This window comes from Sceloporus occidentalis, unplaced genomic scaffold (genome assembly GCF_023333645.1).
Source record: "Sceloporus occidentalis isolate IW3139 unplaced genomic scaffold, rSceOcc1.0.p SCAF_336, whole genome shotgun sequence".
In the NCBI taxonomy this organism is placed as follows: domain Eukaryota; kingdom Metazoa; phylum Chordata; class Lepidosauria; order Squamata; family Phrynosomatidae; genus Sceloporus; species Sceloporus occidentalis.
Genome location: NW_028317316.1, coordinates 324089 through 396177, shown reverse-complemented (window position 1 = coordinate 396177; position 72089 = coordinate 324089). Strand labels below are relative to the sequence as shown.

Sequence of the window (72089 nt, the reverse complement as noted above, 5' to 3'; positions counted from 1 at the left end):
ATCTAAATGTGACTCTAAATGTGACTCAAATTTGGCGGCAGAGTCAGTTTACACAGACGCTGGCCAATAAGGACACGGAGAACCTTGCTGGATCCCAAGTTAGCTTTCCCCGAGTTTAGGTGCTGCACACAGAGCTGTACTTCCCTATTATAAAACCGTTAATTTTACACAATACATTTTACACTTTATATGTCATGGGATAAGTCTTAGATACTATGTGCTATATTTGGTCTAGCTTAAAATATGGAATTTAGCATTCACCATAGTTACAGAATTGCTCCAGTTTCGGCTTGATTAGTATGGCTCTGTACATATGCCAGGGACATTGTCATTGAAATGTGACATTGAAAATGTACTTAAGGCATTAATGGTGTCTTTAATAAAATCATGTCAATGCCCCTTGGGTGGTGACACATGATTTAACATGATTTTAATGTCTTCCAGGATTAAACTTCAGATTTCTAGCAAATGGAAACTGTTTGTCTCATTCTTTAACAACACAAAAACCTGGCATTTAAACAAGGGTGTGTAGACTTTTTATATCCACTGTAAATATTTAATTTCCTAAAACCCCAATTTTTTATATATTATCCAAAATACACAACGATCTAAATAATCCTCGGGACGAACTATTGTTTCTGGATTACAATCAAATTCTTCCAATCTCTCAATTTGTATTGATCATTTGTTGCAGCCCCTAGTGATTTCGATAAAATTTTATTTAAAAGATACCATAAATGTCTTACAATATATTGTGTGGAAAATTTGTGAGCAAGTGCTCCTATTGCTTTCAACAGGAGAGCTTTCCTGCTACTAGCTGGCAATTTGAAGAAATGTCAGACCACAGTGGTGGAGAGAAGCTTCTAGGTCATATAAGAATGCATATTAAAGTACTCACAGAGTACCTTAATATGCATTCTTGCCTAATGGTGTATCAGCAGCATCAAACTGTCCCTTTAAAGTCTGCTTATGTGTGGAATGGGGTAGCAGGTTCAGTTCTGTCTGAATCTCAATAGAATAGGATTTTGAGATTGACTGCAATTCAGACATGGAGCATTCTGAAATTAACCTTGCTGCCTGTGAGAGTCCTGCATCACTAAAGGTGAGCAAATTGACCAGGTTATGAAAAGTTCTTTAGAATGTACATGTTTTAGCTGGTGTCATGAAGCCTCCGTGCCATGGGCCCGTGGAGAGGACTGAGTGCCAGCCTCCTTCCTACAGACTATGGGCCCTGGTATGGTGTACCACGTTTCCCAAAGCACCAGAGACTCTAAAGACTGTGGAGATTTGGGGTTCCTGCATTTTGGGAGGGGGTTTATGTGTGGTTCTTGTTTTCCCTGTTGTATCCTCAGTGTATCACATGCCCTTTTGCCTGACCGGGTCCTCCTGGCCATAATCCTCTGGAACTGTTTCTAGGCTAGGACCTGAGCTATTGCCAGCGGACTTTAACCGCTCATAACCAGACACCATTGACCCCACCAGAGCGCTCTTTTGTGAAGTTAGCCCACAGGTGGTGGGGTACAGACCAGGGGTGGTTCGGAGAGGGAGCCTCCTATGGATCCCCAGTCGCTGTGACTTCCAGGAGAGCGGGGGGCAGTCCGTCCAGGGGAAACTTTAAACTGCTACTGCTCGGGGTCCCCACAGCGGATCTTGTCACTTTTTAGACAGAATATTCTAAGGACCCCGAGCTGTCCATCAGTACCCCGGGATCGTCACCGCTCCCTCGTGATCACTCCGAAAACAGCAGTTTGGGGTTATGCGGACATTGCGGGGTTTGGTGGCCTGCGTGTGGCGCAGGGCTGTCTGGTCAGAACGTGGAAATGTTAATGTGATTTATGTCCTTTTCATTGTTGGATTGTATATAAGACTGTGTGTTTCCAAATAAACTGAGTCCTGTTTTCACCTGAACAGGAGTGTTGTCTGATGCTTGGGGTGGGCTGCTATGACACTTTATTGTCCTTTGCAGGACAATAGCCACACTGTGTAGCTAAGCTTCGGATAGCCACAGTACCAACGCTACTCCGGTGCAGCAACGCCCCCCCCTTCTATCTACAACGCTGGTTCTGTCTGGCAGTGAAGGGGTTAATCGTTGGTGTCCTTTTTTTTAATTATTATAAATACATACAAAATTACATAAATACATATAAATAAGCCATACAAAATATATAACACATAACTTAGTACATTATGTTAATAATGTTTCCTTATTTCAGTTATATAGTATTTCTGACTAGGAACATATTATACTTGTTGGTGTCCTGGCAAGACGAAGCAACATTTGGCGGGAGTACCCAGTCAGGGTACAGGTCGTTCCCGTCACAGCTGGGTTGGAGTCAGGAACTGCAGGGACTTTAAAACAGCGGCCTTGTGTGTGCTTGGTAAATCACCCTATTATTATGCCACCAGGTGGCTTTTAGGTTGATGGTTCTTTCTGCCTACCCATATTATTATGCCTGCATTCTTCTGAGACACAACTGCCTCTTAATCTGGCAATCAAGGCCTATACTAACTGGGTGTGCGCCCAGCCTCAGTGCTAAAGCATTGCATTTCTGGCCTTGGTTGCCAAGCCTGTGATTTTGCTACACTCTTGATTCTGATTCTAATCTGGTTTTGAACCCTGGATTTTGACATCTGGCTTGGACTGTGACTATTCTATGGATCTTCCCATGGTACAGCTTTGTTTATTCAGTGTTTGGCCAGTGTTTGCCAGTTCCCAAACTGCCTCAACAGGCGTCTACCAGTTCCCTGCCAGACTTCGCTGATCTATGAATCCTACTACTGCCAGCCGGTTCTACAGACCCTGCAGCCTTATCTGTCTGCCTTTAGCAAAGTTCTGAGCCCGATCCTGCCCCTCCATTGAGGCTCCAAACTGACCCGGCACCCGCTGCCCTGATAATTGGTTACACACACAGACACACACACACACACACCTCACCTAGAACGTCATGCCTGACCCTGCTACTACAAGAGGTTATCATGAAACCACTCATGTCTGGATGATGTTTCTTCAAATTAGTATTGTGTAATCATATGCATCTACAATTACAGTTATGTAAGTGCCTATTCAATAACCATGGATACACAATTGTTGCTTCAGCACAACAGTTCTTCAGGAAAAAAGTCAAGGAGATGTACAAAAATCAGGCCAGGAGGGCTTTAAGAAAAAGAAATACAACAAATACAGATTGAAATCTTACAAAGCTGCATTGTGGTTCAGCCAAATTATGTCTGCCTCAAGCCAGTTACAAATTTAATAGCGAAAAAAGGGAAAATAGGTAGGTTTCCAGAACGTCACCAAGTACTTTTGATAGCTGCTAAACTATCATAAGACCTTAATACCTTCATCCTACAACATGCCAGAATGCAAGCCTCTGCCACACAGAAGAACAATAGAATGTAAAAGAATATATGTTGAAAAATGGTTTTACCACCAACGCAATAAATAAAATACCCCTGCCAAATTCACAGTTGAAGTGGTAGCTATGATGATACAGCCATTTTTAAAACTTGCTGCAACAGAATAACTAGGTAAGCCTCATTGTAGCGGGTTGACCAAGATTTCCATGAAATGCTGCTTAGTCATCACAGTTTGCACCTGCTACATATACTACTTATACCATATACTGAGATGAACAAACATAACACAATAATATGTACCATTCACTTTCATACATCATTATTTATCCAGTAACTAATACATGGCTGAATGAATAGGATAATTAATGAATATTTCCAGGACTGTGGTGCCCGAGTAAAACACAGCGGTGTGAGTCAACTTGTTATGTCTAAGCTGGCATAAGATAATGGGATTTTTATGATTGTGATGCTACAATGTCCTGCAAGCAGAGAAACCTCAGCTTTTTTTTTAGCACTTTTTAAAAGCAACAACCACTAATATCCCAAGGGCAATGACTCTTACGCTCATGGACAGTTTTATTAGGAGAACAAAAGTGAGAACGAGCTGGGTGTGTGTGGTTAAAACTCTCTGTTTATTTGCTACTTCATTATTGAGAAAGGTCAACCGTTACCACAAATATTTAAAGTGTTTGATGTTCAAATACTTTAACATACTAATCTAATTTAAGAGGCTTTTCATTTTGTAATTACTTTGTTTCTAGATAACACTTTCAAGAGCAGTAACTGTATTGCTATCATATTTCCAGTAGTATGGACCAGAAGCAGGAGAGACCTAATCAACCGTATGCTTATCTTCTCTTCAGATGTTGGCTATTTAGAACCCCAAAGAGACCAGAGACAGTTTCATCTCTTGTAACCCCTATTTATAATAGCACATAATTAGTTTGTTAAGTACATATTAAATCCCACCATTGCCAGACTACTAAGAACTTTGTATAATTGTATAGTTTGTCTGTTTAATCCGGTTCCAATTGCATTTGTTAGATTCTTCACAGATTTAGTTTCTAGTTGATGTTTCTCATATCAATGCCTCTGTATGATTCCACCTCTGGTGTGTGTTCTACCTTCTGTGTTCTCATGTGTCACCTTTACATTTATCCTACATAGAGCCACATTTGTTTAGGTGGAATGCTAAAAAATCATCCCCTAACAAATAGATTGGAAGCTAAGTGTCTGGCACTGCTCCAATCTACCTCTAATTCTACTATTCTACTCTTCTCTCGTAGCCAAACATCATATATTTCACACAAGGTATTTAAAAAGAGAAAAAAGGATTAAGATATGAGGTCATCAATAAGTTTATCTTTTTTTCTAAAGAATCAATTATACTCACTTTAATTTGAACCATTGGTGGTCATTGTTTTAGCCCAAACTGTTGTAAAATAGTGTCTTTTGGCAATATATGTAGTAAGCATGTCCAAGACTGTTGCAGACTGATCCTCAGCTTGCTTTCAGGCTTCTGTCATTCACAGTCTTGTGGACTTTAGGAGGACTAATCTACATGCCTTACTCTCCTGTTCCCCCTCAGCCCTTAGACTTGTCATACTACTTTTCAGGTGTCATTGCTGTCAACATAAGCACATTTTGGCACTCCTGGAACTGTTTTTGCTGATGTGTCATGATTACCATTGCTTCTTTATAGTATGCTTTGTGTCAATGCTTGATTCATTGTTATTGACTGACCTGTATGTACTTGGTTAAACTGTTGTATGTGTTCTATGATGCGTCACAGTCTGCCTTCTATATAATATTTAGATTGTGTGCACTGTCTATCACTTGTGGTAAGCTCTGGAACTGTGGTGACATTTAAAGATGAGCCAGATTATTTTCTTCATAAGAAGATATATTCAGCAATACACATTTTAATGTAAAAAGTGGTTGTTCAGATTTTTGAGACTGAACATTTTTTGTATTGGCGAAGTTTTGTTTGTCGGTGCAATTTGTGATATCTTAAAACAGAATTGATGGACTTTTATTTATTACAATTCACAGAAAATGAAAACAGAAAAAAACAGCAGTGGGACAAAGTGTATAGACTGTGTGTCCAGGAATACATACAGCTCTTTTTCTTGCATTCATCTTTCTAAAGTTTCTCAATTTGCAGCCATGCAAGTCTAATACTGGGCGAATGCCAATCTTACATACAGATGTAAATCCTAGACTTGTCAAGCATATCTCAGAGGCACTTGGACCCAGGTGCTAGCAGTTCTGAATGTGGAATTACAATCCCAACAACCAGGCTTGTGTCCGACCTCTTGGTTATTCTGGAAAATACCCTATTTACTGTGGCCTCAGGTAGCTTAACTTGTAGAGTTCCTGAACTGGAAAAATGGGAACATTAAAAGGGAAGTGAGCGGGGGGGGCTAGGTGGGAATAGTTTGTAGTAGGAAATGGTAGTAAGAAAACCAACGTCTGAATTCCTCTGATGTTGTCAAATCACTGTCGCATTTGATGGCGTCAGCTCCAAAATGTGTGACTATTCCTGTTCAGAAGTACAGTGGTGCCCTCTACTGTACACAGCCTGATGAACAGTATACATTGTGAAAGTAGACCACAACTAGGCAAATCCCAAAGGGCATAAATGCACAGCTTTGTTTGTGTAAAACACAAAAGCTATTGATATAATGATTTATTATCTGAAAGTGGATCTGACTTTTTCTTAAAGGCATGTTCCCATGTTCCAGACACTCTTCTAAAAAATTAATGCATATCAAAGTATTTCATAAATTGTAAAATGAGATAAACAAAGTAAATGAAGAATAACAGGGCCCCTAGTCTGAAAATTGCCCAGCCCCCCTCGGCTTCACCAAGAAACATGTCAAACAATGCCACATTTGCCCCCAAAACCTGGAGTGACAACCCCCCCCCAAAATATCTTATCTGTGCCATCATTTCCCCCACACTTCTTGTTGGTACCATCATTGCCCACAAACAGCATGTATGTGACAGCATTGCCCACAAACAGCTTGCACATGCCTTCTTTGCCCCTTGTAACATACACATGCTGACACATATACACATGCTAATACATATGCTTACTCAAAATAACTAACACACGTTCACACTCATTCTAACACACACACTCCCTCTCACGCCACTTAACATGCTTAAGATTAACCACATAAGTGTACAATGTGTCAAGCTGTTGTTTTTTTGTTCTGCTGTGGTGTTTTTGCCCTATGTAAATATTATTAAAATGCTTACAAGCAGGGCCGGCCTTAGGTGTTCAGGCGCCCTTTGCGGACTACACCTCTGGTGCCCCCACCCCGCCCCACAAAAAGCAAAGGAAAAAAATCTTGTAGCAAACAACTAGTTTTAATTGGAGATTATTTATGTGCAAACTAGTACAATAATATATAACTGGAAACACTAGTAACAATAACGTATAATGTAAATACATTAAATATAGGGAAAAAACAGCTAACAATCTTTGTAACAAAAACATTTTTTAAATATTGAAAAAATAAGAGCCTAAGCAAGCATTTCCTTGGGCCCCGTTCCTCACTCCCTAGCATGCAATCACTCCCTCCGCTCCCACATTATTAAAAAAAAAACATTTGCCACACTGCAGATTAGGGGAGATCTTTTCCTTCTTCCATGTAGTTCAGGTATAGATCTAATAAACAACACATATAAACAGCACTTGCATGTATAGATCAACTGACATACCAATAATATAATTGCAAGTATACATAAAAAAATCTATAGAAACACAGCATGGCAGGTATATATCAACAGAATAACACATAAACCCAGCTTTCCAGGTAAGATCAATTAAAAATTACATGTGAACGTCGCATTGAAGGTATAGATCAAATAAACAAAATCAGACATAAAAATCCTGTATTTGCAGTTATAAAATAATAACGTATGAAAACATAGCATAACAGATATATATCAACAGAATAACACATAAACCCAGCTTTGGAGGTGTAAATCAATTGGAAATCACAAATAAACTCAGCATTAAAGGTATAGATAAAAGCCCCCTAAATTTCAGGCAGAGATGACAGGTTGCACACCCCAAAGGTCAGCCCTGGCATCCACATTGCCCACACAAAACCTGACCAGCACCAAGATTATACACATAGGATTTGCCATTTTGTCCCCAAACAGCCCAGCCTAAGGAATCTTTTCTCGCAAATAGCCCACCCTATGCCATCTTTGACCCGTAAATACCCTGCCTGTGCCATCTTGGTCCCCAAGACTCAAACACCCTGCTTGTGCTATCTTTCCCTTTCCCCAAATCACTTATACATCTATGATACTCACAATCACTTATACAGCTGACTTGTTCACTCTCTCATTCAGACAATTCATTCACACAATCATTCATTCTCCTACTCGTTCACACAAATCATTTACACATATACATTAATGCATTCTTACAAATCATTCAAGCAATTCATACTCTCACTCATTCTCACTCTTTATTTATTTCAATATTCTTACTACTATTCTTACTTACAATGGAGCCGAGTGGGGCAACCGCCGCCCCAAGCCCTTTTTTTTTTTTTTTTTTTAAAGCGAAAGAGAGAGAAAGGGGCGCCGAGTGGTTTTCGCTTACCAAGCTGTCAGTACCCGCTCGGCGCCCCTCTCTCTCTCCTTTGCGGCGAGTCTTCCTGTTCGGTCTTGGTGCCGGCTTGTAATGCTGAGTGCCGGAAGATTTCCGGCGCTCAGCATTACAAGCCGGCACCGAGACCGAACAGGGAAACTCGCCGCAGGACTGCTGAAAGGTAAGTACAAGGGGGGGGTGCAGGGACGGAGGGAGAGGAAGGATAGATAAGGGGGGGGCATTAAAATTAAAATTCGCCCCAGGCGGCATTTTGCCTTGGGCCGGCCCTGCTGGTGCCCCTGCTGCTATGGTGCCCTGTGCGGCCGCACAGCTTGCACACCCAAAGCCCGGCCCTGCTTACAAGCATTGGATCGACTTTAACCCTTCAGGACCGGGATTTTTAAGCTAGGGTGTCGCTAAAGGACCGGAGCCGTTTTTGTGTTTTTGCCATGTCTTTCTTCAACTGTAATTTCTCTCTTATCAATTGGTGCACCCACACAAATCATATATTGTTTTTTTCAGCACAAGTAGGGCTTTCATTTGAAACCATAGTAAGCTGGGTAGTACATTGTTTTGTTTGAAAAAAACTGGAAAAAGTGGGGAAAAAATGAAAAAAAACGCATTTTTTTACAGTTTTGTATACATACAAATTGTACACACATTAAACCAATGGGAAAAAATTATCCCAAATATATTCATTAACTTGTCCTGATTTGGAAACCACCCAACATGGCCAGGATTTTTATCTATTTTGACCAGTATAGGGCAAATATTGCAAGGCATGCATCACGTTTTTGAAATGTAATTTTTTTCAAATTTGGCATGGTAGTCTAATAACTGCAATAGTTGTCACAAATACTGATTATCCCCCCAAAATTATATGTTTATGAAAAGTAGATAAGTCAAGGTGTACAACTAGGGTCATTTTGACACTTTTCAAACAGGGATTTTATCGCCAATTGCTGCCAAATTTTGAGGTATTTTTATATTTTTGGGGTTTTTTTTGCATATGTTGCAATGTTGCTTTAGATTTTATATTATATTTTGTATAGAATATGTGCAACTGCAGAAAAAAACACCAAATTGTGTTCACCAACATCCCCCAGTTCCAACAAGGCCTCACATGCATGGTTCATGCATTTTTTGAGGAAGCTATGAGGGCAAAACTGGAACATGTGCATTTACATTTTTTTAAATATTTTTTTTCATCAGATTACTTGTAAGTGACAGGTTTAGGCCGCTGACATCAATCAGGGAGACCGATCAATAATCAGCGACTTAAAATGTCACCGACAAGTGATCAGGTAATAATTATGATTTTTTCATTTATTAATAATTTGTGTTTTTTCATAATTACCCTAGATGACCCCTCTCTCTTTGTAGAGCAGGGTCATCCGTGGGCTGCCATAATGATCCGATCACTCCTATTGGCCAGGAGTGATCTGATCAGCCCAGCATTTGACCTGGAAGCACCCTGGACTTTCAGGTCAGTGCTGTTATTTTTTTTTAATTATTATTATTATTTTATTTTTTTTTTTTTTTAAAAAATTAATTATAATTATTATTATTTTTTAACTCTTTCAATGCTGATGCTCCATTGAAGCACAGCATTGATTGATATTTAGTCCCCACAAGCTTGTGGGGACTAATATTAACCCCTGCAATGCTGCGATGGGGGTCATACACAATCGCAGCATTGAAGGGGTTAATTGAGGAAGAGGGGGGTAGGGGTTAACTGAGGAAGGGTGGGGGTGGGGGAGGTCTGGTCTCCACACTCATGCGGAGACCAAAGAACCCTGTCTCCCTGTCCCTGAAGCTGCCTCTGGCAGCTGGGACACAATCTCCAATAGACTGGAGATTGTAGGGGAGGAGTCTCTCTGATCAGTCCTACAGGACTGATCAGAGGACTTCTGGGGGCTCGTTTTTGCTGTTGCTGGTCTGCCTGGGCTTCCAGGCAGACCACCAGCAGCAGAACCCCCTAAAAAACGGGAATTAACCCCTTCAATGCCGCGATCGTGGCATTGAAGGGGTTAACGCTGCACTGACGCTCTCATGGAGCGATCAGGCAGCAGGGGGGTGTTGGATCAGGTCCCCACACTTGTGTGGTGACCCATTCAATACCCCCCCCTTCCCTGAAGCTGCCTGTGGCAGCTGAAACCGCGATTGCAGATTTTTCTGCAATCGCAGTTTCTGCCTAGAGAATCACTCCGTGGGAGTGATCGTGGGCTTGGGGGCGAGCTTAGACCAGTGGCGTCTCCAGCTTTCATATTTAGGGGGGGCACATGGGGGGCCAGGAACCAAAGTATGGGGGCCAATTATAAAACGGTACATATACACTATATATATATATATATATATATATATATATATATATATATATATATATATATATATATATATATATATATATATATATATATATACACACACATATATACACACACACGTTAGGCAGTTATTTCTCATTCTTTAATATTAGCCCCTGCTGATGACTATATATAGAAATATTACACCCTGCTTCTGATATATATTAATATTAACCCCTGCTGCGGATATATATTGATATTAGCCCCTGCTGCGGATATATACTTATATTATACCCTGCTGCCGATATACATAAAAATTATACCCTGCTGCCGATATATATTAATATTTGACCCTGCTACCAGTATATATTAATATTAGCCCCTACTGCCAATATATATTATTAGTCCCTGCAGCCAATATATATATAAACTTAGCCCCTGCAGCCAATATATATTAATATTAGCCCCTGCTGCCGATATATATATAAATACTAGACCCTGCTGCCAATATGAATATAAATACTAGACCCTGCTGCCAATTAATATTAATATTAGCCCCTGCTGCCAAAATATGTTAATATCTCCCTCTCCCTCCCAAACTATCCTAACTACCCCCTCTCCCTCCCAATCTATCCTAACTACCCCCTCTCCCTCCCAATCTATCCTAACTACCCCCTCTCCCTCCCAATCTATCCTATCTACCCCCTCTCTCCCTCCCAATCTATCCTATCTACCCCCTCTCTCCCTCCCAATGTATCCCTATCTACCTCTTTTCACTCTCTAACCCCCTCCTAACTTTCTACCCTCCTCCCCCCCCTTTGAAGTTCACTTACCTTGGGCTTGTAGAAGTCCAGCGGCGGGATCGCGAGGTCTCTGTCTTCCTGGTTCTGCCGCAGTGTGCGCGGCTTCATTGCTGAGCGCCGGATATGACATCATATACCGGCGCTCGGCTTGAAATGCCGGCACTGCGACCAAGGCAGAGGCCTCACGGTCGCGGAAAAGAGTGAGAGGCGCCGAACGGTCGCTGAGAACTTATTCCTCAGCGACCGCTCGGCGCCTCTCTCTCTCTCCTCCGGATCTATTAAAAAAAAAAAAAAAAAGACGGCGTTTCAATTGGGGGGGCACACCGGGGGGCACAGCATGATTTAGGGGGGGCCATGGCCCCCTCTGGCCCCCCCCTGCCGACGCCACTGGCTTAGACAGGCTGTGCTGTCTGCCCAGGAGTCCTGGGCAGACAGCAGCAGCAGCGCCCCCACGATCACCGCGATTGTGGTGATGTGGGGGCGTTTTTTGGAGGAGACGTACCTGGTACGTCCCGGTCTACCGGTGACTGTTAACCAGGAAGTACCAGGTACGTCCCGGTACTGAAGGGGTTAAAGGATTCTGTAGTTTTGTTTCCTCTTTTGTTGTTCTTACTGATTGGTGCGGGCATGGTCCTCCTGCAGGAAACTGATGGACCTAATCAGTTGCTTCTGTCTACAGGTCGAGACAGCCAGGAGTTCTCCAATGTTGGTTTTCTGGTAGAGAGGGACAGGAAGGGCAGCGGTACCTAGAGTCCCTCTTTACCCCTTCTGTAAAGCCTTTGTACAGCACAAATGCATTGTACATTTAATTTGGGTCAGGTAGAGAGGGAAGTTTTTGCACCATGTTTTTGTTTTGAACAGTGCAAGGTACTGCTAGATCGACCCCTCCAATATTTCAACTAAGCAAAAGGGTGTGTTGACTAGCATGACCCTTTCCTCTGACACGCATTGCCACCACACTTTCATCGTGTATGGTTGAAAGAACAGACAAGTCCCTTTTATTGGTGTACTTAAGTGCGAGTAGTCCCTGGCTGTGCAAAGCATTTATTGTGCGTCTGCTTATGATACACCAGTTGCTATTTTTGCTTATGTTGCCACAGGCTAGGGTGTCAAATAAGTATAAACATCTAAATAGTTCTGGGCTAGTGTAATATTTGTAGAAAGGGCAAGAGCATGCCTCATACTGTTTTTGCCAATTGGTTCTGGGTAGCCAGGTTGATATAGCTCACTGTTTTTCCTGTACTGCAAAAATCAGGCTGCAACACAATAATATTCTAATTGCTGTAAAAAAAAATTATATATGCCATTTGATTTAAGATATTCTATTTCAAACTATATCGGCCACACTTACAGACAACTGAAGTCACGCATACAGGGAACATTTAAATAATTTTTCCAATAATTCGAATACTCCAGTAAGTAAAACACTTTCACATATGTAATTCAGGTAATCTAAGATATTTTTATTTTTTTGTTATTGAATGCATTTATAGAAGCCACAGAGGAGGTAGTTCCTTTCGTAAATTAAGTAAATGAGAGGCTTTCATGTATTTTTACTATTGGCACATGGAAGCCACAAGGGATGATCAAATAATCTACTTATGATCATCCCTTTTGGGTAACTATGACATTTGAAATTTTCACTGATAAAACTCTTACTCATTCTCTCACACTCTCGCTCACTCTTACTCATTCTGTCTCACACTCTTACTTATGCTCTTACTTGCTCTTTCTCACCCTCTTTCGCATTCTCACACTCACTCCACCAGCCATCCTCAAGAAGTTTAAATGTAATGGAATTTAACAGAGATGCTGCAGAACCAATGTTATACCAAGATGATCGAATAGACGTGTGTTATGGAATGTGTGGAAGTGGGTCTAGTAGGGAAGTAGGCCATACAAGTCAAGTGGCCATGCAAGTGGGATATCAGAAACCTCTGCAACACGTGGGACACACACAAGAGGACTATGCCTATAAATGCAATGTGTAGTCTAAAACCTTGAAAATGATGTATGAAGAGGGACAACAAAGAGGCTCCTTGCCTGGGGTGCCACTTTATCCTTAGGAAATTGATTAGATAATGCTTAATTTTCCACCTTTTGTCAAAGATTTCAGGTTCAATTGGGTAAATTAGTACCTTGTGTTTGAACTAAATAGCTTTAAAATTATTACATTGATTGGTAAAACAAAAACCACAACATACAGCTTTTTCATAAATTAATTCAGTTACGCTAAAAGACAGTTCCCCTTTAATGAAATAAAAGTGATGTAACCACCTGTTCTAACAAATGAACATCATTAGATTAGCTGTCAATGTTCATAAATCATCTCTATGTCTCTATGCACTAGCTGCACAATGGCCACTAGGTGTCCTTACAGTATGAGGAACAGTTTGAAAAAGCAAACTATATAATTGAATCCTTTGAAATAGCTCAAAAACATACCTTACAACTTTTAAAGGCACACTCCAGCCATCATGTGCGCTTTAATGCATATACTAGCTGTGAAGTGCCTTTAAATGTTCACATTGTCCCCTTGTCAGTTCATGGGGAATTCTGCAGAATCCACTTGTTTGCATTTACCCGGTTCCCTGTCCTATGTTTTTCATCCAGGAGCAGTGGCGACTCTAGAAACAATATATAGGGGGGGCACACAAGATACCACAGTCAAACTGGGGGGGCATTAATAATTTCCAAAAGTAATGTTCTATGGAATTATACTTTTGTTATTGGGCTAAAATAATACTTGATCATTCAACATGGGAAGCCTGAAGCCACAATTGAGTGCGACTAATCCTTGAAATAAATATTATAACACAATAAAGAACTTTTCCACTAAATGATTTCAGGGCCTTGAACGTTTTGTCCCCTGAAGTCACTACAACTTCAGGAGGGCATTTTATCTCTGGATAAATATAAATTAAATAATTCCTACTGTTAGTTAAGTGCCAGGAAACAGATGACCAAACACACACACCAACACAGGCTCCGTCACACCGACACCCAGACACACACACCAGGACAGGCTCTGCCACACTGACAACTGAACACACACACCAGGACAGGCTCTGCCACACAGACACACACCAGGACAGGCTCTGTCACACCGACACCCAGACACACACACCAGGACAGGCTATGCCACACTGACAACTGAACACACACACCAGGACAGGCTCTGTCACACCGACACCCAGACACACACAGCAGGACAGGCTCTGTGACACAGACACACACACCAGGACAGGCTCTGCCACACCGACAACCAAACACACACACACCAGGACAGGCTCTGCCACACAGACACACACACAACAGGACAGGCTCTGTCACACCGACACCCAGACACACACACCAGGACAGGCTCTGTCACACCGACACCCAGACACACACACCAGGACAGGCTCTGCCACACCAACAACCAAACACACACACACACACACCAGGACAGGCTCTGCCACACAGACACCCACACACATCAGGACAGACTCTGCCACACCCACATCCAAACACACACACACACCAGGTCAGGCTCTGACACACTGACAACCGAACACACACAGCAGGACAGGCTCTGCCACAGTGACACCCAAACACACACCAGGACAGGCTCTGCCACACCAACACCTATACACACACACCGAGGACAGGCTCTGCTACACTGATAACCAAAAACACACAAACAGCAGGACACAATCTACGTCACAGACGTCTACATCTACATGTTTTTGCCCCTTGTGTATTGATGCCCCTGCTGCCCATATATATTAACATTAGCCCCAGTTGCCGATAGCAGGTATTGATCAACACATTAACACACAAACCAAGCTTTGCATGTATAGATCAACTGAAATCTCAAATAAACAGAATCAGACATACAAATCCTGTATTTGCAGGTATACAATAGTATATGAAACGTAGCATTGCAGGTATAGATCAAATAAATACATGGAAACAGCATTGCAGGTATTAATCAACTGAATAAGGCATATTAACCCTGTATTTGCAGGTATACATAAATAATGTATGGAAACATAGCATAGCAGATATGGATCTACAGAATAACACACAACCCCAGCTTTGCAGGTATAGATCAATTGGAATTCACAAAAAAACACGTCATTAAAAGGTATATTTAAAACCACCTAAATTACACGCATAGATCACAGGTTGCATACCCCAAAGCCAGCCCTGGCGTCCACACTGCAATCACACTCCTATCATACCCAGGCAACCAGTAAATGCTGGTACCTAGGCATGATGGGACTGTGCTTGCTGTGAGCAATCACACTCCTATCATGCCAAGTCAGCCAGTACATGCTGGTACAGGGTGGCTGTAAGTGATGTGTAGACCTCATACTGCTGGCAGCATCAATACACAAGGGGGGCAGCTAGCTAGGTTTCAGCATGTACTGGCTGACTTGGTATGATAGGAGTGTGATTGCTGTTAGCAATCAAAGTCCCATCATGCCTAGGTTCCAGCACTTACACATCCAACCAGTAAATGCTGGAAACTTGGCATGATGGGACTGTGATTGCTGTTAGCAATCACACTCCTATCATTCCAAGTCAGCCAGTACATGCTGGTACAGGGTGGCTGTAAGTGATGTGCAGACCCCATACTGCTGGCAGCATCAATACACAAGGGGGGCAGCTAGCTAGGTTTCAGCATGTACTGGCTGACTTGGTATGATAGGAGTGTGATTGCTAACAGCAATCACAGTCCCATCATGCCTAGGTTCCAGCATTTACTGGTCGGATGTGTAAGTGCTGGAACCTAGGCATGATGGGACTTTGATTGCTGTTAGCAATCACACTCCTATCATGCCAAGTCAGCCAGTACATGCTCGAGGTGCGGCCCGCGTAAGATCGGTTGCACTGGCTGGCGATCTTACGCGGGCCGCACCTCGAGGTCTCGCGGGCCGCATGTTGGACGCCCCTCCCTTATCACTTTCTAACCCCGTCTCCCTTCCTTATCACTTTCTAACCCCCTCTCCCTCCCTTATCACTTTCTAACCCCTCTCCCTACTCACTATCTACCCTCCCCCTTTGTAGTTCTCTCACCTTTAGGTCCAGCGACGGGAGCACGAGGCTTCTGTCTCCGTTCTCTGCTGCGGTGGCCGCTGCTTCACTGCTGAGCGCCGAAATATGACGTCATATTTCGGCGCTCAGGATGAAATGCCGGTACCGCGACGGAGGTAGAGGCCTCGTGGAGGAGAACCGCTCGGCGCCCTCTCTCTCCTCCGCATAAAAAAAAAAAAAAAAGACGGGATTTAAAGTCGCATTGTGACTTTTTCCAAATTCGGCAGGGGGGCAACAGGGGGGGCAAGGATTAACCTAGGGAGGGGCAATTGCACGGCCTTTGTAAGTTGTAACCCCTGACAGCGAACCTATGGATTTCCGTAGGTTAACCCTTACGAAAAAATTACTGCAGTTTTTCTGAAGTAATACTGCAGTTTTTTGGACATGAAAAAACTGCAATACTGCACTTTTACTGCAGTATTACTGCACTTTTACTGCATTTGTACTTCACTGTACTGCAGTTATTTTTGTACGGAAGTACAAATGCAATAAAGCTGCGGTACATTGAAGTACAACCGTAGGTTTGCAATATAAAAAAAAAAGTGCAGTAAATGTGCAGTAATACTGCAGTACAGTGAAGTACAAATGTCCAAAAAACTGAAGTATTACTTCAGAAAAACTGCAGTAATTTTTTGTAAGGGAAAGGGCCGTGCAAACGACCAATAGGCTCACTCGCACGGCCACTTAACCCTTTAAAAAAAAAAGTTAACCCCTAATAAAAGTTAAAAAGTTAACCCCACTGCTGCAACTTACCCGGCAGATCCCACTGGTCTCCCTGTTCTATCAGTTAAATGTCCGTACAAGCGACTTTATTCGTCGCTCGTACGGACATTTAACTGATAGAACAGGGAGGCCAGTGGGATCTGCAGGGTAAGTTGCAGCATTGGGGTTTTAAAAGTCTGCACGAGCGACTCTGTTGGTCGCCCGTACAGACTTTTAAAACCCCAATGCTGCAACTTACCCTGCAGATCCCACTGGTCTCCCTCCCTGTTCAATTAGTTAAATGTCCGTACGAGCGACTTTATTGGTCACTTGTACGGACATTTAACTGATAGAACAGGGAGGCCAGTGGGATCTGCGGGGTAAGTTGCGGCACCAGGAGTTTAACAGTCTGTAAGAGCGACCCTATTGGTCGCCAGCAGGGGGCTCGTCTGCCATCAACCAATGGCAGACGAGCCCCCTGCTGACGACCAATAGAGTTGCTCATACGTACATTTAAACTCCTGGCACCAGAGTTGCGTTAACCCCGTATTAACCCCTTAACCGGAAAAAACTAAGAAAAACCGAACACGAAGAATGTCCACGAATATTCGCTTTTTTTCCCCCCGAAGACGAGCACGAAGACGAACACGAAGACGAACACAAAGAGCCCCCTGGTGCCCAAGTCTATTGAATACATCTCTTCGCATGTACAATCAGCATCAGCGGTGGCTTGACCCTGTGTACATACATGGAAAGTGCTCCTATCAATTTTAAATGGTAGCACTTTCCTGACACTGATTGGCTGGTTCAAGCAGCCAATCAATGATGAAAAATGTTGGGACCGGGAGAGAATGGGAATCCTTAACACACCTGCAAGACAACTCATATTAAAGACAGAAACATAAAAGTTCCCATTCAAGCACCCAAAGAAACATAATTTTTTTTCTTCTTTAACCCCTTAATGACCGGGCTCGTTTTTTCTTTTTGTACCCTGTGGGACCGAAATTGTTTTAATACTTTTGTGGTGCTTGTGTTCAGCTGTAATTTTCTCCTCACCCATTTAGTGTACCCACATAAGTTATATATTGTTTTTTTCAGGACAAGATGGGCTTTCTTCAGATACCATTATTTTGATCGTATCATCTTATTTACTATAAAAAAATTAAAAAAAACTTGGTGAAAAATTAAAAAAAAAACACATTTTATGACTTTTATTTGAAAAATCTTTTACTCACCTAAAAAAGCAAGTAAAAAAACTAGCTAAATAGATTCTACTACTTGTCCTGAGTTTAGAAATACCCAATGTTTTTATGGTTTTTTGCTGTTTTTTGTAAGTTATAGGGCAATAAGTACAAGCAGCGTTTTATGATTTCCAAATCTTTTTTAACAAATCTGGTCAGTCTGCCTCCATCTCCTCTTTGGAACATCTTTGAAGCCGGTTAACTCAATTTAACCCATTCAAACCATATATTTTTGAAAACTAGACACCCCCCAGGTATTCCAAATGCTGTTATTTTAACCCTTTCCATGCACCAATTATACAACTACACTTTGTCAAACTTTGTAATAGTAATTTGTTTTATTTATTTTTTCACACAAATTGTACTTTAGTTATAGATATACAGGTTCTGGTATATGTCACTGTCAAACAACACCCCAATGTGTGTTCAGGAACATCTCCTGAGTGCAGTGATACCTGACATGCATGGGTTTGTCGTGTTGTTTGAGATTTAAAATGCCACATTTGGGAAGTGCGCTTTTTTCTCCATTTTGGTCAGTCTGTACCTATGCCCTATCTTTGAGCTCGGCCACTCCAATTTACCCCATCAGCCATTTTTTTTTTATATTAGACACCCCTTGGGTATTTGAAGTGCTTTTATTTTAACTCTTTGTTGATATTTTTGAGAAATCTTAGCACTTGCTCAAAATAATAATAATTATTATTTTTTTATTTTATTTTATTTTTTTAATACTTTTTTTTATATTTTTTTACACATTTTGCTGGTACTGGATGGTTCATCTAGTGACATCACTGCATAATTATTTTTAAATGTTAGCACATTTTTTTTTCCCTTTTTTTTTTTATTATTTTTTTAATATTTTACTAATCACATTGTGATTAGAAAGCTGGGCTCCATTGACTTGCATGGTTGAGTGCAGTACCTGTATTCAACCTGCAAGTGGAGCCAGAGTTCTCTAGAGGGTCAGGAGACCGTCTAGCGAACTCTTTCATCTTTATTGTTTTTTTTCCCGGGCCGCCGCCATCTTGCTGATGGCGAAGATCACCGGCAGCTGCGGCTGTGACCGCTCTCCGGAGCGGTCACAGCCTATCCAGAGGTAAGTGTTTGGTGTCGCTGGATGCCTCCTGATCGAGGCATTCCAGCGACACCATTTAAGTTTAGGAGGCGATCGTTGATCGCCTCCTAAACGCTTTTAAAACGGGCGTCCGCCGCCATACAATGTATGGCGGCTGTTGACGCCCCGGGGAGGGGCCAGACATGGCCCCCGATGCCGATCTCGGCCTTGCTGAATGCCTCGACATCGAGGCATTACAGTAACGCCGTTTAAGCGAAGAAAGTGATCGTTGATCACTTTCTAAGCTTATTTAATTTTTTGACGGTTCAGGACCGTCAAAGGTCGTTAAGCGACCGTTTTTCCATGACGGTCCTGAACCGGCAAAGGTCGTTAAGGGGTTAAAATTCAAATATTGAAGCCCACAAACTTTTCATATTGAAAACAAAAGTATTTGTATAAGAAACATTGTGTTTTGTGCCTAACCCGATTCCCTGAAAATGTAACGTGACTTTCGGAATGCTATCCAGTCGATTTCACAACTCTTTCCCAACTGCGCACCTTCCAGGATTTGTGTGTTGATTTTTTGCATCTCCGGCAAGATTTCTTAAAGCATCTCCAGCTTTGCGCTGCTCTGCAGAGATTTCTGTCAATGGACTCGACCGCTATCTCTCCCTCTCCTATCGTCAAGCTCTGTCAGCAAGCCCCATATGTACCTAAGGCCATCTCCCTATGTTATTTAACCCTGATTGATCTCAAAGAAGATCTCAAACTCTCATATTTGTCGGCTTGGGAAAGCGACTTAGGTCGCACGTTTGATGTCTCCTCATGGTTTCGAGCTTTGTTGACGATTCGAGGTGTTTCTAAAAATGTAACACATTTTGAAACTAACAGTAATATTTTTTTTTTGTTGGTACTATGTTCCGGCTAAGTTGGCATCTATCTTTCCGTCTGCGTCCCCCCTTGTGCTGGAAACAGTGTGGAGGTAGGGGTACAATGGTACATGTCTGATGAGATTGTCCCACATTGCATTCTTATTGGATGGATGTCTTCGATGTCATTAAGCAGTTGTTGCCTATCCTTGTTCCTCCGGCCATTGAAATTGCCCTCCTCAACATGTTCCCAGATGGTCTCTCCGGACCTAAACGTAAATTATAGGCTCACATATTCATTGCAGCGAAGATTTTTATTGCTAGGAAGTGGAAGTCCTTGATCTGCCCCCCCCCCCCACCATTTGAGACGTCCTCTACTCTCTCACTACGACATATTATTATGAGAGAGCGGCCCACTTTGCAACAGATACATCTCACCTTTTCGAAGAGATCTGGGAGAGTTGGCATCAATTCTATCGAATCCATTTCTGCCATACCCCTAAGGGTTTCATCTTAGGTTCTCTGCGTACGCTGTGGTATAGAAAGGCCACTGCTGCTCCGTAGTTTCTCTGCGCCCGTTGACGGCTCTCCTCGTGTATTTCACTCTTCTTTTGGTCCCCACTCACCTCTTTTCCCTTTGTTTCGTCTCTCTGTTTTCTCTTCTCCTTGCCCCTCTTCTGGGTAGTCTGTTGTCTCTTCTTGACCAACTGCGTTGATGTGGAGTATGTTCAGTACCGTTTCTGCTACAGTCTATGTTTTGCTATTTATTTATTTATTTTTTGTTTGTTTTTGTTTACATTTAATGTGTGTACTTTTATTGCTTGTTTGCACTGTTGTACTTGGATTATGTTATGTATTTACTTTACTTTCTGTAAACCCAATAAACTTCAAATGATAAAAAAAAAATGTAATGTCACCACAGAAGTTTGCTTCACTTTTCCCTGGAAAAAAACCAAAACATTTTTGCTGCGACTGCTCTTAAATGAGAGGACATGTAAAATGTTGAATAAAAAATTATCTACAATACACAAATGCATCTCCATGTTATAGCTGTGGTTGTGTTTTGATCTGTTTTTATATTGCAAGCCATTTCAACTTAATTACTTGTAAGGTGCAATTTTCAGTTCTCTTACATATAATAATCATCCTATCAGTAGTTAAATATCTAAGCCTTTCTGTGATTTAGCCCGTGAATTAGACTATTATGTGGCAAGGTTATAAATTGTGTTTCTAATATAGATTTTCCACCCTCTTGCTAAACTCCGCGCAGGGTCCCACATCTACCTGGTCAGGGTTAGGAAGAAATGAACCAAGTGAACTAAGAAGACTTAATTGATGTCTGGTGAATGGTGAACTATTGTTCGATCAGTTTAAGGTTATGTACTATTTTCACTTGATAAGCCGGATCAATCAGACTCTTGCTGTAAGACTGAAATGAGATCTACTACCAAAGAAAGGCTTTATATCTGTTGAGCAAGGTTTTGTGGCTACGCAGACTACCTTCAAAGGAATTTACTGGCAGGTACTCTTCCTGAAATGAATCTTACACGATCCTTATTCTTCCACCGGGGGGAGAGAATAATATTAACAGCTCTTTGTAGCTGTTGCGCAACAATACCAGATGCACGCTGAAAGGCATATGAATCATTTATTTTTATAATATTTATATTTATCATATTATTTCATAATTTATTTTGATAGGGTGGTAATTCACAGATCGTTGAGGCACCAGTGAAGAAAACAGTGATACCCTTTGTCCATTTAAACCATCGCTGTTTTATTAAGAAATGCTACTTGTTGGGTTTACCTGATTTCCTGATTACATTTGATGCAAATTTCTGTTAACGTAGGTCGTGCATGTGCAGATCACCAATAATCCTTATGACCTGGTACACTGTAGGGAGGCGTGGGACAGTAGTCCATCCTTAGGGGAGTTTTAGGCGCTGCTATTCAATTACTTGATTTATCTCCAGTAATTGAGTGCATCCCTGTGAGACTAGTCTGGCCCTGGGTCTGTCTACAAAAGTGCCATTTTCTGTGTTATCATTTGTTGGGAAAACTGTTTTTTCTAGTTTAATTGTAAATTCAATGTATTGACCTTAGATTTCCTGAATTAGGCATTTCTCTGTGTTATTGTATTTAGCATTCATTAAGTTCAATGTATTCAATTGCATTCATTTACTATTATGCAAAGTTTATATTTAAATGCTAATGATCTGATGTGCATGCTTCGCTGTTTAAATACGGGAGACTGTCATTAGTTTGCTACTGATAAGAAGTTTCTAGGATCACCAAATTGTAAATAGTTGTAAGGACTTTTAAAAAACATGAAAACATAAAATATTTATTTGCTCTGTTACATTGGATGGGCCTTTAAAATATGTTTCAAGGTATTTTTAAAGTGGATCTATCTCTTTTTTAAAAAAATGCTAAAATTAAGACTATGAATGAGTCCCCAATCTAACACCAATACACTGTTATACATGAACAGAAGCTGCCCTTTTCTAATAAGAATATTCTGTAATTAATCGAATAAAGGTTTTTTTTATTTTCAGTATAGACATAGTGTATGTAGTTAATGTTTAAAGGCGCTCTACGGCCTATTTTCCTGTTAAATACATATTCTATACCCCCAACATCTCGAGTGTTTATGGTTAGAAGTGGGGCATGAGATCCAGCCTATTCTACGGCATACAAATACGAGCAGCGTTTCAGGCATTTAGTTATTGACAATGCAATTAATGTGAGTAACTGCATCCACCCACATATATACTGTGTGAACACTGATTAGCTAGCATACATTGAACTTGCTACTTCTGTGTCCTTAATGGGAATACCAATGAGCATATACAACACGTTTAAATATTAATGTTTACTGGTTTCAATGCAGAGGATTTAAGTAAGACTTAAATGAGTCTGAAGTCTCAGAAGAACTAAATAATGTATAACCCCCCCCTTTGTGTAACAAATCATATTTTAACTAATCTAATTAAAGTCTAATTGTAAATTATATCTCAAAAGCAGCTTTTTTTTGCTTTAAATATCATTAGCAAACATCAATGGCTGTGCCAGAGTAAGACCCTTTGGAGCACCTAGGCTCATTCACATTAAGGCACCGTTACCTCTTTTTAGCTCTTTTCCCTTTATAATGTGGCAGGAGCTGCTATAATAGTTCTGCAGGATGATCTTATGCATACCCCCATCATTTGAATTTGGTGGGACTGGCCCCAGAAGCACTCCTTACCCGATTAGCAACAGCACAGACCTCCTTTGCTTTTTCATCTCCTTGGATCTCCCCAGCCGGAATATGCCTTTCAGCTATAGTAATCTGCACTGTGTGGCTACTACTATACAGCTAGTAGGGATGTTGTGGCTAGAATCAGTAATCCGTTACTGGTGCACAACATCGTGAAAATCACATTTAAAAATAACATCGGTAATACTGATTTTGATAAATGTTATTTAACTTATGTTTAGAACTCCGACAAAAGTTTATTTTTGATTATACCTCAAGGATACATTTGTTATGGAGAAATCATTTTAAATACAATGCGAACTTCCTGCTCCTCTGCTTGTAACTTATTTAAATCATATTATAAGGTTTTAAGAACGTCTCAGGGTTTCAGTTTTCAAACCAACTTAATTAAGCAATATTGTTCAGAGGAGTGCTATCCAACGTTTTAATGTGGATGGCATCTATAATTGAGAATCCCAGACAGTACTTTGTTAATCATATAATACAAGGGAACAATTTGACCTGAACTTCCAGACACACGACCTTCAGCTGGGAGTCCAGACCAGAGTTGGAATTTCAGTCTTCCCTTGTACTGTAGACTCTTTTTTAAAATGTTATTTATCATATACTACTAAAAGAAATGCCGCAGAGTAGACAAAAGCAGAGCTACACATGGTAGGCAACATTATATTTTGTTTTCATGTTAGTTTTTAATCCATACTCTTCCTATATAGAAGGCAGATAGATTTAGAACACCCTAGGCTAGTAAATTGATTTAAAATATTGTACACAATGCCTGAAATAAAATGATACCCCTTTTCTACTTTGATACTTAGTTACGTTGGAGCTTTGTTTTCTTTCCTTTTTTTCTGCATCTTATTATAGTTTAGAAGTATAAGAAATGCATCTGGTTATGAAAATCTTTCAATGGAAGACAATTGCGCAATTCTATTGACCATTGGGGCTAATGAACAACAGCTATGATTGCTATTTAATATTTCTTAAAACTGGACTGAAGGAGAGGAATTTAGAAACCAAGACACATATACTATGGTTTTATAAGGAAGCTGTAAAATTGATGTATATTTTATTCTAAAAGAATGTAATTGGTGAAAAGGGTTCAATAAAGAAGAGTGCATGAATCAAGAAACCATAACAGGCCTTGCTGTGTTAAGACATTTTTGATAACACGCTCGTGTACATCCATTGAAACGTTTCCTGTATACCTGATTGTTCATATCCATTTATTGTACACTCACATTGTACGTGGATGTCATTATAGGTTTTTTTGTCAATAAATGGATAATGTATTCAGTATCTGTGTGTGTTTGGTCAAATGCCTTCTTCCAGATTGGCTTATGGCTTGCATTTTGGAACTTTGTATTTTGTTGGTGCAGAAATAAGAAAAGAAAGTAAATAATAAAACATCTTTATGATTCTATGGTTACATATAAAGGAGCATGGATGATACACTCTGTTTGTGGCAATTGAAAAGATACATAAAGGTTAAAATGAACAAAAATAATGCTGCCTTAATCTTTTATTATGTTTTATTTAAGTGGCAGTTCTATACAATTTAAATGGGGCAGTTAACTCATGTTGAGAACCCTGCCTGTAAACTTGCCATCTAGTCTTATGGTACCGTTAAAGTCCTGGAAGGAATGGTGGGATTTTGAGGGCTCCTCTCTTTTTAAATAGTTGCCATCTGGGTCTAAAATAGTCCAGTTCATCCAGTTTTGTTGCTGTTGTCCACTGGGGTAAAACCCATTGGATCATCTCATAAATGCTTACGCGGCTGAGGCAATTGATCACATTTGGAGTTTAAAGGAGTGTTTTTACCCTACAGGCAGGCCCGGACTGGCCATCGGGCACACCAGGCGTTTGCCCGGTGGGCCGGGCCACGGCAGGGCCGCATTGACTTAGGGGCTGATGGAGCTGCAGCTCCAGGCCCCTACCCTACCTACGGCCGCATTAACGCAGGGCATAAGGGGCACCTGCCCCTTAAGCCCGCCGCAACTGCGACCGGGTCCGCCACTCTAAGGGGCCGGGAAGTCCCCACCAAGGCCGGCCTTACGGGTCTGCGGCCGCACAGGGTTTAAATTAAAACATCAGGGTTTTTTTAACTTTATTTAACATCCTCCATGTTAAATAAAGTTTTTTTTAACTTTATTTAACATGGAGGATGTTAAATAAAGTTGAAAAAAAACCCTGATGTTTTAATTTAAACCCTGTGCGGCCGCAAACCCCTAAGGCCGGCCCTGGTGGGGGCTTCCCGGCCCCTTAGAGCAGGACCGGCCTTTGGGGTGTGCGACCGCACAGGGCGTCACACTCTAGGGGGCGGTCCGCACCGGGTGCCGCTCATCAGCGGGTGCCAACTTGCGGCACCCGGCACCCCTCCAGAGACGGACAGTAATGTCCGCCGCTGGAGGAGCAGGCTTGCAAGGGAGCGGTATCGGAGGTCTGCTAAAGACCTCCGATACCGCTCCCTTGTGATCCGCGCGGCAACAGCTGCTGTGCGCCGGGGTTTGTTGTTAGATCCCGGCGCACAACACTGAAGCCGCGCCCACCGCTGTCCGTGCCCTCTGAACCGGAAGAAGACAGAGAAGACAGAAGAACTGAAGAAGAGGAGCGAAGAGGAGGAAAAGGAGCTGTAAGGAGAAAAGAGGAAAGGTAGGAAAATATTCAGTGAGAGTGGATTAGTATATATGTGTGGATTGGTATATATGTGTGGATTGGTGTATGTGTGGATTGGTATATACGTGTGGATTGGTATATACGTGTGGATTGGTATATACGTGTGGATTGGTATATACGTGTGGATTGGTATATACGTGTGGATTGGTATGTGTGTGGATTGGTATATATGTGTGGATTGGTATATATGTGTGGATTGGTGTATGTGTGGATTGGTATATATGTGTGGATTGGTATATATGTGTGGATTGGTATATACGTGTGGATTGGTATATACGTGTGGATTGGTATATACGTGTGGATTGGTATATACGTGTGGATTGGTATATACGTGTGGATTGGTATATACGTGTGGATTGGTATATGTGTGTGGATTGGTATATACGTGTGGATTGGTATATACGTGTGGATTGGTATAGGTGTGGATTGGTATATATGTGTGGATTGGTATATGTGTGGATTGGTAAGTGTGTGAGAGTGATGGGTGTTATGCTGTACCATTTCCAATGTCTTTTTCATGATCTAATTATGCTCTAAAAGTACATCATAACTCCCATCACTCTATACTGTTCCATACAGTGGCAGAGCTGGGAGGCAGAGGCCTTGCACCCTCACCGCAGGACTCCTGAAAGGTAAGTGAACTTCAAAGAGGGAGAGGGTAGATAGTTAGGAGGGGGTAGATAGGGAGAAGGGCGTGAGACGGGGGAAAGGGGGTAGATAGGGGGAAAGGGGGTAGATAGGGGAGAAGGGAGTGAGAAGGGGTAGATGGGGCAGAAGGGAGTGAGAAGGGGTAGATAGGGCAATCATACTCCTATCATGCCAAGTCTGCGAGTACATCCTGGAATCTGCGTATGCCTGGGCATGATAGGAATGTGATTGCTGTTAACAATCATATATATATATACATATAATATTGTTTTTTAATTGTTTTGTCCTATTTTGGTGTGTTACTTACTTTAAATAAAAGGGTTTTTTTTATGGTGTGGGGAGGTCATATTCGGTTTCGGACAGGTAAAGGCTGCATTTTCGGTTTCAGTCCAGAATTCGTTTCGGTGCATCCCTACTACTAAGCCAGACAATGAAGTGGTAGGCCTACACCACAACAATGTTTGGCGTAGTATATAGTGATTGGGGTTATGCTGCACTATTGTCAATGTCTGGCTCAATGTATAGTGATAGGGATTACGCTGTACCACTGTCAATGTGTGCCTCAGTATATAGTGATAGGTGTTATGCTGTACCACCGTCATTGTCTGCCTCAGTATATAGTGGTAGGTGTTATGCTGTACCACCGTCAATTTCTGCCTCAGTATATAGTGATAAGTATTATGCTGTACCACCGTCAATGTCTGCCTCAGTATATAATGATAACAGTGAGAAGAGGCAGAGGTGGTAGATAGTGATACAGGGGGATAGATAGTGAGAAAGGGGAGTTTTGTTACAAGTTTTTATTCCTTTCTTTTTTTGGGATGGGGGGGCACCAGAGGAGTAGTCCGCACAGGGCGCCAGAACACCTAAGGCCGGCTCTGCCTTAGAGTGGCGGACCCGGTTGCAGTTGCGGCGGGCTTAAGGGGCTCTGCCTTAATGCGGCCATATAGGCCCAGTCAGTCCGGTCCTGACTGGGCCTATTTTAAGGTAGGAGCCTGGAGCTGCAGCTCCATCAGCCCCTAAGTCAGTCCTGCCCTGCCACAGGCGCGGTCGCAGTTGCTGCTTGCTCTGGCAACAAGGTAAATAGGGTGAGGGAAGGGGCTGCAGTGAGAAGGGGCAGAGGGGGGTTAGGTAGTGAGAAAGGGGGAGAGGGGATAGATAGAGGCGGTACATATTGAGAAGTGGGGAAGGGGGTTACATAGTGAAAAGGGGGAACATAGTGAGAAGGGGCAGATAAGATGATGAGAGGGGGTAGTGTGAATGCGTATGAGAATGAATGAATAAATGTGTGGATGAATTGTGTGAATGCGTATGACAATTAATTAATTCATGTGTGGATGAATTGCTTGAATGATTTGCGAGACTGCATTAATGAATGTGTTAATGATTTGTGTGAATGATTAAATGCAAAGATGGTACATGAAGGGTGGGCTTTAACAATAAATAAATAAATAAATATGGGCTGCTCAGGCTTAAATGCCCGGGCCTATTTTTTGTCCCAGTCCGGGCCTGCCTACAGGTCTCTTCTGTGAGGACATTAGACTAAGTAATCATATATGAGATGACTCTTTGAATAAATTTACATCCACGGAGTTAAGTGTAACTACAATGGGGGCTCCCCAGTGCACAATGAAACAGACCCTTCAAGCTCTCAGCTTTAAGAGCGTTTACTGCAGGGAAGTGAGGCACTTTACAAAATTGCAAGAAGCAGAATTACTGTCGGGGGGGGGAGCTTACTGCCCCCCCCCTTCCATTATCCCACAGATGTCCATGGAAGTTTATTAAAGGGTTTCTTAAGTGGCATTGGAAATAGGTGCAGCGCTTTTTTATGTTTCAACATTTTTATTTCCAAAGTTGATGACACAGGGGTGTAACTTACATTAAGTACTATCACACGAGCACCTTACACGTGAAAGTTGTAACAGTATAACAGACGTGTTTGGGATACATCGGTCATTGAAAATGGTGAGCATTGTAAAATATCAGCAAAATGTATTTGTTAAATAAAAAAAAAAAAGTGTAAACATTGTTCAATTCACTCTTTTCCTCGAAACCTGTCCACTGATGCCAATGAACTGTTAACCCCGTATCTAGTATTTACAGCATGGTAAATTTCAGATATGCTAAGCCATTAAAGATCTAATGTGAGCCTTTCCAGGGTGCCAGAGCATGTCCTCTGATAACATTTGTGTGACGTTTGAAGTTTGCCACTTTGTTCTGTGTCATTCATCATTGAGATCACTTTAACCATTTTAAAGACTACAGAGATTAGTACAGGAGAGGGCTATCAGTTTCATAAATTGGGCAATCATTTTCATAACTTTTTTCTGTTATTGGGATAAATCTGTTACTTTATGCGATCAGAAAGATTAGGCAACATAATTTAGTAGTAAGAAAGCGTCTATTGCCTATGGGCCCCCCAGAATTCTGAGGGCCCACCGGAGAATCTGGTACTTTACTTTATGGCAGTAAATGTGTAATATGAAATGCTATTGGAAAATGTTTAATGAATAGAATTACAAAAATGTGTTCCGGTTACTGGTCTTCACTCCACACCTCATATTTTTACAGATTATGTATTTCTATGACAGGTGGCGTTACTTACTGGGCTGTATGCAGATCCCAGGCATTATACTAGCCTGTCCTGGGCTAGTATATAGCTGCACATTGCCTTTAGAATGTCTTCTTTTCCTATATAGAGGACCATATGTTAAATTAGCATCCCTCCCCCATACCCTATAGATATCTCCAAATCTAACAATTAAAGATGCCCTTTGAACCCCAGAAAGGGTTCAAAAGGCAGGTAAATAAAATAAAACAAATAAGTAAACAATAAAAGTAACAGTGAAAACCCAATTATAGTAAAAAGTGTAATGCAAACATATATATATATGTTGTGCATTTTAACATCCACACATTTCACCAGTGAAAGTGTATATTAAGCTAGAATATGAAAATAAAGAGAAATAAAACAAATCATGACTTTAAAGTTGCACTCTTTCTTGAGCAAATTAGAGCTTGCTCATAACTATGGTGGTTTCAGTTGGATGCTTTCACTGGCGGGGGGGGGGGGTTAAGACACTTTTCAATCAGTACCCACCAAAAGCCAATGACATGGGGGATTACACTAGTTCTTTCCGCTTGAAACAGAAGAAAATTATGGGACACCTCAAGCATTGAAACATTTTAGAAAAGCCAGTACCTATTAGTGAACAATGAAGGCTGAGCATATATTTATCCAAAGACATGAACACTTGTATCTATGATAAGGCTTGTGGAAGAAGCACATAGGGTATTTACTATTGTTATTATTTATAGTTTTTTTTTATAGCGCCAGCCAGATCTCCATCAAAAAATGCATTTACATCCATGTACTTAAGTACCATACCAAATGTGTGTCTAATAAAAAGTCCTCTATCACATGAAAGGGGAACTTCGCTTTGAAAGCTTTCAGCATAAAAAAAACAAAACAGATGTATTAAAACTCTGGTAATATTGTGGGTAGCAGAAATCATTAAAAAAAAAATCTTAAAAATGTAATACTTTTTAAAAAAAATTGTAAACCTTATAGAAGCTGAGACCTGGGACAAAGGGGGGCAAAGCTAGCAAGTCAGTTTCCTGCCCTGATGTTATCTTCTCCTTTCCTCACCCTGTCCTTTACAAAGGCTGCCTGAACAGTAATTCAACAAAAGGGGAAAAATAATGGGGAGGAATAATCATCCAAATCCTGTGAAAAGGAGATTGAGATGGCTGCTCCCTGCAGTATAAACAAAAGACTTATAAAATATTTTTTAATTTTAAACACTTTTATGTTGGGTTATTTACTTAGTGAACCGTGCAATGCAATCGTTGTGATCCACAGCAAGAATCCCATAGGGACTGTAAAAATCTATAATTAGGGTAAACAAATGAGTTCACTGTTTGTCCTTAGTAGAAACACATTTTAAGGTAATAAACAGATGGTATTAGGTACTCTTTAGATGCAACATAGAAGGAAATTATTTTCATATATGGAGGTATTCCAAAAAAGTGAAGATATTATGGGATATAACCATACCTGGGAACATGTGTGCTCTGGCTACCAGGAGCCTACCCTTGCGGGATGCAGACAGGACTGATCGATGACATCAGTTGGAATTTGGGGGAAATACCCCTATTAAAATGGGAAATAGATGGGGAGTGGGTTGAGTCAGGATCCCACTCCTGCGACCCAGAGGATTTGAGTGTCCACCCAGAGAGCCACTGCATCCCCCGGAGTCTCCAGGTGAAACCTGGAGAGTTTCCAGCTATGGATATAACATTGAATGTTTTCAAGAGTTGGGAGAAAATGAGAAAAAAACTCAAAAACCTTTTATTTCACCTAAATTGGCCAAGTACGAGCAAGGATGAAAAAATTTTTTGCAGCAACAGTCATAATAATCAGGAAATAAATAAATAATGCCTACCTTACAAACTTGTAGAAATTAGAAAAATGGATCAAGGAACCAGCTCATATAATATTTTGAGGGCCAAGAATGCTGAATAGATTATTAAGGATTACCTTCTTTATGTCAGATTGAACCAGCGTAGTGGTTGTGCAATTGTGAAATTGTAAAACTATGTTAAATTGCCTTTTTTTTCCTTTTGCTCTGTATAATTGATAAAATTGGGACACAGAGAGCTGTTTTGTTTTGTGACAGAAAGCTACATTCTATCTTACCTTTGACAATTGATTGTGTGGTTGCAGATGTTTTGCTGTATTAAGAGTTGTGGCTGTGATAAATATATGTATATATAATTAGGATTTGTACATGCTGGTGGTCTGCACATTTATTCTTTAGGCTAGGCTTTGATACCGGTCCTGAGAAGTTTATATATTTATACATTCAGGACACCGTTAAAGTAGGGAACATGTATGTATGCTAATCAGTGTTCTAGATTGTTAGGAAAATGCCAATTATTTGGGGTAAACGTTTCAGGATATCTCACAATGCAAATTAGACTATGCAAATTAACTTTATCTACATTGGAAAATATCTGATTTATCTAAAGCCATACGTTAGCATAGGTGGCCAGTGACATTAACCTTCTACCCACCCTCTCTTGAGACACACCCAGAGGCCTCGACACATGGTTATTGATCAGACAAATCCTCCGATTTCCATGAACCCAAGTTTTACAAATCTACTGCTAGCCAATCTCTACCCTATCGATCATCCCTTTGAGACGCGGCTTACATTATAGAGTAAGTTCCATTTGTGCTTCAAATCTCATTATACTTCCCATTAGTATTTTCCTTATTTCTTTGTGCACATCATCCCCTAATCAAGGTACATATTTAAATCCCCAAATTTTATTGTATTGCGCAACCTAACAAAGTGTATATTCTCTTTTAGTATACCATCATTTTATTCCCTATTGCGTAGGGTTTCTTATTCACTATAACAGGGGCATCCAACATGCGGCCCGTGGGCCAAATGCGGCCCGCGGCACCTCGAGGTGCGGCCCGCGTGAGATCGACAGCCAGGATCACAAGAGCCCTGCTGCTTACTTGTGGGAGGGTCTATTCTCCGCTTCAGTCCTGCATCGAGAGCTGTAGTGAAGGTAAGGGGGTGGGGAGGGTGTTTGAATGAGTATGTCTGATTGAGGGAATGAATCTGTGAATGAATGAGTTTGTGTGTGTGTGTGATAGCATGGATGTGTAAGTGCTGGAACCTAGGCATGATGGGACTGTGATTGCTGTTAGCAATCACACTCCTATCATGCCAAGTCAGCCAATACATGCTGAAACCTGGCTAGCTGCCCCCTTGTGTATTGATGCTGCCAGCAGTATGGGGTCTGCACTTACAGCCACCCTGTACCAGCATGTACTGGCTGACTTGGGATGATAGGAGTGTGATTGCCAACAGCAATCACAGTCCCATCATGCCTAGGTTCCAGCATTCACTGGTTGCCTGGGTATAAAAAGAGTGTGTTTGCTGTTAGCAATCACACTCCTATCATGCCAAGTCATATTGTTGATTTTTTTTTTTCCAATTGTGGTGTGTTACTTTTAAAAAAAGTGTGGTTACACACTAAAATTGGATAAAAAATACAATGCCCAGCCAACCAGTACATGCTGGAATCTGGGTATGCCTGAGATTGCTGTTAACAATCATAATATATATATTTTTTTGTACAATTTTGGTGTGTAACTTACTTTTATTAAAAGTGTGTGTGTGGGGGGTCACTTTCAGCTAAGTGAACCCTGAATTTTCGGTTTTGGTCCAGAATTTTCATTTTAGTGCATCCCTACAATAATTTCATTTCATTTTTACTTATCCAGAATCCTGAATTTGCAGTCACAAAAGTAAAGGTTTTGTGTCATTTACTTTATTTTAATCTGCATATCTTATTAAAGGCCATATTTTCTCACAGTGAAAAATGAGTGCGGCCCGCGCACGTATACAATTCTGATGAAGTGGCCCACTGCAGAAAAAACTTGGACACCCCTGCACTATAACATTACTGGCCGCCGCTACAGTTTATGTTGTGAGTTGTTCTTATTTCTCGTTAAACTCCTCTGTAAGTCTTTTCTTTCGTGTAGGCTTGGTTTAAAATGTTATCTTGTCCTCTTAGTGCAAATGCCCTCGTGCAGCACAAAGTAAGAATGCGAGACAATTGCGACAACTATCCAAATGTAATTCCCCCTCTACTCCCAAAATAACCCCCAGGGTTAGTCTGTGTCTTTGTGTGAAAAATGTAAATGACATTAACTCTTTATTGTTTAGTGTGGGGGGGGGGGGGTTAGTCAAAGGGGATTCTCTGGGTGGGGGAGGGGATGTAATGGACCAGCTGTTCTGTTTCAGTTTAGGAATCTGTTCCATTCTATGAGGGACAGATTGGGTGCTTCTCTAGGACACTGTGATTTGCCCCAGGGGCAGTATAGGGTTATATGGCTGTCCAATATACCACACGCAGCTCTTCATTTAGTTTAATGTACACAAATATGGAAAAGCGTACAACTTGTGAGGTACTCGCCAACGGAATATAAGTGGCGAACCGACTTAAGTCGAAACCAGGAAACGCATTTATTTATTGCTTGTAACTGAAAGGGTGTGGTAAGTTCACAGTCCATACCCAATCCCATAATAAATACGTTGTTATTATAAACTGTTTCCGCAGAGTGCCGGTTGAGTTGAATGGTAGCCCGGCAGATACATGCCGCTCGTTACTGGCCACCTAGAGTGTCCCACAGCCCATTCCGCACCTCAGCGAATGTGTAAAACCCGCACACGCGCTACAGCCACAGCCACAGCCGCCGCCGCCCCTTCTGAAGGTGCTTCCCGGGACCCGCCCACTGGGGGGGAGGGGAGTCCGGAGCTGATATAAAGATGTACAGGGAACAATGAGTCTGGCCAGACTCAGCGTGTCCGAAGAAAGATAAAGAGGCACACTGGGGTAAGAGGGAAGCGGCATGAGCGGGCGCTGGAGCTGGGCAGGCTTTCTTAGCGGGCTTTGGTTAGCACTTTGTGGCTATGTAAATACGTGCTGGTGCTGGGAGTGCTTGTCGGAGTCTATGTACAGCGACTCTCTCAATAAAGGGATGACTGGCATTTGCTGCCTTTGTCCTATTGTGACAGGCGAGGAGTATTAGGAGAACGCTAATAGACTTGATAGTGTAATTTCGTTTGGACTTTGCCCATAAATATTACGGGTGTTCGTGTATTCCTTTCAGCTTGGGTTATGTACCGGGTTCTTTGCTCTCGGAAGTTCAGTAACGTTTATCCTACACCCGTCCCTTAACTGCTTTCTGCTACTTCTGCTCTCAAGTCTTGTCACCACCACATACACATTGTCTGCTACCGCCTGCCATAAACCTCTTCTGGCTACTGTCACCACGTCCATGCACCTTTTCTGCCACTACCCTCATTCATTTCCCTTGTTTACACTTGTCTAGTGTAACCCTACCCCGTAGCCTCCTCTTTTATCTTCTCTGCTCGTTGTCCCCTCGTGAAGCTCTTTCCTACTCCTGTCTTCTGTTATAATACCCCCATGCACCTTGTCTTCTCCTGCCTTCTGTTGCAACCCCTCCATGCACCTCATGTGTGCTCCTGTCATAACCCCCATACAACTCTTCCCTACACCTGTCTTCTGTTGAACCCCCCCCCCCCAATACAACTCTTACCTACTCCTGTCATAACCTCCCATCCATCTTGTCTAATTCTGTTATAACCCCTCCATACACCTTTCATCCTTACTCTTAGCAACTGTCACCCACCCCATACATCTGTACTCCTACTTTTTCTTTTTCTCATACCGGTCTCATCTCTTGGGTTCTGATGGGCCGATTAACTTCCATAAGGCGTTACTAATGCATTTTATGACTCCACGGTTAAAATGCAACTTCTCCAACAGTTTGCTAATTTATGTTGTGCAGGAAAATGGATCTTGGCTCTTATAATACGCACTATTTCTACGATGTGGACCTGAAAGAAGACTTCTACCGATGTATTGCTCCAAGCGAGGACATCTGGAAAAAGTTTGAACTTGTACCTGGTTGCTCACTATCCGCTGCAGGATGCATAGGTGGAGGTGGTAATGACTGGGGAGCAGAACTCATGGATCTTGGCTGGGAATCTCCTGTGAAATTATCTGGCCTCAGCAAAGTAGTCCTTTTGAGAGACTGTATGTGGAGTGGATTCTCTACCAGAGAGCGCCTGGAAAAAGTCATAAACGAGAGGATATCAAGTGGCAGTTCATGGGCAGGTAGTGGTGCCAAACCACCTTTGGATACCGAATTTCCGGAAACTGGAGTTGAGCCCCCAGAGCAGACCTCTGCACAACATCTTGTTCCTACCCAAGTTCCAGAAAAGGCTCAACATTCTTCTGGGTCAGAAAGTACTAGTGACTCTGGTAAGAGATCTGGAAGGGCTATTGTATTTACACTTGGTCATAAAGAGCACATCAGTACTAGAGCACTTGGAGTTCTCAGTCTGTAAACACGTTGACCGCTTTCAGAACACTTATTGATGACAAGGGTAAAAGATGAAACTGTTTTGTCCACATGAATGGACTGCATCGGTTTCAGATGTTAACTTTTACAACTTTTCTACCAGAGCTTGTTGGAACGCTTTTATTGTCTTTGTTGGAAGGGGTTTCATCTGCTATATTGCTCCCTTCCTAGTACTACATCTGACATGCTGGTACCTGCACTCAGAACACGCCTAGTGCGTATAGCAGGTACATTGTACCATACTTGGCTTATGCTTTGGGAAGCTTCGCTCAGGTGCCAGTAATTAGTTGCCGGCAATGTGTAGAACGTTTACTGGTAAACTCATTTCGGTTTACCAATTCGCACTTTTTTTCATTGTAAAATAAGTGTGAAAACACTTGTGAGAGTATGTGTTTCTGCACATATTAAGCACGGTTAGAGCCGTATGTAGTCTACTCAAATTTCAAACGATCTAGTGTCTAAGTCGTGTCCACATATTTAGGCTATTGGTTTGTGTTAAACTATTTGTGGGCAAAAGAGGCCACTTCAGGTCAATAAGTATTTTGGAAACGAGATGCAATGCTGCTTGTGAATCTTACACACTTCAGTGTGCGTAACAAATATACATTGTGTGACAAAAGTGAGGTTTCTGAAGGTCTTGCACAACAGCTTACAATCTAAAGGAGATAATGGGAGGGTAAAACAAATGGTAAGAAGCTAATGGACACTTGGTGGCTGGAGCAAACAATAGGGTGGTGGGTGTGGGTGATGGCAATCTGATTTTTGTTTGGTTACATAAAAGTATTCTTTCAAGGCCTCGTAGGATTTGGCTTAAGATGTAAATTTTAAGGAATCTTGCAAGATCAAGAATGGAATGCTGCTTCGTGTTGTAGTTTTCCATACAGTGCATCCATAAGGTTATGAATAGATTGCGTATACCTACTTATGTTATTGTTTCCTCTGGTGTGCCTGACTGAATGAGACGTTTCTAATAAATAAACTGGTTAATTCTGATGCTGTCTGATGAGCTCCAACACTTGCAGCTGGTGGCTTTTAGAGCAGCTTTTACGTGGTCATTGCTTTGTTATAGAGGCTTTTTGATTCAGGAGTTTATTGCTGTCATTCTTTAAAAAAATGCTTAAGGAGATTTATTTATATTTTTAAACCTTTTCTCACATGTTACCCCAGACGAAGCAGGTTTAAGTATTGGGCATACACTCCCCCTCCCCCACCAAGCTTGATGTAAAGGCGCTCGGATGCATGCTGCAGCCACATGGCCAGACAAAAAGCAACAGCTTGCAGCCGGTGGGGTCAAACGGCTTCCAGCCAATTGAAGCAAGACCGGCGTTTGAACTGTGCGCACACAGCCAATCACATTGTTCTGGGGCGGGTGGCTGGGATTTATTAATGGGGAAATGAGCTTATTCATGTAATGCAGATCTCTACTTTGTCCCTTTGTTTTGAATCCTCAGAAACCCACCCTTCCCCCACCCATTTTAAAAAAGCTCTTACACAATGCTAAGCCTGCCAGACCCTTTGTATCATGCTCCTTAACACTTTTATTGCTTTGGAGGGTAGCATTTCAGGGTCCTGCTATATAATCAAATATAACGTGATGCTAAAATTCATAGCTATTAAAACTTTCAATTCAGTACTCATACTGAGTGGGTTTGGATTGCTGGGTAAAGTCTGGTTTGGGACTGGGTTTAGGTAGAGGGAAAGATTTTTATTAAATCCTTTCAGCTGATACATTGGTACAATACCAAACACATTAAAGTATGTGGTAGTGCATGGTGTAAAAGCTAACGAAAACAAACTGCCTGGAGGTCATGTCTAAATTTAACCATTTTTGTAGTTATAGTACATTTCCTATGTAAGCAAGCTTTATCGCAATTGAGTTTTTTCCTCCTCTAAACTTTACAAACAATTTAATTTTATATTAAATCCTGTCTCTTTGCAGAAGATGAAATTGATGTAGTGACTGTGGAGAAGAGGAAAGCTTATGGTGGTCGGCAGCCCGTGACCATCACGGTACGAGCTGATCCACTAGACACTTCAACAAAGCTCTTCCACATTTCCATCCATCAGCAGCAACACAACTATGCTGCCCGGCTTCCTGAACCTAGCGAACCATCTCCTCAGAGTCCACCTACTGCCACAGAGGAGCCTGGAGAGGTGAGCTCATACTCTATGCAACCCTGTAGCCCACCTTCAGCAAACTCTCCTCTGGCTTCTGGAAGTTCAGACAGTGAGGACATTGCAAAGCGAAAGAATCACAACTATATGGAAAGGAAAAGAAGGAATGACCTGCGCTCCCGTTTTCTGGCATTGAGAGAAGAGGTCCCGGGACTGGGTAAAACCTCTAAAACGCCTAAGGTGGTCATTCTTGGGAAAGCAACTTCATATTTGAGGGACCTTATCACAGAGGAGCAACGACTTGCCAATGAAAAATCAAAGCTCCGGTCCCGTCACCAGCAGCTCATGAGGAAGCTGTCTCGATTGAGAGGCCGCTGAGAGACATTGGGCAGTGTTCTGCCATGCACATTTGCACATTTATTGGGGATGGGGAGGGTTAAACTAGTATGCACATATGTGAGACTACTTCAAAGACAGTGTTCTGCAGAGCACAAAGGGAAAAAGGGGCTTGTCTTGTTTCAGGTGATTATGAATGATTCCTCTGGTTCCACGGCTGACTTGTGTTCTCCTCCTTGGCATTGTCTGCATGCGTTTCCCATCACACTAGTTGCATGCTAAATCTGACTGCTCAATTAGTGGTTGCTTAAATTCTATCACTTTTTTAAAAGCAGATAGAGAAGAAAACTTTAAAATCTGGATTAAATTAAGACTCTGGTGTTGGGTTATCAAACTGTAGCTTTCTACTAGTAGGAGTGGTTTCCTTTGATCCTCCTTGCAAAGGGTTTGGGGAATTCTAGCTAAATGGGTACAACTACAGTTTAATAGTAAACGTTTGACCTATTCCATGTATCAAAAACATGCTACAGACAAATAGGATATCACTCACTGATTTTAATTTTATCAGGTTTGTGGGAAGACATTCCTTAGCTGTAGGTATGGCATCCATACTTATGATGGCTATCTTCCATGTTTTGAGTTTTGCCTACGGGGCGAAGAAACAAAACAGATCCTGGGTAATGTCTTTGGGGAGAACACTAAAGTTGCATGTGTGAACTGCTCTATACCTCACTCTATGCCACTTTACACTCCTTTTTGGTCACACTTTGTTTTGTTTGTCTGAATCTGCTGCTGACTCTTGGAATTTTGTACTGAACAAAGTTTATACTGTATTTTTGTATCCAGTTTGGTAAATGAAATTTATAAAAGTGATTGAAGTGTTGGTGACCTTCAAAGATGAAAAAAAACAAAAACAAAAAAAAAAATACGATGTACATACTACTAAAGAATTATTTGTCAAAGTTGCATATGTGTTGTGTCTTGTGTTTCTGCAGAAATATCCTGTGCTGCCAGAACCAGTATAGATCATGAACAGCCAGGAGAGCCTTTTTGGTTGTTAAATTACATACCACCTGATTTTGGCAGTCACAGAATCATGGGCGATGTAGTTCATACGTTTTGTAGAACTTGGCTACTCTTGTAATAGCCATGGAGGTAAATTGATATAAAAGCTTAGTTAGTAGATGTATATTTATTTAAACTACTTTGTACACTACTATCTACTTTGGTATGGGGTTATTTGGACATATTGCTAAATATAAATGTTAACGCTTTGAAAGCCTCAGGCCATTAGACATTGTCTACACGCTATTGGTAACCCTGGGACAATTTGCTTTACTATAGTGTACTTGTCTTGATGGATTACTTAATGCTATGCCCACTGTACTGAATCATATACTGCCTCAGTGGCTGGAAAACCTGGCAGGGGAATGGGGAAGTGTTTCAAAAGGGATCCCTAGCTAGGGAATTTACATTAATTTAAAACACTTTGTAATGTAAATTTTGGGACCACCTGGGTCTCACCCCTGCTAAGCACAATCGGCAGATATTTAGTATTCCACTGAAGGTAGATGGCAGGACCTCTACTCTTAGGAACTGTCTGTTTTTGCTTAATAAATCTCCCTTTGCGCATCACTGCTTTACTCTGTGTGGTCTCTGGTTTCAGTGACGTGGTTCGTGTGTATGATGAAGAATGCAGCATCTCAGACAGCACTACTGTCTCCTTTACAGACGTGTGGGAATTACCAAGAACGTGTTGAAAATTGAGTATTCTGATGTATTCAATATATGGCATGTTGTGCTCTTGCTCGGTTTAGTAGCTCTTAATGTCTGGATACTATATGGCTTTTGCCAGAAAGCACCTGATGTCTGCTGTCTTTTAGTTTGTAATGATTATCTGTGTTCTAGCACAAGCAATGGCCTACTGTGAGATCTTACTCCCACACTGTACGACAAAAAAGTGGATAGCTGAGCTTACAGATCAATGAAGGGTTTTAGCACCTTTTCTAGTATACATTCTCAGGAAAGGCTAGAATGTCTGCTCATAAATGCTTTTCGGCAAAGAAAAATCATTGATTTTCAACTCCCCCCCCCCCCCCCCCCCATAACCTTTTATTGGCCGGCTGATGTGTCTTTTTAAGCCCTGAAACAACTATCAAGTGTATAACACTAAACAGGATCTTCAACAAAATGTACATGCTCCATATTCATAAACACCCTTTGGAGATGCCATAAAATCTAGATTTGCTATTTTAGTTTCCCTTGACATTGCTGGCCATAGAAGTTGGCTTGTGATGGCAATGAATGCCTGTATGCTGATAAGTGGTCAGCATCTCATAGGTGTGGCCAAGAACAAAGACCACATTTGTAAAGTCCTTTGGAATACAGTGGCACTATGTAAATCAAATATCTAAAGAGCTGTCCCCTTTTTTTGTGTATATTTAGGCATTGCTAATCTGCCCCCCACTGACAAAAATGAGGTATAGCTTGTGGTGCAGCATCTCACATTATGGAGAAAAGGGTAAAACCAAAAATATTCCCACTTATGTTATAAATGTGCTTTATGTAGTAAAGGATACACACGTTTATATAAGAATGATGTTTATGACAGGTGAAACTGATGAACCCTGTCCCTTTAGAAGGGAGCGTCCCATTCTTTTGTTGTCTTTGTTCTAATACTGCCTTGTTCATGCACCAGGAGCAGACTTGCACACACACCGCATAATTTCACACATCACGTGGTAAATACTATAAAATCTGCATACTTGTTTCCATGGCAACAGCTACCAGAGCTGCTCCTGGTTGCTATTGGACGGTGGCTGGTTTTCTGTTTCCATAGTACCATCCTCACTTCTTGTTACCATGGTACCTTGTCCTGAAAGAGGACCAGTTACCACACTGTTTCCAAGGTAACAGCCTCCATCTGTCTGGATAAAAGTCTTGGTTATCTCTAGTCTGTTGCTAGAGGCTACGATAAAGGAGGAAGATGATGGCATAAATTTAACTTTGTTGCTGAGCTTGTTGTTTATGTTCCTGAATAAAGAAGGAAGAGGGATTTCAAGACAATGTCCAATGAAAAACTGTTAAACAGAAAACAATTTTGTCTGATGCAGACAAGTAAAGGGATTAAGAACCAACTTCTATTTTGTATTAAAACCTTACTTTTATATAATGATTATTATACCAAGTTCTGCTTCTTTAAAAAAGAAGCGCGCCTTCTTTATAACATCCATAAATAAATAACAATTTGGGTTTTGACCAGTAACTGAAAGCAGTAAATGGTCATTTCATTTGCAATAGCATTTTTATCTTCACATTCCAAAAGCCTTTGTGTGTTTGCTTCCAGATGTTGTTTTCGAAGTATTGCTTAGAATGATGCGGTTTATTTAGTAAACAGCTTTAAGGAGGACAATTTTAGCTCACCCACTTAACTATTAGGTAATTATGCTAAAACTGGGTGAGCATAGACTCCAAGAACCCATGGGATTTCTTTAACTCTTTGTGCTCCAGTGTCGGGACAATTTTCAATGTTTTGCTATAGTTAGTAAATATGGGAAACCATAATAAACATACGCGGATATAGTTTCAGGCAAAGCATGCATCCCATTATATACTGGCAAAAACAGCCCCCTTCAAAAAACAATAATTCTGGCTGAAGACTCATCAACAGCTCATTGCACTACAGTATCCCCCCCCCCCATGATCACCATAGGAGCAGAGATCAGCAATTTTATTATTATTATTATTAATTGTTTTATATCCTGTAAACTTCCTGTCCTGAAGTTCCCTCTCTTCTCTCCACCTCAGCCTTACAAAGAACCCCTGAACCATTCGACATAAACCAGCAATTTAACGACAGGGGAGGGTAACATGAGGGTATTTAGTATGTTTCCCCATGGTTTACATATAACGTGCATGGAAAGTTCATGCTGACTGGAATATTCCATTTGTTCTATAGTGATAAGACCAGCTATGCACCAGGTCTATTCTCATTGTGTTTCTGTCATTCATTACAGCGCGTTGGCGCCATTCACTTACGGCCGCTTCTCCTTGGCAACCGATGACGTAGTAAACATGGCGGCGCACAGCCTAGGTCGCCGCTTACCTCTCGTAGTGATTCTCGGAGCTACAGGGACCGGGAAATCAAAACTGGCGATCCAGCTGGGACGTGTGCTCGGAGGGGAGATAATTAGCGCTGACTCCATGCAGGTGACAGGACTGGGGCTTAGAGTGGGGTTCGCAGTACAGTGCGGCTGGCAGACACGAGTGTCCTCACCCACGCGAACTTACATGCAGCGTTGTTCTTCTGTTGCTGTTAAAGGTGTATGAGGGGCTGGACATCATCACTAACAAGGTGACCGCGGAGGAGCAGCGCCTGTGTACACATCACATGATCAGCTTCGTGGACCCCTTGGTCACCAATTACACCGTGGTGGACTTCCGCAACAAGGCGGTTTCCCTGATATCCTTTTCTGATTCCATCAGTGGGACTGTAACTCTGATAACCCTTAGCCAGGCCACGCTCAGGTGTTTGTGGTACCACCTTCACCGGAGGACCACTCCTGCACATCATCTGGATGCTGTTCCCTTAGAATAAACACCTGTCCACTGGAAATGGGTAGATCTTTAGGCGAAATGACGGTTTACTTTGTGATGACCCGAGGCTATTCTTTTCTGAAAGCAGCCTCCTTGCTGCCGTCATTCTGTATGTTATAACTTTTGGAATGTATGTATTTCATTTTTTTTTAATATCATTTAGAAAGTGTGAGGGCACAAGAAATTCTGAGATTGTGCCCTGAAATTCTGAGCTCTCTCTGCAGCCCCATGGTCAAAGCGATTAAGGGTGTTTAGATGTTTTATCTGGATCCGTATACATTCTTTTTGGAAGATTCTAATGGTTCTTTAACTGCGTAGCCTCTTTGCCAACCCAAAACAACGTGTATTCTTGCTCTGCCCTTAACTGTGCACATCGAAGATATATTTTCCCGAGATAAGATCCCGATTGTTGTGGGAGGAACCAATTATTATATAGAATCCCTGCTGTGGAAGGTATTGGTAAGTACATTGGTTCTTTCCTATGCTTTCACTTGCCTAATTCTCCCCACGGCTTGCGTTTCTGATTGGTTCAATGTACGGGAACCGCAGGTATCGGCCACCGGCCCAAAGAAACCCAGTGACGTGGCAGAGAAGAGCCACACTCCGCCGGACAGAAAGGAAGAGTTAGAGCAGCTTGACAGCCATGAGCTTCACGAACGTCTGCAAAATGTTGACCCAGAGAGGGCTTCTAAATTACACCCGCATGACAAACGGAAAGTGGCGAGGTGGGCACCGTTACTGGGGTTAGTGGGAGGTCACTGGGCTGTTTCCTTCATATTTTTGGGATAATGTCTATTTCTTAATTCCTTTTTACCCCTGTTCTATTAAAGCGTGCCACTTAATGGTAATGAGTACAGTGCCACAAAGCCTGTTCTAATAACAACAGGTTTCACGTTGCCTGTTGAGCTAACAGTTGTCCTATTTCCTGTTCTTTCCACCAACTGTGCAAAAAAGAAAAATACTCAGCAGACAGGAAGTGAAAGGAAATATTTGCACAGGTTTTTTTTATACACTAAACCGAGTTGTAAGTAAATATTAAATATAATACAATCACAAACACTTGTGTTAAAGTATACTATGAAATGCTAATGTTGTGTGATGTACGTCTTCAAAGTGATTTGGTTTTCTTCGTCTGCTAGTGGTCAGTGGAAATCTAGCTGTAATTGTTTACACTTTAATTAAATATATACAAACATCTATTTATCCAAAATTACCATATTAGCCCAAATACTGCATAGCTGCCTTACTAGAACTTCCTATGCATTAAGAAGATATGTAACACTGTATTTTATTTTTGTAGTGTATGCCATGTCAGACTATAACACATACTTACAGTATATTTGTTTACTGTGCCATTATTACATTTTATTTACAGAATGCTAGATTTAGCATTTTAGTTAAAATTAGCAATAACCAAACCTGTCAAACATGAACACACACAAGACATACTCTTATGGATGGAGATGAGGGCCTCCTTCTTTGCAAGGTTACAATATTTTAGGAGGTTGAGGCGGGAGCTTGTATTCATCCAGTGATGATTTCTTTCAAGGGAAGAGGTTCTTCTACAATTAATCTTCCGAATCCCACTCGTGTATTGCCTATGTCTGTTCCTAGTCGAATATGGGTTCTGTGTGTGTGTGTGTATATCTTTTTTTTCTTTTCTAAAGAAATATTACATATCACAGTCCTGCTTCAGAGTCACTTTTTAATAAATGAAACTTTGTGGCTTTATAAGTCTTTTAATACAAATTAAGTTCCAGAAAGAACTGTTAGGCCTCAGTATTAATACACTTATTTTTTTATTAGAGACATCCTTTTATGTTTTAATATAACGCTAGTTCGTATGTGACCAAGAAATGCAGTGTAATCGTTTCCTGGTTACGTAACTTTCTTAGTGAAAGTTAATCTGTTGGCACACTCGCCAAGTTACAATCCTTTATGTGTTTTTTTTTGTGTGTTATTTGCACTTGCCTGCCTGATTTTATACTTCCTTCTTTGTGTTGTAAGTGTTTTAGTTGAATAGCCAGTCTGGTTACATACTTTCTAGCAAGCAGGGACTCGCTTGTAGCCCATTTAGGAAATGTGTGTAGTTTTTGCCTCTCCCTTCCCTAGGGCTTCTGGGAGATAAGTCCACACCCTATCTCTGGTAATAGGGGGGTGAGCAGTCTTGCACACAGCGCCGCATGCTGGTCCAGTGATAATGTTTGTGTCACACAGGAGCCTCCAAGTGTTTGAGGAATCTGGCATCCCACACTCAGAGCATCTCAGGAGACAGCAAGAGGAAGGAGGAAGTCCATTGGGGGGAGCATTGAGGTATCCCAACCCATGCATCCTGTGGCTGCATGCCGACCAGGAAGGTGGGCAAACGTTTTGTCTGTGCTCGGATGATAAAATGTACCATTTGTGGTATGGTATTAATAGATATCGTTTTGTATCTAGCAGATCTGTGTGTTGTGTATACTACATTCACATAACATTTCCCTTTGTGTCATAGTTCTGGATTCCAGACTGAGCTCCAGAGTGGATGAGATGCTACGTCTTGGCCTGATTGAAGAATTAAAGGATTTTCACAAACGATACAATGAGAAGCTCATCTCCCAGTCTGGGTGAGATTGAAAAACAGAAGTTTGTATAAATATAAGCAGTGTGGGTTCTTTGTCTCATGGTTTCCTTTTTCTAAGGAAGAGAAATGGTAGAACAAGAGTGTCAGAGTCTTAGATGTAATGTAAGGAAGTTTTATTTTACTGGGAGGACAGTAGATATGTGGGACAGCCTCCCATCAAAAGTGGTAATAATACAGTAAGGGAATTGAAATAAACATGGGCTTGGCAATGAAAAATTTAGACTTGATGCCCCAAATGGTTCTTACCTGTCTGTTTCTTATTTAAGGGGTGGGTGCTAGGGTGTCAAGTTCAAAATCACAGATCTTTTATTTGAAGAGATTTGGGGTGCCAGGTGTCTGTGTCCAATACTTACTAATATTATTATTATTCCCTAGACAGGATTACCAGCATGGAATTTTTCAGTCAATTGGCTTTAAGGAGTTCCACGAGTACCTGATAACTGAAGACGACTGTGAGCCACATAGAAGGGAACTTCTGCTGCAGAGAGGTGAGTCCTAGACTTGGGATGGGATTTGAAGACTTTTATGATAGGTCCGTACCAAAAAGAGACATTGGGGCTATGTATATAGAGCTGTTTTAATATGGTCAGTATAGCTTCCTGATGGGATGTTAATGCTGATTGCTCTTTGTACATAAAACCCACCAGTTTCCATTATCAAAAAAATGAGTCTTTCATTGTCTCTGTGTGTCAAATTGTTTTCCAGGCATTGAGGCACTGAAACAAAGAACACAGAAATATGCCCGAAAGCAAAATAAGTGGGTGCGGAACAGATTCCTAAAACGTAAGTTATCGTGTGTGCCTTGAATGATAAAGACACTATTTTTCCATGTTTTATCTCTGGCATCCTGATCAACTGCCCCTTTTCTTCTTTGCCAGTTATTTCCACCACAATAAGCATTTCCTTTGATTTTATACTAGTGATGTTTAACTGTAGGGCTTGCAATGGACACCTAATGTTTCACGTTTTAACTGAATTCAATTGATTCTTTTCAGGTAGGAGGGAGGCAATTACTGCAGGTTGATGGGCTTATTGAAATCAGAACCAGCATTATACCCCAGAAACCGTTTCTGTAGTGCAGGGATGGCTGCTGATGGGCTCTTAAGCTGGTCAGCAGCCATCTTGCCTCTGTTAGACTTCAGTTAAGGACGAAAGCCTTGAATTTAACATTAGGCATGCTGGCTTTCCTCTTACAGAGTCAAAGATGGATCAGCCGCTCCACTAAACAAACAAACAAAAATAATACGAGCAGTGGTCGGTCCATGGAGCCAGCATCCTAATATGACAGCTTGCTACACGAGTGATTAAAGTGCCAACGTTCTGCTGTATGATCTGTTGTGAGACCAACTAGGTGGTAAAACATCTTAATCCCTGCTACCACACAGGGATCAGGAATTGTCACTTTTGTCCACTCAAAATAATGGTAAAAATGAATATATATAAATATATTTACTTACGCCTTTACTATATGTGCCTAAATTGTCATATATATTGTGTACTGTCTGTGAAATCTGCATGTATGTACAACCACATCCACTGGATACATTTACAAAGGCGGGTGGGAACTTTGTTGTATTTCCCCATGAATTATTTACTTTATGGGAAAATAGGGTATTTTTTATTGTTTATTATGATAGCATGTGATTGGAGGTACCGGTTTCCCTATGAATGCAATGTGTAAGCTGTTCATATCGTCACCAAAATCTAATTATGGAAAAACTATGAAAACTGTCCCGGTCTCCCAAGAGGAAACGTGGCCTGACACTTAAAGGGTTAAATCAGGGAAAGAAATATATAGGTGAAAATTCAGTTATTTCACATGGCAAAAAAGGTTAATACCATTAGAGAAAAATAACACTAGGGCTTAAAGCGTTATATGAATACTGTTCATAATGAAGAATTGCTATATAGTCGTCATACTTGCTCCTTTTACACCTTTATGTTTGCTGTCCATACATAATGCTTACCCTGCACCTAGTACTATATAGTATAGTTGGTTGGTAATACAGACAAATTCCTCCTGCAATCCTTTCTTCTCCTGGACAGTTGCCAACATCAGCAGCTGGGACTCGAATGTTGAGCTGACAGGTGCTCAGCCTGCTTCAACTGCTGCTGTAAAGGAACAGCAGGTGGAAAGCATGTCCTGCTATCTTGTCGCTCGCTGTAACCGGTCTGTGCGTCTAAAGAAAAGGCCCATAAAGAGTATTTGTTTAGGAAATCCAAGTATTGTGACAAAAGCTCTAGTTACAAAGCCATACGATGAATCAATCACATCTAATCATTTTCAGCACACAGAGTCAGAGCCGAGTAAATCGATGCTCGGATTAACCCGTCTTTATCATTCTAGTAACTTGGACCATTTGTGTCTTCTCTGTGCCGTAGGCCCTGGACCTAACGTGCCCCATGTCTTTGGCCTGGAGGTTTCTGATATTTCTTCCTGGGATGAGCATGTTCTGTCTCCAGCTCTACAGATTGTCGGCAGCTTCAAGCAGGTTTGTCAGGTTTACAATACTACCATTTTATAGATTGTCTTTAGCCTGGCCATCAATGCATCTTAATTTTTTCTCATACAGTCATGACTGCATCAGCACCAGGGTATTACTGCCGGCAGTTTATCTATGAAATATATAATATTTCCCTTTTAGGGACAGACCCCGGCCATTCAACCTCTGCAGATGGAATCTGATGATGAAAACAAGAGAAGCAGACACCTGTGTGATCTGTGTGACAGAGTCATCATTGGTGATAGAGAGTGGGCAGGTAACTGTGCGCTAAGGTTTTTACAGGACTTTCCTGCATTGACGATATAACTGCACTCCCATTAAAAAAAAACCCCCAAAAACCTTTAATCTTCTGCGTACTTTTTATGTGTTGACACTGTTCCTTTTTGTCTTGGCACAGCTCACACAAAATCAAAATCGCATCTTCATCATGTGAAAAAGAGAAGGAAACTGGAAGCAGCATGTAATCCAGGAAATGATAAAGAAAGGGAGCAGTTTGGCACAGAGCTCACGAGCAATGAGTTGGCATGTACTGCTGATAAAGAAGGTGCAGTCAAAGAGTTACAAGAACAACTTTGCACCCGTGACCTTGACAGTGTACAGGATTTGCCGCTAAATAATAAACGTAAGCCGTTACAGCAGAGTACCGAGGATGTGATGAGTGCGGAAGATGCATGCAGATGATGAAGCAAGCTGCAACTGTTGAGGAAACCTTCTATCTTCATGGAGATTCTGGACGTTTGCTTGGATTTTGGAATGTTCGTGACGCTTGCTGTGCTGGAATTTTATGGCTCCGTTTGCTGCTCTTTTTAAACATATAATAAAGTATATGACTTTTCTATCCAAGGTATTTTTTTGCATCTAGTTGTAAAATACATTGGGTGTTTGTGGGTTTCTGGTTCTTGTCATTCCTTTGGCTCGTTCACATGGTTCTGTAAATTCTACAGATTCACAAACAAACTGGATGTGGCTATTTTAGGTCAACTCAGTCTGCTTAAAAAATCCACTGGATATTAGATCTTGAAAATAATTTATGCATTATACATATGTATTGAATGGTGTCAAACGTATTTTATGATTTGGTGTCTACCATTCCAGTTTATCAATCTAGTGAATTATCAAGGCATGGTTTCAGTAAGCACAGTCTATGAACTGAAATTGTGTCGGCAAAGAAACCCATCCTGATGGGTGGTCAAAAGACCGCCTATAAGCGTGCAACATGTTGATTTGTATGTCATATTCGGTATTTACAGACCCCCTTTATGAGTAGCTAGTCTGTATTGCGGTGTCCACTATTGGTTGGTGAAGAGACATCTGCTGAGAATTAACAAAAATGTTAATTTGCAAGCAGGAGTTGCAGTTTTATTATATGTTTATGATGTCCTGGCAAGTTTCTCCTACAAGTAGGAGTGAGCAGGCATCACATGTCTACTTGCATACATTGAGTAAATAAAGACCTTTTCCACATTAAGAGAAAGAAACCTCCATGGGGTTGACCTTCTGTTGGGAGTTGGAACAGAAAATGCCTGTGGACTCCTAATATAATGAATAAATTCCTTTGCGAATAGATGACTACATTAAAAAGTATTAAGAGTGGCAGAGACAAAAGGAAGAGACGGCCTGTTTTCACACCTTTTTATATATTTAAATGTTTCCGTCACATCCCCTGTTCTCCAAGTTATATATATTGAGCTTTCTTAGTTTTTTCTGATAATTATAATCCTTTAAATTATTCACAGTTTTAGTCTGTGAAACAGTGCTTCAAATACAGAAATATGCAGCTATTGAAAGAAGATAAAATAACCTCACCGATGCATGCATAGCACATTGTTAAACATGCATGAGCGGGCTGGCCCAGGGGGCAACTGTCCACTAGGCTAGTCCGACGCAGACTGGGCTACTTGCAGAGGTGGAAACACAGTGGGGCCATGTTGTAAGCTCGTTTGAGCAGGGCCCTCCTCATCTGTTGTCTGTTAGTCAATTTGTTATGTTACACACTACTTGTTATGTCCTGTCTACCCATTGTACAGCGCTACAGAATTTGATGGCGCTATATAAAATAATAATGTTACATGACACCTGTGATAAAAGCGAGGATGAGGTAAGGAGCATGTATGCATGTTAGAATGAGACTGTGTATGTTAGTTACTGGGGGGCTGGGGCCACATGGTTTCAGCTGCCTCCTAGGCCAGAAGGTGCTAGCCAACATTTGACATGCATGTCACTCCGGCAAAGTCATGCTCTGTCTGTACACGGGTTTCAGAAGTCAGGAAAAACTGAGGGAAATGGGGGGTAGAAAGGGAGGGTCTGGGCTGTTTTAATCGTATTAAATAAAGATGGAGCAGTACCGATTACCGGGCTTGCATCTTTGTCACTACTGGCTTTTAAAAGTCCCTGGTGTTGCAATAATAATTCTACAAATCGCATTCCTTCCGTTATTTTTTTTTTTTAACGCGCCCAACTTTACTTCTGCAAACACAATGACCTTACAAAGACACTTCCTAAGAGCATTAGCGCATTGCTCAATATCGTGTTACTTTTATACCAGAGAAGCGCGTGTAAATGTCCGTTTGTAGACTCGTTGCCTCATACGTGTGTTCCGTTGAGCGGCTCTATACCCTCTTCCTCATTCCCCTCCTGCTCGGGGTTCTGCTTCTTTGTAGCGCTGAACCGCTTGAAGAAGTGATACTCGGTGTTGTTGACAGAGCGCACGGACTTTGTGTCACTGGGTGGAAGGGGACGCGCTCTCTTTGTGCTGTCGCTGGGCAGGCAGCCAGGCTGCGGGGAGCGTCCCTGAGTCCGCGCCCTGCGCACAATGGATTTAGCGCCAAAAGCCGAGTGCCGCGGCACTGTGGCGGGAGACTGGAGGGCAAAGGGCAACACGGGAGAGGAGGCGGAAGAGGGCAAAGGCCACGCAAGACCGCTGAGGGTTTGCTGGCTACGCAGTTTCGGTATTGATTACAACCACCATCACCTCCAGCCAGCCAGTGTAGGGGATAAACAGAGAACGACAAGTTAAGTTGGGGCTCTAGTAATGGAATTGGTATTGTGTTCAGCCTGCCCGATGGGAGCTGTACTCAAACAATACAGAGGCAAAGGCTGTCCTGAAGATAATTGGCATGGCTTAGTGGGTGGGAGTTGAAGGCATATTTGGGGCAGTGAGGCCAGAACATGGTAAACATGTTTGGATTGTACACAGCTTGTTATAAACATCAGCCCCAGTGCCGATAAACTCAGCCATTCTTAAAGGGGAACAATCTCTTTTTTTCTTATTACTGTTATCAAACTACGTTTTTTTTAAAAATAGTGTTGTTTTCTTTTTAAAAACAGTTGTAGTGTTTGCATAATATAATGTGTTCAGGCAGCTGCTTATCAGCCACTCGTCATCTTCACCCAACTAGCAGACACCCTATCATGCTGCTTGTGGTATCCAGGATCACTGCCAGAAACAATAAGATCGGTGTGGTGTTTCTGCAGGGAACTTCCCCCCGAATATCACATGTTATGGGCAGCCTAGATGGGCTCGGTGTTCTTATCAGCCGTCAAAGTCTATGTTTCCATGGCTGACAACGGTCAATACTCACACATGGAACGCCCCATCTCCTGCATGCACAAGTATGCCAGCAGTCCCAGCAACATACCGTATTTGCTCGATAATAAGACGACCCCCCAAAATCTGAATATTAATTTAGGGGGGGGGGGGGAGAAAAAGCCTGAATATAAGACGACCCTATAGGAAAAAAGTTTTACTAGTAAATATTAATTCATGTAAACTATTTTTTCATATTTAATAAAGGCTATTATTGAGAAAAATATTTTTTTTGTTTTTATTTGCCAACCTGCCCCCCCCATCTTATAATTGAGCAAATACAGTATTAACTGTTAGCCAGGGCTGCTGCAAGGGCCCTTGTATACCGCTTTTGGTGACGGAGTCATATGAGCATACCTGGGAACTCTCCGGGTTTGACCCAAATCCTCTGGGTCATGAGAGCGGGGTCTTGAAACATCCCGCTCCCTGCCCATTTCCCTTTAAATGGTTTTTTTTTCCCACTGACATCAGCGGGAACCACCCCAGCATTAGTGGAAACTGACATCAGTGGGCAGTCCTGGCCACGTCCCGTAAGAGAAGGCTCCGGGTAGCCGGAGTGAAGAAGTTCCCAGGTACACAAATGAGCAGGTAGATAGCACTGGCTCTACTGTTAGTGCTCACGTTTTTTCAGTGGAAGCTGAATGGCTCAGGATGCCTTTGTCAAGGCTGTGAAGGCACATGGATAATTAAAAAAAGCACAGAAAATGAATTGATATGTTAAAGCCTTTGCCAAAACTCCATGGTATGAGTCCCTTTAACTTAGGTAAACTATTGTACCCGTGTATGGAGGATACACTGCCACCTGCTGTTTTGTTATAGTAGTGTGCTTCAAAATAACAATGTTATTTCATGTAATTGTAGACATGATTTGTCTAAGATTTAAAATTCCACGCTATCTTATGAATAAAAGCACATTTGTGGAATGTGAAGGGCTTTAAGACTATCTTCCCTTCCGGATGGATACATTAAAATTAACCTTGATGGTAATAGTTGATCATTGTTCAGTTTAAGGACCAGATAGCAAAGAAGTACATTCTGGAACATTCTTTGTAACTAGCAGACAATATGAGATTAACCAGGACAAACTTTATTATTGAGACAGGTTTATAAGAGGAATCACTGCAGAGACAACCGGTTCACACAAAGTCTCATGGGTCAGCTTTAGTACATACAGCCAGAGTCTGTATACGGCATACTCTCTACCCGGCATACCACACTGCAAATACAATAGCGCTGATGCAGGTATATGTGTGATTAACTTGAAGAAGGCACAAGTACTGCCTTTTTATACAAGCTTATACTAATAAGTGTGTTTGGCTGAATTGAAATGCCTGGGCCAACTTTAATCTGGGAAGCCCTTTCACGCACCAGTTGTACAGGCTATGGCACTGTAAGCCCTGGACACAATGTGCTTGTAAAGTATATTTACAACTCCGTTCAGTGCTATAAAAATAATGTGTGTCCAACGCTCACACCTTGGAGATTTGCGTCAGCCCCTGTATTTCAGCTCAGTGTAGCTAAATTGATGTTACTAACCAGCGACAGCATGGTGACGCATCGGTTACAGTAGGAGCTGATCACAGAGGAGCACTGAGTATATATAGATGGGAATCCCTGCAAAGCAGTGATATGCGCAGGACTGTCAAAGGAGCGAGTTAAACAGAGTCTGTAGAGTGACAGTATACACAGAAGTAATTCCATTTGCAGGAGAACACTGAAAAGACAGTGAAGTGACCAGCTCAAAACATCAGAAATGATTAATTCGAAGATGGCTGTGGAAATGTGGATACAAACAGCAGTCTTTTTTTAGAACCTTTACATTATTTGGGGCAGTGATGTATGGTGTTGTTGGCAGAGCCGTAATATATTTGGGAATAATACTGGTATACATAAAATGTAAGGATATATTGCTCTGCTGAAAGATATGCACGTATCGCATGTAGAATCGGTAGACCTCTCTTTAAAACAACACAATTACCAAAAAAGATATGTGATGTATATTTTACAGCCTCTTTAGCCTCTATTGTTATCTAGATTTTTTTATGCCATATCTTCAAAAGGATAGAGTTTGGTTTACACACACTGGATTCTCAGAACTCTCTACAGAACGGAATTCAGAGTATTCCTCTCAGAAATTAGAACGGTTTAGCAGTGCAGTGTGTACTGTTTTAGGCAGAATGTTTACAGAAAGTTGACAACTTCTCCACTCTCTGTTGAGCAGTGATGCAAAGCAGACTCCAGATTAGTAATGGATGAAGCAACTTCTCCAGATAATGATACACACACAACCATTTTGCGCAGAGGGCCAGGTAAAGGTTTCTTGGCATAACAGTCACATGCACAAGACACTGCAGAGTACTAATATAAACAGGAGTCTACAGAGTAAAGATACCTGCAGAACTATTTTCCCGACAGTGATTTACATGGGACTCTGCAACCTAGTGGCATACACAGGACTCTGGAGCATGAGATTCTCTTTCAGAACATAGTCTAGACACAAGGAAGGCAGGAATGAGGTACCCACTCGGACAGACACAAAGACCTCTCTTCTGTCTCATACACAGTGGCAGTGCAGGGGACAAACACAGTGTCTCATTGAAGCAAAGCTCGGATCTGTTTAGATGTGGTGTCATCATGGAGGTGACGTGTTGTATATCTGATACACAAAGCAAAATGTGTTACTGGACAGAACAGAATACTGTTATTCCCCTCTACATTCCCACCCTTTCACTCCCAGGCTGAAATACTATAATTTACACACCTTAGAGCATTAAGAAGCCCCTCTGTGCTAGTTGATGGCTGGTCCTTCAGCACTTTGATGCAGCCTTTCATCTGGAAACAAGAGGATGCATGCCGTTTACACAGGGTACATATATATATATATAGCGAGAGAGAGAGAGGGGGGAAAGAAAGAAATAAAGAGAGGGGTTGTATATACATCCAAGCTGTATATATAAATTTGCATAGCTCTTTGATACCTTTTTTTTTTTGTCTTAAAGGCCATCATTTATTTATCAACACTCACATCAATCTTAGAGGTTTTGGCAAAGGCTCCAACTGGATGAACATGATCGTATAGGATAATAACTCCAACCATCACCCGCATGCAGAACAGAAGTGTCTCAGTGCTGGTGAAGCGGCTACGATACCCACTGGGAAGAAAAGCAATTTTGTACTTAAAGGGGAAGTACCTGGATATTGTTTCAAATTCTCAGTACTGCTTAAAAAAACATTTAACTTTATTGCATATTTTCTATTTAATAATAATTGTAGTTCTTTTTACCACTACTATATCAAGAAGCCAAACCGTAATAACAAAAATCCTCTCGCTTAATGTTTGTGACCACGTGACTAATGAAGGTCTATAAAGGATGGTCTTAACATGGACATTAAAAGCTTTGCTATAAAGCAATCAGCAGAGACAGTGAGGTTTGTGTGGAAGAGTCTGAGTAAGTATCTCATTGCTTCCTACAATGATGACCACCAGCTTTGCAAACAAAGTGCAGGAGGGAGATAAGATCAAGAGGTTATAAACTAAAACCAGAGGATCAACAAATTAGATCTAATGTAAGGAAGTGTGACTTAAAGCAGCCCCACAGAACGATTGTTAGAGGCTTTATAGGGCAATGGCATTTAAACATTCATGGCATAGGCATAACGCTATCTTGAATCAGAGAGGAGGCCAAGGACTGATTATGGTTTGAGTTTTTACAGCATGAAAGAGGTCAGACTACATAGGCTGAATGGTTCTTATCTACCATCAAATTGTTTCTATAAAGATGTATACAGCATATTATTCCATGTTCACCGAAAATGACTTTTCTCTTCAACTAATGTACCCTTTAAGCACATTGCAAGATTCTCACAGGCCATTTAGTCTGTACATACACTAAGATCTGTGTATACTCTTCTGGAAATGCGTGTCTCAGAATTTGTGTGGTGGCATACGTGGATACTCACGGGGTCTCTAACATGACTCTGCACACACTCGCCATGGTGCTTAGGCAGTCTGTTGTGTCTTCAATAGGTAAAGATTTGTTCTGCAAATACACAAAGTGTGGCCAAAATACAATTTTTATGGCACTTTATTCCAAAACTATAACACAGAAATAGAAGGTTTATGAAAACTGCCATTGATATATAAAACAAATAACAGTTCTGAATCACTTTAATGTATAATACATTTTACAATACACTGCTTGTATTACGCTTTCCTGCTATACGTACCTCGGACACAAACTTGGTGGTTGCATTGCTCAGGGTTTTCAGCATGGGGGTGGCATCCGCATAGAAAAGTGACATGCGATTAGCCATTTCATTGTTTACATCACATTCAGGGTCCACCTGGCAGGAAGACAACAGTGGAGCACATTAAGATTCATGTTTGAGTTAAATTATGTATAAAGCCGCCAGTATAGATGTATGTTGCTGCACCCCCATAAGTATTGCAACTACTCCTCATGTTCTCTGAGAACAATTACGTTTCTCATTCCCCTATGATTTGGCTGTCCGCTCAGTTTCTCTATCCATACCCCTGTGTCTCTGTATGGGGTCTCTGTCCATTTTGACAATGAATTAAGGGTATACAATGGAGATAGGAGGTCTTCTACTCTGCGGCCCAGCCCCTCATGTCCAAACACATCTGTTCCATCCAACCTCAATATCCATACCCCTTCGGCCTCTATCCCTGCCTCTGTTGACCACACCCCTCTTCCTTCCCCTCGGTGTCCATACCCCTCTGTCTACTCCCGTCCTCAGTGTCTACACTCCTTCACAGTGCCTCCTCCCTTCAGTGTCCATTACCCTCCCCATCTTAATGTCCATACGCCTGCCTCCCTCCTCCAGTGTCCATACACTTCTGCCTTCCACTTCCCATGTGCCAATACCTCCCTAAATCTATCACATTGTTTGCATGCCCCTCTCTGCCCAAAGGAAGTGTGAGGTGAATTGTGTGATGTCAGCATGAGGCTCATCCTGGTGTCACAAGTGTTACCCCACGCCTCCTGTTGCTGGGCCCTGTTTTACACACCCAGCCCACGGCAAGCAAGAAAGACAGGCAGAGAGGGGTAGGGCTGGTGCGCTTATGGACAGCTTACAGCTGGCTATATCCCCATGATGGCGGCCCTGATTACGTAGACACATCATGGCTATTATTACCTGGAAGTTATTAAGTCGGTTACGACTAACAGTTCGCCTGTAATAACTGAAATCGTTCTGTATTGCAGGGTTTGTCATCTGAAGAAGGATAGAAAGAAACAATAAAAACCTGAAATGATGGAACGGAATAAAAGCCCAAGCTCACCTTTTACATCCTCTACCTAGAGGTGCCAATATGTAAATTTTTTAGCTGAAATGCTAAATGCGAGAAAAAACAGGCCTTCTGACTGGTTGGTATCTCCACTGTGTTCTTAAAAACACACTGAGAATGTGAATATCCCAGAATATTTAGTGTGTTCAAAACTGTGTTGAGGAATCAGGTTCAATTAAAACTTTTACTATATACCATTCTACTTCTTACATTTTATTAGTAACCTCATCACGTTCTTAATAATTAATACATTTCTCTCTGTCTAAGATAAAACATAAATACTGATTTGCACCCTGTTCAAAGCTGTGAACAGGGTGGAATCACAGCATAGTGCTCACACATTTACTCTTAATCACATGACCTCAAGACAATTCATGATTGGCAACACATTTTTAGATTACTCTGTGACAGCAGAAGTACCAATAACAAAAGTTATGGTGGGTAAAGGTCATGGAAAACCCTTCCACCTAAAATTAAGGGGTAGTAGAAGCATTATTAAACACTCATCCACATCTACCAGACAACCCAGAAATCCCATGGTGCTGCCACAACCACAAGGCCTGGGTAGGCAAATGCAAATAAGGTCAACAATGATCACCTTTTGCCTCTATATTCACTTTATACATGGATCCCTTTAAGGTACAAGACAGCCTTTAGATAGAACCTGGGTTAAGAGATGCAGTAGCCAGATCTCCACTTATGGACAGCTGTTTCGTCCTTAAGAAATTAAATCTGGACATTCCATTTTATCTTGGTTAAGACTAATAGCAAATGGAAATTAGTTATGAAAAAATAATGAAAATTCTCTTGCTAGTAACATCGTACCTTGAGCTCATCAAAGCTAAGGGTGAAGTGTAGAATTTCTGCAAACTGCTTAGCCAGAGCCTGCTCCCTCTCCAGGTGCTGAGTTGGAGCAAAGGGAGGAGATGTGAGGGCTTCCAGAAGGCTGTGGAGGGCATTCTCTGAGGAAGAAAACACACTTTTTAATGCAACCCAGCTATTTATTCTGGTTTGACTCACTTATTACCAAAACTATTCAGTAGTGTTATGTGTAAATCTGAGACAATAGTATAAAGGCTTATGTTTTACAATTATCACTTAAAAATAGAGATTTATTGTTTCCAGGGCTGCCTTTGGCATGGGTTAGTAGGAAACCCGCTTGGATTCTGCACTGTCATTGCTTATAACAGTCTTCCTCGTGGTCTGTGCATTGCTGACGTTAAGATATAATGTCATATCCCAAAGATTCACTTCCCTGAGGGATGCTAGGTGTTAGAAGTGCACGACCCAGCTTGCCCCTTCCTATGGACAAAGGGGTTCTGTAAACCCTCCTTTAATCAGGCCCTGAGGGCAGCCCTGATCCTGATATTATGGGTATAGAAGCCAGACATGGGTTATGTAATTGTAACATGATATATACTGGTCTAAACGTAAGCGTGTATATGATTGTGGCAGGTGTAATACTCACCAAGTCGGAGGGAGAACTCGTAGAAGCGTTTAAGTTTTGCTACCAAAGGACAGACAGACCGCCAGGCCTCTTCCTGTAGGTGCACATCCAATGGGTTCTGGATTGCCTGTAAACAAGAAGAGTGGGGGTGCTTAGTAATTTAGATTTATGTTTATTTCTGTATGTATAAGATATTCAGCCAATAACCACATGCTTGCTGTGTATGGGTATATTGCTCAGTGCTGTTCCATGAGATTATAGATAAAATTATATATTTAAAAAAAAACAAAAAAAAACAGGGACAGGTAATAAGGGTTCTGTCTGGAAGAATTTAGTCTAAAGCAGAACTGAGACCAGATTCATTGGGGGTGTATAATTGTTGAGCTAATGTGGTTTATACATACGCTATGTAGGGATATGAAAGAGACCTAACATTTCAATATAAGCCAGCCGTCACGCTGGGGAAACAAGAAAGAGTTAGTGTTTATTTGAGGATCACAGAGAATGGGAAAATGTATAAAGAGCAAAGTTCATTATTCATGGGTAGACGTTGAGGTTGATTCAAGTTTGTAGGCAGACCATAGCATTGTCTACTATGGGCAGTAGTAAGGCAGTAATGGTTTGGAGGAATCCGTTGACTAGTACATGGCACTAGTGATCTGCCATCAATAACTATGTGCAAGTATATTATTTATTGTTTATATAGCGCCATCAAATTCCGTAGCGCTGTACAGTGGGATAAACCCAATGTTTTTCATCTGAAGCAGAGACTTTTGAGGACCCAAAAACTCATGTGACTTTTTTCTGCGTGGGGCATTCAAAGGTACCACCTTAGAGTTAAAACTCTATCATCTCTTGGACTAATATGGCTGTATCACTTTTGTTTATAAACTAAAAACCATGAGTGGCTCTGTGGCTACTAATTTGGAAGGGGGCACTTAACTTATAAAAGGTTTCCAAGTGCACTTACCTGTCTTATCTCCTGTCCAGCCCCCCTGTATGACTGCAGTTCTGCCAGAACACCTTGTGCCTCCTCTAGTACAGAGTTCACTTGATTCCACACGACTGTTTCTGCCTCCGTGGGCTGAGCATCTGCAGACCCCAAGCACAATGAGACAGTAAGAGCAATTGTGACTACAGATCTCAATCTAGTGAGTGAAACAAGATTATCTGATTCCTGAATGTAGATGTTGCCAGGTGTGTATTTAATTTAACATTAAGTGTTAACAGTGTAACAATCAATACAATTTTACTGGTGGTAAAATATGGAACTGGATTTCACTCATACTACAGGTGTGCAATAACGATGATAACAGTAAATGTGCACAATCTCACTCAGCTCAGTGGCCATCAGATAATTAAATGTGCAAAAATGGCTCGTGTCAGCTGTGTTCAAGGCCATAAGTACATTTGCAGTGAGTCAACATACACTATATGACCAATAGTATGTGGACACCTGACCATCACACCTGTAAGAGCTTCTAGAACATCCCATTCAAAAGCCATGGGCATTAATATCATTAATCCCTCCCCTTTTGAGGATATAATGGCCTCCACTCTCCTGGGAAGGCTTTCCACAGGATTTGGGGGGGGGGGGGGGGTTTGGGAATTTGTGCCTGTTCAAGTAAAACATTACTTCTGAGGTCAGGCACTGATGTTGGACGAGAAGGCCTGGCTCACAATCGGTGTTCCAACTCATCCCAAAAATGTTAAGGTTGGGTGTCTGTGGAGCCCTTTCAAGTTCCTCCACACCTAACGTGTAAAACCATGTCTTTATGGACCTTCAGGATCAGGAAAGGACTTTCCCCACATTGGTGCCACAAATTTGGAAGCACCACACTTTATAGTGGGCACTACGCATTCTGGTAGGTAGCATTCTCCTGGGATCTACCAAACCCACATTTGTCCATCAGACTTCCAGATAGTGAAGCATGATTTATCACTCCAGAGAACATGTTGGCGCTGCCCCAGAGTCCAGTGGCACTGTGCTTTACACCACAACAACCAACTTTTGGCATTGTGTGCAGCTCCTCGGCCGAGAAAACCCATTTTATGAAGCTCCTGAAGATGATGTTGCTTCCAGTTTGGAACTCTGTAGTAAGGAACTTGAGTGTGCGTGATCTACTACTTTGTGGCTGAGCTATTGTTAATCCTAGATGCTTTCACTTCCTAATAATAGCACGGACTGGCAATGGTGGCATTATTTGACAGTGCCACGTTTAAAGTAAGTGAGCTTTTCAGTCAGTCTGTTCTACTGCTAATGTTTGATGTGAAGATGGCTGCCTATGTGCTTTATTTCATACAACTGTTGACTGTGGATGTGGCTGAAACAGAGAAACTCAATAATTAGGAGGGGCATCCACATTCTTTTGGTCATATAGAGCATAAGTGTAAGGAAACAGCAGACAGAAAATGCTAAGGGTGTTGTAGTGTTTTATGCCAGCTGTATGTGTATGATTCTCCTTTGTTGGTGTTGCAACATGCATATTTTAATTTCATTATTATTTACTAAAATACTGGACCACCCCTACACTTTACTCGAGAAACATCTTTATGAGAAACATCATGCTTTCCTACTAAGCCACTCTTCTCCGATGCTACTGCACTGCTTAACCCAGACACCCAAGGGAAATGCATCTGGAATGAGATGCAGTTACTGCTACCAATGCTAGGAGAGAGCCACCACCAAAAGTATTGAGCAGTGCTTCTCACTGTATAACACATGTATGATTAAGATGTATGTAATGTTTTCCTGCAACGTTACACTTACATTTAGGATCCATATGTGATATTTTACTGTACATAAGGGGTCAGTGTTAGACTGTGCGAGATTAAGGCATTTTGGGGTCAGAGTATAAAATGGTATATTTTAGTGGACTTTGTCAAACAATAACTTAGTCATGGGAGCTGATCAGTGGTAATGTCAGAAATGTAATATAGTCAGCAGAGTACCACTGACCAGGTTAGTCTCTGATAAGATATCAGAGTTAAAGGGTGTTCTCTAGTATGTAATCTGTATTATATTAGCTAGTATGAAGTAAGTGCTTGTCCCGAAAGTAGGAGATTGATGGACAGGTAAAATGAGAAATAGGTAATATGAAACATATATATATATATATATATATATATATAAATTACATAGTGCCACATTTATAATGAGTAATTATGGGTAATCAATGAACCGTCAGCAGATACCATCAATTAGTTTCACAGTTATTATTGCATTTAGCATTGTGACACGGAGCTGGTTACTATATTTGACAATTTAGATTAATAGGTATAAAGAAACATACTGAGGCAAAGTTTTTAAAATGGTCTTATCACAGACCACTTATTGCTTTATCTTGTGATGGACCATTAAATTGGTTGCAATAAAACAGACTTTGCGCCATAATCTCTTTTCGGTTGTCTGCTGCAGTGGACAGCCACTACCAGCTGGGACACTCCAAGATCTATGGAGCCTATATGTACAGTATGTATTGTCCAAGTTAATGGTCAGCATGGAAATCAACACAATTAAACAAGTTATGTTTTATGACAAAATAAACTTAAGTAATGCAAAATTAAAGCAAAAAGATGGAAAAATTAAAATGATCTCACGTTCAAAGTCAAGGAAAAAAGTGGGACACTGTTCTAGGTCGTTATAAGACAAGACTTTTAGAAGATTCCCCATCTGATACCTGAAAAAAGAGACAAAAAGGAAGGCGTAATGGAAAATGAATAACAGCCAGGAGATGTGGGTCATGAACATGTCCACCCCAGGACAGTTACAGTCTCTGTCAACATTTTTCATATGGTAAATCCCAATGAAGCAATAGAAGCACTGACTTTTGAAATTAATGTGTGATAATATAACATATGAAAAGACAAGTTTTGTTTTTGTACTTGAATTCAGAACATTGAGAGCAAGGTCCATTATCCAGAGCTGGATAGATCCCAACAGCTAGGTAACCATGGCTCCTAAAATTCTACTGCTGGCACCTAACCTGTTGTGCTATTTTGTGTTACTCTCCAAGGATATATTCTTCATGGCTCCCATAAAAATATAATTTAATCTCAGCCATACCTTCATTCCTATACCTCAAGATGTTTTAATAGCTAATAAAACAGATGCAATCTTTAACTGGCCATTTCTCATTTATTTTATATATATTTTAAATATATGGAAATGTTCAATGTGAAAAAATGCAAATTACGACAGCAACAACGATGATGATCTAAGTTTAGATCAGAAGCTAATGTTGCTTTAATCAGATGCCAACCAACATTTACTTTGTAACATTTACTGCAATTTAAACTCAAGTACCGTATTGGCTCAAATATAGGCCGCACTTTTTTCCCCTACTTTAAGTCTTTAAAGTGGGGGTGCGGCCTATATTCGGGGTCTAGCGCCCGACGCCCAGGACATGCAGTTCTGGGCAGATACGCTCACAGGGAAAAGAAAAAATGTCGGTGCGCTAAGCTAGTCTCAGGCTCAAATAATACAAATGTATAATATGAGGCCTACCAAACAGTGTGAGCATGCTGCAAATACAGTGTGTTGGCTGTACAATGTATACAAAAAACAAAATACTGTCTGCGCTTCTCACCCTAATAAAGTTGGCAACAAATATATAAACATAATATAAATGAGAGGTTTTGGTTATATGAATTGGCCAAAGCATAATTAAGCTCACCCGTCAAGGCACACTCTCAATAGGGTGAGATCCTACTCTCACCTCCTACAGGGAAAAGAAAAAATATCGGTGCGCTAAGCTAGTCTCAGGCTCAAATAATACAAATGTGTATGCTCACACTGTTTGGTAGGCCTCATATTATACATTTGTATTATTTGAGCCTGAGACTAGCTTAGCGCACCGACATTTTTTCTTTTCCCTGTTTGCACATATTTGAGGTTGTTGGCTCCTCATCAGTCTGGTTGCAGCTTGCTGTCCAGGGGTTAAATGGGAGGAGGTTTAATTGCACCTCCCCCAACACATTAATAAGGTTTTGGTAGCAGTATAAACTGCTTTGTGTGCCCACTATGTAGGAGGTGAGAGTAGGATCTCACCCTATTGAGAGTGTGCCTTGATGTGGCGGGTGAGCTTAATTATGCTTTGGCCAATTCATATAACCAAAACCTCTCATTTATATTATGTTTATATATTTGTTGCCAACTTTATTAGGGTGAGAAGCGCAGACAGTATTTTGTTTTTTGTTTTTCAGATACGCTCAGACAGCCTCCCCTGCCAACCCTTTCCACGGGGGGGTGCCGGCACGGGAGGTTGTCTAAGCGCATCGTGCAGACGTTCACCGGCAGCGGCGATGCGCGTAAACAGCCTCCGCTGCCGGCACGTCTGCACGATGTGCTTTAACAATCTCCCTTGCCGGGAATTCCCACAGGGGGAGTCCCGGCAAGGGAGATTGTTAAAGCACATCGTGCAGACGTGCCGGCAGCGGAGGTTGTTTACGCGCATTGCCGCAGCCGGTGAACGTCCGCACGATGCGTTTTACCTCTGCCCCCAATACTTACCAGAGCAGACTCCCGGGTGTCTTGCGGGGCCGGCGGGGGACATCTATGCAATACGCGTATACAACTTCTGGTGCAGGCACATCCGCTGAGTGCCAGCACCGGAAGCTGTATACGCATATTGCGTAGATGTCCCCCGCCGGCCCCGCAAGACACCCGGGAGTCTGCTCTGGTAAGTCGGGGGGGGGGGGCAGAGTGGCAGCATATCTCGGGGGGGGAGGAGGAGGAGGACAGTGGCAGCATATCTCGGGGGGGGAGGAGGAGGACAGTGGCAGAATATCTCGGGGGGGGACAGAGTGGCAGCATATCTCGGGGGGAGAGTGGCAGCATATCTCGGGGGGGACAGAGTGGCAGCATATCTCAGGGGGGGGAGTGGCAGCATATCTCGGGGGGGGAGTGGCAGCATATCTCGGGGGGAGGCAGAGTGGCAGCATGTCTATTAAAAAAACTTTTTCTTTTAAAAAGCACCAAACTTTTAGGGTGCAGCCTAAATACGGGGGCGGCCTATATCCGAGCCAATACGGTATTTAAAATATAGTATCCATGGCTCCAGATACATGTGTTATATGTAAGTACATCGCCATTGTGGCTTGCGAGACATGCTTCTCTAGAGGGCAAACAGAAAGATAGGCATGAGCATCTTTTAAACAGTCAGTGCTTTTCGCCATGGAAATAAGGTCAATAAACGTGTGTTTGAGTATTAATAGGGTCATATTTAACATAAAGCTTCAGAAACCCCTGTGCTACTTCAATGCAGGAACACAATCATCTCTAGTAGTAATCTATATTACGTATACCTCATCTCTAAAAGAGACTTCAGTCCTGAATGAACTATATCTTACATTTCAGAGTGAGAGAAGTCATTGACTTCAAAAACAATCTAGAGTCAATAAGTGAGCATGCCCGCTAATTTGGGGCTCGACAAAACCCAGACGCTAGGTCCCCATGGCAACTGGCTCTATACAGAGTCAGTGTGTGTGTCTAGCGGCTGGCGCTTCCTTATGTACATCTGGCAGGAACCCGGTGGTGGCCATCAGAACTCAGAACAGCGGCCACATAAGAAACTCCTCTGAGGACCACTGCTCTTAGTCGTCTCAGTAAGAGTTATCCAGACTCCTTATCTTTATTAATGGGTTGGATAATTATTTTTGAGAAAAGGTATCTTTCCTAATCTCTGTAAGTGATCTATACTTTTTATCTTATATCTCTGTATTTTATGTTGATTCATTGATTTGTTCCGTGCAATAGACTTTTATGTATCTTACAAATACCCTGTTTAACAGCTCAGGAGTATTCACTGAAATGTTGCAACTTGTATTATTAAACACATTATTTATATAGTGTTTGGGCATGTGACTACATAATTTCAAGTGTTTGTTATATATGTGAAAAATCTGAGTAATTGCCTTTATGACATTACTGTTATACTATCTGGGCTGGGTTCAATATTCTGATGAACATTTATCTTTGGTAAATGAATCCAAATTGCCCTACAGGCTGCAATATAACACCTTGTAGTCCGCATTGTACATTCACACATTGAATATACCAGAATTGGAAAACTATTCATCTGATACTATCGTAGAACAATGTTACCACCAAACCCCACCAACAGATGTATCTTCAGTATGTCTAATCTTTCAGTGGGCTATATGTTGTGTAAACCTAGGATTCTTCTCTGATCTGGTGCACAGGGAAACAAAAACTGGATTACTGGATATATGGTATAAGGTTGATGCTCATATGGACAGTTACTGGGGTCTATGGTGGACAATATAATGATGTTCCATGACCTTGAGGCCCATATGAATGCTTAAAGGTACCTTAGCTTGTGATAGACAGACTCACAAAAGTGCATGTTCACACCATACATTAATGATGCCATCTAATGCACAGTTTAGGACTAAACAAATGTTTTAAGTGGAACCATACTTATTTGGATACCAAATATGTCCCTTTCAATTCCCCTTTCCCTTTTTATCTTATTCAAGTGATTAAAGCTATTCCGCTCAACATAACATTTTGATAATTACATACACTAACGTTCACACGTTTGTGGCCACTTACAATTGTCCTTGTTTTTTACAGAGAAGCACATTTTGAAACACAGTGTAGACATTGTTAATGTTATAAATGACTATTGTAGCAGGACACGGCTGATTTTTAATGGAATATCTTCATACGCTTACAGAGCCTATTTATCAGCAACCATAACTCCTGTGTTTCAATGGCACATTGTGTTGGCTAATCCAAGTTTAAGTTTAAAAGGCTAATTGATCATCAGAAAACCCTTTTGCAATTATGTTAACACAGCTAGACATTTTTCTTTTTTTCCCAAGAAAACAGCTAAGTCACCTCAAAATTTTGAACATTAGTGTACATATGGCATTGGAAACAAACTACATTATTTATTTTAATATTTTCTTCAGTCATATTTTCTGAAGAAATGGTTAATTTTATCCGGTAGTCATACTTAAATGCAAGGATGTGCATGAAGCAAGGCAACAAGGGCTTAACCTGTGACTGAAAATCCAAAAATCAAGAGAAAAAAGAAAAGAAACCAATAAAATAAAGATAATCTATACATTTAAAGTTAACTTTTATTAGTTTCTTTTTTTTTCCTCTTTTGATTTATGGATATCCAGTAGTCATGTAACGCAAGGAGGGACCCTTAATACTAATGCTGTCATTCAAACAAAAAAAAAAAAGTTCTTAAAGGTTTCTGTGTTTTAATTATAACCTTCTGAGGAAAGATTTATATGATTTAATAATCTTTGATGTATGCTACAAAACACTGAAGGAATGTTTTGTCTGTAAAGAACAGCACCTTTAAAAACAGAATGTTGTACTGTGCTACTGAAAACCCCCATTCATTACACAACTAGGGCCATTCTTCCACAAGTACATTATACGACATAGACACAGAAAACACATTCAGTCTCACAAAAGTAATCGAGCAGCTGCAGTTATCGCGTGGCATGTGCTCTAATTTGCTGCCCTGTAGCTGAAGGCTTTGCTGGTTTCAATTGATACATAAGGAACTGCACCAAAGAAATGCTGTTTAAAGGGGAAGTGGCGCTTCCTGAAGGCAGAGCATTACACGTTAGCTTTTGCTATTGAGATTAACAGTTATGCTATGGCTGATGTAGGCAGATGCCGTGGAATGAAATAATTATCCTATTTCATGCCCTAGTTTGCAGTCGCTTCTGCTTGACACAACCTTCTGTAACCAAGTTCTCACTACTGGTACAAGTGCGTTCACAAAGGCTTGTAAGAGGTAGTGGCCACCAATTGCCTCCCCACCCCACAACAAAAAATGAAGGTAATAACTTCAGGATAACACAGCATGAAGCAGTCCAAGAAACACAACATCAAACGCATACATAAAGCATCCCCTACAGCATAAATAATAAAAGAATCAGTACTTCACTAGAGTACAGGCTTCAGGCAAGCAATCTGGTAAGTGAATAGGATCGCAGATAATGTAAGCTTCCTAGCAACATTTCTGCAGAGCATGTTTTAATATAACACAATCCAAACTGTATTTGTAAGGAGGTATATGCATGATTGCTACATATTATGTTGCTTAGCTTTCCTAAGCTATAGTGTACAATTGCAATATTATTTAAATAAAGGCAATGGACCAGGGAGGAGCAGTAAACACAGCCTATCTAGATTTCAGTAATGCATTTGATACTGTCCCCCATAAAAGACTCAAAAATATATCTCAGCGTTTGAATGTTACAGTGACAGGAGACGGTAGTTAATGGTGGATATTCAGAGGAAGGTCTTGTTACTAGTGGTACTAGATCTTAATGGTAAGGTATGTCTTCTTGTAGATGATACCAAGGTCTGCAACAGAAAAGACATTCCTGGTGGAACAAGTCAAATGGCAAGTGAAGTAAATAAGAAGCATGGCCAATAATGTGACAGCTGCAGTTTAATGTTCATAAGTGTAAAACAATGCACTTGTAACATAAAAATTCCAAGGCAAAAAAAAAATTAAAAATTGAGGCCACTGTTCTGTCAGTGACAACAGAAGTGAGGATTTGGGAGTAATTATTTCTGAGAGCATAATAGTAAGCAGACAATGTAGTAAAGCCTGTGAAAACGCAAGCAGAGTTCTGGGTTGTATAGGCATTAGTTTATAAACAATACATACAAGACTTCTCTAGTGCTGCCCTCTTCCTCTGTGGAATGCCCTTCCCTGGTTTATTTGATTTTACCCTCCAGTCCTTCAATAATCTCTGAAGCTTAACACTCCTCTACCCACCCACCTCACCATTCTGTCTAGCCTCCTGCTGTCAGTCTGCACTTATGTCCCACAATATTCTTTATTTAATTAATGTTTACAATGAGATACTCTTGTGTGGCTGGTCCATCGCAAACATTAGCACTTTTACCTTTTGTGTAATATAAGCCATCTCCTTCTAAAGTGTAAACTTATTTGATCTCTTCTCATCTTTTGTTTCTGTAAATTCAAATTGTTGTCACGCACCACTTGTTATGTCCTGTTTATATTGGCAGTATATGAATCAAATACCACTATTATTACTACCACTACTACGAATGGTTTTACAGCCTTTGTAATGCTGCAAACCAGGCTCAATACATCCCGCTCATATTTGTTTGGGTGGTAAAACTGTTATTGCGTAATCCAAATCACTTGACAGTGTGCTAGACATCAGTAATATCTAATTCTCTTTAAAAGAGCTTGTGCTTTTATGTATGAAACCTTACTGGTTATGCCAAACCATGGCAGATTTTAAACAGTTTGTCTTGCTGCAAACTTCAGTAGATTTGAGAACCAGCCTGGCCAGTAACGTATTGCCTGCAAATGGGATCTAACCATTTACCTTTCCTATTTTCATCATTTCATTTGCCTTTGCATTTTTGAATGTGGGCCTTGTGAAATTTCTTGTCTCATGCGTAGAACACATTAACTTTTCCAACCTTGTCATATTCAATTACAGGTGTTACTAAATTCTCTAGAAATGTACAGGATATTTTCACATATAGCAAACAATTTCAGACAGAGGCCCAAGAGAACCACAGGCTCTTGAACATCTAGTTTCAGAGGGACATTTTGATGTGAATCCAGTGGGCTGCGAGTTGAGCATAGCACTGAAACACTAAAAATTCCCAAAACAGTATATTATAGACACATTTCCCACTATACCGTAGTCAAATCTTTTATATCCAATGTACCAACTTGAAACACATCAATTCAAAACTGACATTACATATTACATTACATACATACATATAGAGATACTTTAGCCTCATTTCCCATGATAGGCTTTGTCTTCCATAAACACTTTACTATAAATATGCAATCCAGTTAAATCAGATACATAAATGGCAAAAGCCCATATGGTTTGAAAGATGGGTGAAATAATTTTCTTATCACACATTTCTTGTCTTTGTGGGCCATGCATTAAAATATCCAAGATATCAAACAAACTGGTTATTGCCTTTCTCTACTCATCCGTTACTCCAGTTTTTCTTCACTTAATCATCTGACATTTGTCGCTCATCCTTCTGTAAACCTGAAACCCTACACATTCCTAGATTTGAATATAGCTATAATGGTAGCCATTTTCTTATGTATCTGAAACTAAAGTCCAGTTCTTTTGGACTTTGCAATCAGGATTTACCATACATTGTAGCTCCACTGATCCCCTGATAAGTCTAATGATGCACTTTAAATGGGAAAATGATTTTTAGGTTCATGTTGGAAAACTAGTCTTAACATTGGAACCCCTAAACATATCAGGAAATCATACCAGTACTGTACAGCAAAGTGCATTCTCCCACACAAACCGTATCAAATCACTTAATTCAGTGTTCATATATGGAATCTCACCAAGTGTGTAAGATCAGTTTTTGTATGCAAACACTGTAAAATGATGCTCAACTCTTGCACCATGATTCACCTTTCAATACATATACTACACAACAAGCTGTGATCAAACATATTAATAACATGCAAGTACATTTCACCCATTGTACAAGTTTTATGGTTGGTGCTCTCGCATACACACACATCCTATATGATTTACACATACACTCTCTACCTTATCTTCATTTCTACTCACACCCCCTCATTCACAGTTTTAACCAGTTTTAACTCACTCACACACATTCTTTTCTTTCTCAACCTACTGTTCACACCCTTTGTGTTATCCACTAGTGAACACTGTTTTAGGGTCCGTGTACCAGACCCCGACGCAGTAACCCACTTGAGTACCCGCTACTCGCCCTCACACATTTTCCCCGAGTTTAAAACTCAGCACTGAGCATTGCTCAGTGCTCAGTTATTGTGTCTCTATACCTTTCCTGCTGTGAAGCATGCTATTTATGTTTTTGATTCCCGTGTACCGAACCTGGCTATTCCCTTGGACTTTGCTGACCTCCTGTGCCCCTGACCTTGGTGACTAAACGCCTCTCTCTGATTCCTGTGTACCGACCTCGGCTATTGACTCTGGACGCCGCTACCTCCTTACACTTGACCCCGGCTACTAAGCAGCTCGCCCTCTCTCCGATTCCCATGTACCGACCTTGGCTAGTGACCCCTGGACCTTACCTTCTAAGTGGCTCTTGCTGGTTCCTCTGTTCTGCATTCTGGACTCCTCAGTACTTGTCCACCACTCCCGTGACACACTCTCATATGAGAATAAGTATTGCAAAGTGTCATGTTGATTTACGCAATTCCATTTACAAGGATTGTATGCATGAGTTGTATCCCACTTATTCATACATTCCCTTTATCTCATTTCAAATATGTTTTTATATATCTGATACTTATATATTTATGTTTTCTATCCACCTAGTGCAGCAAAGCTTTCAGTGGCTCTCTTCTTCTTCCACCTCTTACACTATATTTATATTTACCCACATCTGCCCCTGTTTTTACCAGTCTCACGTCTCTTAATATAAACCTGCTTTGAGCTCTTTTCTTATAATCATGGTTACCCCCTTCAGAGTCATGTACGACCAAGGTCACATAACCCTTTCCATCCATTGCACTCAATTATTTCTTCTCCTCTTTCCACCAATATAGTATTCACTCTTGTGGTCTCACCTATATCTTCCACCATCTCACATCTCTCTACTTGTCTTAGCTCTGATCCTACTACTCACTCGACTCACAATGCTCTCAAGCAACTGAATAAACAAAGATCAAACTTACTTTCAAAATCCAGGAAAAAATGAGGACAATTTTCTAAATCTTTTCCAAGGACCTTAATGAGGTTTCCCATGACCCGAAGACCTAAGAGTGATTAAAAAGAAATATTACACCAAGCCCAGCATGGAAGCCTCTACCACAAATGCATAGTACCCATAAATCTGTCACGGCATACACCTGTCCCCCCCTGAAACGAATGGAAGTAAATCTTCCCCCTAATCTTACATCTTGCTTTATATGAATGTTTCTCTGTATCGGCTACCGTCTCTGCGGAAATGCAGCTTTCTGTGATACCACTTCTGTTTTTTGAAAAGCAGGAAGAAGCTGCTAGTCACTACGTATCCTCTGCGCTTCCTGTGTGACAACCACTATTTAATCAACATACAATACAATCCCTGCTTGTGCACAGACACGTAATCAAGAAGGGCATTTGAAAGATTTCATATGCTTATGAAGAAAAAAAAAAACATGTACTGGCTGTCACTGTGTGGGGTTTTTAGGCTTTAGTTATCCAAGCGTATCCATTTAAAATACTGCCACTTCTATATGGCAACCTGCCAGTGGTATCCATGTTGTGTTGAACGTGTAAAGGTATACATCCCTATTATGTGTCACATATTACAGCAGTACATAGATGTGATACACAAATAAGGTATACTGTGCTCTAATATAGAAAGCACCTAAAGGGGATGTGTGCATGCGCCTGACAAGTAGGCCAGCTACACGCTGTACCCGTCAGACATTTTTTCCCTTCTGATTCTCACCGATTACAGCTCTATCCAAGCAGCTGGAGGACAGGCACCTGGAGTCACTTCATCAGCACACAGTGATCTACAGAGAAGAGATAAAGGCAGAGAATCACAGTTTACAGCAAATATGCCAGTGGAAGAAGTCTTTCCGTTGAACCACATTGTAATCCATCTCTTTGCATTGCATTATAACCCATTTGAGCAAAAAATGTTACTGCATGCTAATCTCGTTGCACTTCAATCCTTCTCGGTGCACTGCAAGTTGGTGCACACTGCAGATCCCTACTGCAAGTGCACTGTAGGATAGATAAAATTATGTGTAAAATGCATTTCACCGCATGATTACCTTTACCCAGCACCTCGTATTTGAACTTGCCATTATGAATTGTCTGTGTAATGCATCACACTGCTGCTCAGTGCCTCGTAGGATACGCTTCTCAACGGAACCAATGCTGATGGCACTGAGCTAAATTGTCTGCAATCAGCAGTAGTCTTTCATTGGCATCAATCGTGATTTTTCTAGGTTTCATACTTTTCCTCAGAGCTG

The 72089-nt window shown here is 41.2% G+C and overlaps 3 protein-coding genes across 4 annotated transcripts; 2 read left to right on the top strand and 1 right to left on the bottom strand.

The window, feature by feature from the left end:
* The first annotated feature begins 35008 nt into the window (after positions 1–35008).
* Positions 35009–38073, top strand: LOC149274325 (protein L-Myc-1-B-like). Its single transcript, XM_089505642.1, has 2 exons — positions 35009–35480; positions 37520–38073. Exons 1-2 carry the CDS (start codon positions 35009–35011, stop codon positions 38071–38073), a joined length of 1026 nt encoding a protein of 341 aa, XP_089361768.1.
* Positions 38074–42105: 4032 nt separating this feature from the next.
* Positions 42106–48435, top strand: LOC149274324 (tRNA dimethylallyltransferase-like). The gene is made up of 11 exons (XM_089505647.1): positions 42106–42240; positions 42353–42493; positions 43000–43098; positions 43177–43352; positions 44845–44984; positions 45122–45233; positions 45626–45738; positions 45956–46033; positions 47633–47742; positions 47896–48010; positions 48152–48435. Exons 1-11 carry the CDS (start codon positions 42106–42108, stop codon positions 48433–48435), a joined length of 1503 nt encoding a protein of 500 aa, XP_089361773.1.
* A 5497-nt stretch (positions 48436–53932) lies between these two features.
* LOC149274323 (CYFIP-related Rac1 interactor A-like) lies at positions 53933–70876 on the bottom strand. 2 transcript variants are annotated; one of them, XM_089505633.1, is made up of 11 exons: positions 70797–70876; positions 61696–61775; positions 59066–59187; positions 58117–58222; positions 57474–57610; positions 56498–56575; positions 55568–55684; positions 55301–55380; positions 54366–54492; positions 54102–54172; positions 53933–53996 (listed from the first exon to the last, which is right to left on the bottom strand). In XM_089505633.1, exons 2-11 carry the CDS (start codon positions 61766–61768, stop codon positions 53933–53935), a joined length of 975 nt encoding a protein of 324 aa, XP_089361759.1. In that variant the 5' UTR covers positions 61769–61775; positions 70797–70876. The 2 variants fall into 2 exon arrangements, with proteins under 2 accessions (XP_089361759.1, XP_089361757.1); XM_089505631.1 differs by lacking the exon at positions 61696–61775 and having other exon boundaries at positions 70797–70866.
* Positions 70877–72089: the final 1213 nt, after the last annotated feature.

Bases quoted from the DNA above. Each gene is read 5' to 3' on its own strand.
- LOC149274325 (XM_089505642.1), top strand. From the start codon at position 35,009: ATGGATCTTGGCTCTTATAATACGCACTATTTCTACGATGTGGACCTG. The intron at 35,481-37,519 runs GTAAGAGATCTG...GTCTCTTTGCAG, and splicing joins AGAAAGTACTAGTGACTCTG to AAGATGAAATTGATGTAGTG.
- LOC149274324 (XM_089505647.1), top strand. From the start codon at position 42,106: ATGGCGGCGCACAGCCTAGGTCGCCGCTTACCTCTCGTAGTGATTCTC. The intron at 45,739-45,955 runs GTGAGTCCTAGA...ATTGTTTTCCAG, and splicing joins GGAACTTCTGCTGCAGAGAG to GCATTGAGGCACTGAAACAA. The intron at 48,011-48,151 runs GTAACTGTGCGC...GTCTTGGCACAG, and splicing joins TGGTGATAGAGAGTGGGCAG to CTCACACAAAATCAAAATCG.
- LOC149274323 (XM_089505633.1), bottom strand. From the start codon at position 61,768: ATGGGGAATCTTCTAAAAGTCTTGTCTTATAACGACCTAGAACAGTGT. The intron at 59,188-61,695 runs GTGAGATCATTT...TGGGGTCTGCAG, and splicing joins TTTTTTCCTTGACTTTGAAC to ATGCTCAGCCCACGGAGGCA. The intron at 54,173-54,365 runs GTGAGTGTTGAT...TCTTGTTTCCAG, and splicing joins CCAAAACCTCTAAGATTGAT to ATGAAAGGCTGCATCAAAGT.